Source organism: Eptesicus fuscus, chromosome 1, assembly GCF_027574615.1.
Source record: "Eptesicus fuscus isolate TK198812 chromosome 1, DD_ASM_mEF_20220401, whole genome shotgun sequence".
NCBI classification, from domain to species: domain Eukaryota; kingdom Metazoa; phylum Chordata; class Mammalia; order Chiroptera; family Vespertilionidae; genus Eptesicus; species Eptesicus fuscus.
Genome location: NC_072473.1, coordinates 41,708,481 through 41,780,569, shown reverse-complemented (window position 1 = coordinate 41,780,569; position 72,089 = coordinate 41,708,481). Strand labels below are relative to the sequence as shown.

The following is a 72,089-nucleotide window of genomic DNA, read 5'->3' as shown; positions in this document are numbered from 1 at the left end:
GTCCCATTTGTTTATTTCTTTTCTTTTATTCTCTTACCCTCAATGATGTATCTGTGAAAATTCTGCTACATGAGATGCCTGATAGTTGATGCTTATGTTTCCTTCCAGGATTTTTATGGTTTCCCAACTTACAGTTGTCTCTTACCCATTTTGAATTTATTGTTGTGTATGGTGTAATTTGGTGGTCTCGTTTCATTTTTTTGCACGTATCTGACCAATTTTCCCAACCCCATTTATTGAAGAAACTGTCTGTACGCCATTGTATGATCTTATCTCCATTGTCAAATATTAATTTATTTCTGGGTTCTCTTTTTTGATCCATTGATCTATATGTCTATTCTTGTGCCAGTACTTGATTACAGTAGCTTTGTAGTATAACTTGGTAATTGGTATTGTGATCCCTCCAACTTTGTTCTTCTTTCTCAAGATTGCTGCAGCTCTTCGGGGTCTTTTTTGGTTCCATATGAATTTTTGGAGTATTTGTTCTAGATCTGTGAAATATGCCATTGACATTTTAATAGGAATTGCACTGGATCTAGAGGTTGTTTTGGGTAGTGTGGCCATTTTAATGATGTTGATTATACCAATTCATAAACACAGTATATTCTTCCACTTGTTTATATCTTCTTCTATCTTATTTTTTAAGTGTCCTGTAGTTTTCTGAGTGTAAGTCTTTTAGCTCCTTGGTTAGTTTGTTCCTAAGTATCTTATTTTTTTGTTGTTGCAATGCTAAATCGGATTTCTCATCACTATATTAGCAAATCAGATCCAACAATATATTAAAAAAGAACATATACCATGGCCAAGTTGTATTTATTCCAGGGATACAAGACTGGTACAATATTTGCAAATCAATAAATGTGATACATCACATAAAAATTGGAAAAAAAAATGACATGATCATATCAATAGAAACAGAAAAAGTATTTGACAAAATCCAACACCCATTTTTTACAAAAACTCTTAGCAAAGTGTGAATAGAGGAATCATACCTCAATATAATAAAGGACATATATGACAAACTTATAGCCAACATCATACTCAATGGGCAAAAACTAAAAGCATTTCCCCTAATAATAGGAAGAAGATAGATATGTCTGCTTTCACCACTCTTATTCAACATAGTACTGGAAGTCTTAGCCACAGTGATCAGACAAGAAGAAAAAATAAAAGGCATCCAAATTGGAAAGGAGGAAGTAAAACTGTCATTATTTGTAGATGGCATGATATTATACATAGAAAATCCTAAAGACTCCACCAAAACACTACTAGATTTCATAAATGAATTTGGCAATGTAGCAGGACACAAATTAGCACCCAGAAATTGATGGCATTTTATGCACCAATAATGATCTCTGTGAAAGAGAAACTTAAAAAAAAGACGACCCTATTTGTTTTTTTTTCTTTTTCTAGCTGTGCTTTTTATGTAATATCCAAGAAATACTGGCCAAATTTAATCCCATGAAGATTTTTCTACAATTTCTTCTTCCAAGAGTTTTATAATTTTACCTCTTATGTTTAAGTATTTGAACCATTTCAACAAAATTTTTAATATGTTGTAAAGTAAGGGCCCAAAATCATTATTTTGCATATGGACATACAGGTTTCCATTCACCAATGATTGAAAATAATTATCCACCATTGAATGATCTTAGCACCTATGTTGAAAATCAATAGACCATACATTCAAGGTTTTGTTTCTTTGCTCTATATTTTATTTCATTGGTCTTGTGTCTATCCTTATGCCACTACCACACTGTTTCATGGTAACTTTGCAATATGTTTTGAAATCAGGAAGTGTGAGTCCTCCAACTTTTTATTTTTCAAGAGAATTTTGGCTATTCAGAGTCCCTTCAGATTCCACATGAATTTTAGGGTAGGTATTTCTGTTGAGATTTTATAAAGATTGCATTGAATCTGTAGTTCTGGTTTGGTAGTATTATCAACTTGGTAATAGTAAGTCTTCCAATCCATGGACACAAGATTTTCTTTTGTTAAATGATTTTAAATTGATTTTTAGAGAGACTGTGAGAGAAACAGCAATGTGACAGCGAAACATTGATTGGCTACCTCTTGCGTGCCCACCACTGGGGATTGAGCCCACAACCATGTTATGTACCAGGACCAGGAATTGAACTGGCAACCTTTTGGTGCATGGCACAATGCCCGACCAACTGAGCCATACAAGCCAGGGCAGTTTTATCTTTATTTTAAATCTTTATTGTTGAGAGTATTACAGATGTCCCCCTTATTCCCCTCCATTTTCCCTCTCCACCTGGTTCTTGCTCTGCCCAGGCCTTCACCATCCCATTGTCTGTGTCCATAGGTAATGCATATCTACAGTATAATAATAAAAGTGTAATATGCTAATTAGACCAGACAGCTGAATGACCTTCCGGACGTCCTTCCAGATGTCCTTCTGGATGACCTTCCAGACAAAGCTGGGGCTGCGAGGGCTGAGCCCCTTGCACGATTTTTGTGCATCAGGCCTCTAGTATGCATATAAGTTCTTTGGTTAATATCTTCCCATTCCCCTCTCCCTTCCTTCTGAGATTCATCAGTCTATTCCATGTTTCCAAACCTCTGGTTCTATTTTATTCATCAGTTTATTTTTCTATTTATTTATGTCTTTTTACATTTCTTTCATCAATGTTTTGTCATTTTTACTGGACAAGTTATTTACCTCCTTGATTAAATTTATTTCGAAATATTTTAATTTTTGATGCTTTTGTAAATGGAGTTGTTTTCTTAATTTCCCTGTTGTATGGCTCATTGTTAATGTACATGAATACAACTAATTTTTGTGTGTTGATTTTGTATGCTTCAACTTTACTAAATCCCTTTATTACCTTTAAAAAATTTGTTGGAGTCTAAAAATTTGTCCATTTCACCTAGGTTATACAATTTGTTGGTATACCAATGTTCATAGTATTCTTTGATAAGCCTTATTATTTCTTTAAAGTCTATAATAATACAAGCATAATATGCTAATTAGACTGGACAGCCAAAAGACCTTCTGGATGTCATTCCAGATGTCCTTCCTGACAAAGCTGTGGTGATGGGGGCTGAGACAGAGGCGGTTAGGGATGATCAGGCAGGCAGGCAGAGTGGTTAGGGGCGATCAGGCAGGCCGGCGAGCAGTTAAGGGAGATCAGGCAGGCAAACGAGCAGTGAGGGGTGATCAGGAAGGCAGACGAGTGGTTAGGGGCAATCAGGCAGGCAGAGGAATGGTCAGTGGCAATCAGGTAGGCAGGCAAGTTAGTGGTTAGGAGCCAGTGGTCTCGGATTGGGAGAGGGATCGTGCCTAAACCAGCAGTCGGACATCCCCCTAGGGGTCCTGGATTTCAAGAGGGTGCAGGCCAGGCTGAGGGACCTCTCCATGCACGAATTTTGTGCACCGGGCTTCTAGTAGATAATAAAGTCTCTACCTTAATTTATGATTTTTGTATCTTAAATTTTTACTTATATTTTTCTTAGTCAATCTAGCTAAATATTTTTTGAGTCTTTAATTTTATATATAAGATCATGTCATCTTTGAACAGAGATAGTTTTACTTTTTCCCCAAATTTGGGTGCCTTTTATATATTTTTCTTGCCTAATTTCTTGAATAGAAATGGTGAAAGCAACCATCTTGATTTGTTCCCCATCTTAGAGGAAAAGCTTTCATTCTTTCACCATTATGTAAAACCTTAACTCTAGATTTCTCATATATGGCATTTATTATATACAGAAAGTTTCTTTGTATTCCTAGTGTATTGAGTGCTTTTATCATGAAAGGGTGCTGAATTTTGTCAAATTTTTTTACATCAATTTAAGTGATTATGTGTTTTTCATCCTTTATTCTATTAATGTAGACATTGAGTTATTTTCATATGTTGAAACACCTTTGCATTCCAGAAATAAATTCCACTTGGTCACAGAGTATAATTCTTTTATTTTCCTGTTCAACTTGATTTGGTGCTTTTTTGTTGAGGGTTTTGTATAATATTCAAAAAGGACATTTGTCTGTATTTTTCTTTTAGTGTCTTTGTCTGCCTTTGGTATCAGGGTAATGGTTGATATAAAACAATTCAGAAAGTGTTCCTTCACTTTTTTTGGAAGAATTTGAGAAGGATTAGAGTTAATTTACTTTAAATATTGGGTGGAATTCACCATTGATGCCATTTGGTCCAGGGATTTGGGGGGCAGGAGAGGTTTTTTATTATTGATTTAATATCCTTACTGGTTATAGGTCTGTTGATATTTCCTATTTTAAAAAAAAACTCGGTTTAGATAATTTGTACAGTTCTAAAAATGTATCCATTTTGCCTAGGTTATCCAATTTGTTGGTATACCAATGTTCATAGTATTCTTTAATAATCCTTTTAATTTTTTTAAATAAATAATACTGTCCCTACTTTCATTTTTTATTTTTGTATCTTAAATTTTTACTACTATTTTTCTTAGTCAATCTAGCTAAACATTTGTCAAGTTTGTTGGTCTTTTCAAAGAACCAACATTGGGTTTAATTGATTTTTTTTATTTTCTACTTTCTCTGATTTAAATCTCTACTTTAGTCTTCCTAATTTCCTTTCTCTCGATACCTTTATATTTATTTTGCTCTCCTCTTTCTGGTTCCTTCCAATATAAAGTTAGATTGTTGATTTGAGATCTTTCTTCTTTTTTAATATGTGCATACCCTCTTAGTACTTTAATTGCATCCCATAAATTTTAGTATGTTGTGTTTATATTTTTATTTGTCTGAAGGTATTTTCTAATTTACCCTTTGACACATTAATTGCTTAGAGATTCCAAAATGGTGGTAGAATAACTAGAAGCTACACTGACACTCTCCCAGGACCAAACTGGAAATACAACACAGAAGAATCACCCGCAAAATGAACTGATATCTAGTTGGAGAAAACCCTGATAATTGAGGATGGAAAGTGGAGACTTCATAGAGCCTGGTAGGAAGTGCAGAGGCATGAAAGGGCTGGCCAGTCTCCCACAGACAGCAGCTGAAGTCCCAGAGGGATACCTCAGCTGTGGGGGTTTCCCACTGAGAACTATGGGGTCTAAACCACAAGCTATCCACCCCCAGAACACCAGAACTAAGAGAGGTGCCCACATAACATCTGGCTGTGAAAAGAAGAGACAGTTGGAAATTCAGGCACCCTCTTAAAAGGCCAACACAAAAATTTTTGTGTGGAGGCACTCACTTGGGGCTCCAAAAGACAGAGCACAGAGTGGACTGGAGGTATATGAGGAGAGTCTAGGTTGGGGGCATTGTGGTTGGAGATCAGAGGGCAGCCACCCTGGTTTCCTGTGCTGAGTCATTCCCTCACACTGTACAGGATATCTTTCTCCTATAGGCAATTGCTTAGCAGGCAGTTTTTGCCTGCAAAAAATGCAGTTACTCCACCCTGTTGGAAGACCTCTTGCCCCACCCTTTGTTTGATAGCCTAAAGCTAATCAAGGCTGATAACAATCAGACTGAAGGCAGAGGAGACTCTCTGGAGGCTTTGAGCCTTTACCTAATCTTCTTCTGGGCCTGAGACTAGGAAAAGCAGAACCTGGTGCACATCTTGGTTCTTTCCAAAGGCACTCAGCCTCAACAGAGGGATCCACAAGCTTTGGATTGCTGATAACTCCAAGGAGTACTCAGAGCCAGTCACAAACAATGTCTGACATTTTCCTGCACTAGACATTGGAAGTTGTAGCAGATTTACTTAATACACAGACACAAATCTAAATAGCCAACATGGGGAGACAAAAAAAATCACGTCCAAAATGAAAGAACAAGAGAATTCTCCAGAAGAAGAGCTAAATGAAATGTAGATAAGAAATTTATCAGATATAGAGTTCAGAATAATGATGGTAAAGATGCTTCAACAGCATGAGAAAAGATAGTAACTAAGAAGAATGACATAACACTAATTAAGAACACAGTGGAAGGAATACATAGTAGATGAAAAGAAGCCAAGGATTGGATCAGTGAATTAGAAGACCAGGTAGAAAAAATCACTCAATAAGAGAACCAAAAGGAAAAAAAAAATTAAAAGCAGGAGGACAGCTTAAGGAAGTTGTGGGACAACATGAAATGTAACAGTATTCACATCACAGGAGTACTAGAAGGGGAAGAAACTGAACAAAGATTAGAGAACGTGTTTGAAAAGAAAGGGCAGAAAATTTTCCTAACGTGGTGGAGGAAAAAGTCACACAAATTTAGGAGGCAAAGAGAGTCTCATACAAGAAGAACCCAAACAGGTTCACACCCATTCATGTCATCATTAAAATGCCAAAAATTAAAAACAAAGAGAGAATCTTAAAAGCAGTAAGAAAACAGAAAACAGTTACCTACAAAAGAGCTCCTGTAAGGCTGACACCTGATTTGTCATCAGAAACTCTATAGGGCAGCATGGAATGACATGAAGTATTCAAGGTAATGAAAAAAAAAAAAGGATCTGAAACCAAGATTATTATACTCAGCAAAACTATCATTCAAAATAGATGGTGAAATAAAGAGCTTCCCAGACCAAAAAAAAAAAAAAAAACAAAAAAAAACCCCACAAAACAAACAAACAAAAAAACACTAGAGGAGTTTTGTCACCACCAAACCAGCACTGCAAGAAATGCTAAAGGGACTGCTGTTTTGAGAAGAAATATATAGAGAGACATACATAGGCATAAAGAATTAAAATAGAAAAAAAAGACATTGGGTACCTGAATGGATACAGAAACATGACTCAATTATATGCTGTCTACAGGAGACCCACCTCAAAACAAATGATTCACACAGGATGAGAGTAAAGGGAGGGAAAAAAATTTGCCATGCAAATGGAAACAAGAAAAGAAAAGGCGAGGGTAGCAATACTCACATATATGACAAAATAAACTGCAAAATGAAGGCCATCACAAGAGACAATGAAGGTCACTACATAATACTAAGGGGATTGATTTAACAAGAGGATATAACTCTACTGAGCATATATATATCCAATATAAGAGCACCTAAATATTATATATATACATATATATATAAATATTATATATGTAAATATTATATATATAAATATTATATATGTAAATATTATATATATAAATATTATATATAAATATATATATATAAATATTATATATAAAATATATATACATATACATATACATACATATATACATATATATATATATATATATATATATATATATATATATACACACACACACGTGCGTGCACACACACACACACACACACTTCTGGAAGACATTAAGGGAAAGATCAACAGCACTACAGCCATAGTAGGGACTTTAACACCATGCTGACAAACAAAAATTTAACAAGGAAAGGGAGACTCTAAATGACACATTGGATCAGATGGATTTAATTGACATTTCTAAAACATTTCACCACAAAGTCGTGGAATATACATTCTTCTCAAATGCACATGGGTAAGTCTGAAAAATAGACCACAAAGTTCAAAAATATTGAAATCATATCAAGCATCTTCTCAGATCACAATGGAATGAAGTTAGAAATCAACTACAGTAAAAACATTCAAACACCTGGAGGCTAAATACCATGTCATTAACCAATGAATGGGTAACCAACAAGATCAAGAAAGAAATAAAAAACTTCCTGAGCACAAGTGCAAATGAACACACAACTACCCAAAATCTATGGGACATAGCAAAAGCAGTTCTCAGAGGGAAGACAAGCCTACCTCAAAAAAGAAAAGTTAATAACTTATTTAACCTTACAACTCTAAAGAATTAGAAATAAAGCAACATGAACTGCCCAGAGTAAGTAGAAGGAAGGAAATAATAAAGATTAGAGCAGAAATAAAGGACATAGAGGCTAAAACAAAACAAAACAAAAATCAACAAAACCAAGAGCTGGTTCTTTGAAAAGATAAATAAGATTGACGAACCATTAGCTAGACTCATCAAGAAACAATGAAAGAGGATCCAAATAAATAAAATCAGAAATGAAAGGAAAGAAGTAATAACTGACACCACAGAAATACACCACAGATTGTAAGAAAATACTATGAACAACTATATGCCAACAAACAGGAAACCTGGGTAAAATGGACAAATTCTTAAAAAAAAATACAGTCTTCCAAAACTGAATAAGGAAGAATCAGCAAACCAGAATAAGCCAATAGCAACGGATGAAATAGAAGCAGCAACCAAAAATCTCCCAGCAAACAAAAGCCCTGTTTTGGATTGCTTCACAGGGGAGTTTTACCAAACTTACAAAGAAGAACTAACACCTATACTTCTCAAACTATTAAAAAAAAAAAAAAAACACCAAGAGGAAGGAACACTTCCAGGCTCTTTTTATGAGGCCAGCGTTATCCTAATTCCAAAATCAGATAAAGATACTACAAAGAAAGAGAACTATGGGCCAATATTCCTGATGAATGTAGATGCTAAAATCCTCAACAAAATTCTAGTAAATCGGATACAGCAATATATTAAAAAGATCATACACCATGACCAAGTTAGATTTATTCCAGTGATGCAATACTGGTACAATATTCACAAATCAATAAATGTGATACATCACATATCAAATTGAAAGACAAAAATCACATGATCATATCAATAGATGAAGAAAAAATATTTGACAAAATCCAACATCCATTTTTTTAATCTACTTAATTTAGTATCCATTTTTATAAAAACTTTCAGCAAAGAGGGAATAGAAGGAGCATATCTCAACATAATAAAGGCCAAATATGACAAACCTACAGCGAACATCATACTTAGTGGGCAAAAACTAAAGCAATTTCCCCTAAGAACAAGAACAAGACAGGGATGTCTGCTTTCATCACTCTTATTCAACATAATTCTGGAAGTCCTAATGATACATCTGATAAGAGGAAGAAATAAAAGGTATCCAAATTGGAAAGGAGGGAGTAAAACTTTCATTATTTGCAGATGACGTGATATTGTACATAGAAAACACTACAGACTCCACCAAAAAAAAAATTTAATAAGTGAATTGGGCAATGCAGCAGGATACAAAATTAACAACCAGAAATTGATGGCATTTTTATACACCAATAATGAATTCTCAGAAAGAAAAACTAAAGAAACAATCTCATTTATCATTGCAACAAAGCAATTAATATACTTAGGAATAAATTTAAACAGTGATGTAAAAGGCTTGTACTCAGAAATCTACAGGACATTGAAAAAAATAGAGGAAAATATAAACAAGTGGAAGAATATACAGTGTTCATGGATTGGTAGGATTAACATAATTAAAATGTCCAAAGCAATCTACATATTTAATGCAATCCCTATTAAAAGCAATCTACATATTTAATGCAATCCCTATTAAAATAGCAATGACATATATCACAGATATAGAGCTAATACTCCAAAAATTTATATGGAACCAAAAAAAAAAAAAAAAACCCTGAAAAAGCTGCAGCAATCTTGAGGAAGAATAACCAAGTTGGAGGGATCACAATACCAGATATGAAGTTATATTACAAAGCCATGTAATCAAAACAGCCTGGTACTAGTATAAAAACAGGCATATAGATCAATGGAACAGAAGAGAGACCCCAGAAATGGACCCAAGAAAATATACTCAATATTTCACAAAGGAAGTCAGAACATACAGTGAAGTCAAGACAGTCTCTTCAATAAGTAGTTTGGGAAAATTGGACAGATCCACGCAAAATATGATACTAGACCACCAACTTACACCATGCACAAGAATAAACTCAAAATGGATAAAAGACTTAAATGTAAGTTGTGAAACCATAAAAATCCTAGAAGAAACCATAGATAGCAAAATCTCAGCCATCTCTAGTCACAATATGTTTAACAATACATCTCTTAGGGTAAAGGAAGCTAAGGAGGAAACAAACAAATGGGACTACATCAAAATAAAAAGCTTCTGCACAGCAAAAGAAACCAATAAAATGAAAAGGGAGCCCACTACTTGGCAGAACATACTTGTTAATGATACATCTGATAAGGGGTTAATGTTCAAAATATATAAGGAACTCATACAACTTAACAAAAGGAAGACAAATAATCCAATTAAAAATGGGCAAAGGATTTACTTAGACACTTTTCCAAAGTGGACATACAGAAGGCCAAGAGATATATGAAAAAATGTTCAAAGTCACTGAACTTTAGAGAGATGCAAATTAAAACAACAATGAGGTATCTCCTCACTCCTGTAAGAATGGCTACCATCAAGAAATGAACAAATAACAAGTGCTGGTGAGGATGTGGAGAAAAGGCATGCTAGTACACTGCTGGTGGGAATGCAGACTAGTGCAGTCATTATGGAAAACATTATGGAGTTTCCTAAAAAAATTAAATATGGAACTGCTGTTTGACCCAGTGATCCCAGTTCTAGGAATGTATCCTAAGAAACTTGAAAAACCAATCAGAAAGAATGTATGCATCCCTATGTTCATAGCAGCCCAATTTACAATAGCTAAGATCTGGAAACAGCCCAGTTGTGTATTGGTAGAAGAGTGAATATAAATGTTGTGGTCATTTACACTATGGAATACTATGCAGCAGTAAATAAATAAGGATCTTGAATCCTTTGGGAGAGAAAGACAAGTATCACATGATCTCATTCATATGTGGATTCTAATGCACAAAATATACTCATGAACAAATTAGATCCAGAGACATGGAAAGATAGAATAGACAGTGGAATCTCAGAGGGAAGGCGGGGGGTGGGGGGGGAAGGGGTGGCTGGGAAGAGGTCAACCAAAGAACTTGTATGCATGTATATGCATAACCCATGGACACAGAAAATAGGGTGGTAAAGGCCTGGGTTGGGGGATGGGGGACCTAGATAGAGCCAATGGGGGAAACTCGGGGACATATGTAAAATATTTTTAACAATAAAGATTTAATTTAAAAAAACTTACAAAAAAGATTGTTGTTTAATTTCCACGTATTGGTATATTCTTCAGTTTTCCTTCTGTTGTTTTCTAGTTTTATATTGTGACCAGGAAAATATATTTTAATGGTTTCAGTCTTTTTAAATGTTTAAAACCCTTTTAATATTCATTTTGTTGCCTAATAGATTGTCATTCCTGGAGAATATTACATGTGCAAGTGAGAAAAATATATATTCTGCTGTTGTTGAGAGTATTCACTATATGTCTATTATGTCTTATTGACTTATAGTATTGTTCAAATCCTCTATTTTCTTACTGATCTTCTGTCTGGTTTATTCATTATTAAAAGTGAAGTATTCAAGTCTCCAGCTATTAATGTAAAACTATTATTTCTCACTTCAATTCTGTTAGTGATTGCTTTATATATTTTAAGGATGAGCTATTTCATGCATGTGTGTTTATAATTGTTATATCTTCTTGGGAAATTACCCCTTTTGTAAATATATAATGTTGTTCTTTTTCCCTTGTAATGTGTTTTTACTTAAAGTCTCTATTAGTAAGCTCAGAATACCGTAACAAAATAATATAGACAGACGGGTAACAGACAAAAATTTTATTTTTCCACAGTCCTGGAGGTTAGAAGTCCAAAGACAAGGTGCCATAAGAGATGGTTTTTAGTGAAAACTTACTTTCATGCCTTCACACTGTGTCATCTATGGCCTTTCTTCTGTGCATGTGGAAAGAGCGAGAGAGATCTCGGGTGTTTCTTCCTCTTCTTATAAAGACATTTGTCCTGTTGTATTAAGGCTCCATCCTATGAACTCACATAATCATTATTATAAAGGACCTATCTGTAAATACAGTCACGTTGTGGATTAGAGGTTCAACTTATGAATTTGAGTGGGAGCACATCCTATATATTAAAAGCCTAATATGCTAAGTGTCCAGTCGTCTGGTTGGCTGTTCAACCAATCAAAGTGTAATATGCTAATGATATGCTAAGGCCGTTCAACCACTCGCTATGATGTGCACTGACCACCAGGGGACAGACACTACGACCCATAGGTTAGATTGCTGCTGGGGTCCAGCCTATCAGGACTGAGCGAGATGGGCCGGACACACCCTGGATCCCTCCCATGTTCTCTCCCTGGCTGGTCAACCTCCTGCATCCCTCCCTGGTCCAAATCATGCACCAGTGAGGTCCCTCAGCCTGGCCTGCACCCTCTTGCAATCCAGGACCCCTCAGGGGATGTTGGTGAACCAGTTTCAGCCCAATCCTGCAGGCCAGGCCAAGAGACCCCACTGGTGCACGAATTCATGCACTGGGCCTCTAGTTTGTCTATAACGAAGTATACGTGTATTTTACTTTGTTTATATATTAGTGACCCATCTCTGTTTTGGTTATTATTTGTATGGAATATCTTTTGCCATTATTTTAATTTCAACCTATTTGTGCTTTTAAATATCAAGTAATTTTCTTTTAGACAACACATAGTTGTGCCATGTTTTTAAATCAATATTCCCAAGATCTGACTTTAACTGGAGAGTTTAATACATTGGCATTTAATGTAATTGCTGAAAAGAAAGGACTTACTTTTGTTTGAAGTATGTGCATGATCACAAAGACCTGGAGAAAGATCCCCAAAATATTCAGTTCTGGGAGGGAGAAAAAATGTGGAGAACAATCCACAAAATACCCAGTGCTGTATATATAGAGAAAAAAGTTTTATTTATTTATTTTCCCTTCATTTTTCTCTACTACTGTCTTCTTTTGTGTTTCATTGATTTTTGTAGTGACATGTTTTAATTCCCTTTTCATTTTCTTTTGTGTATATTGTATAGATATTTTCTTTGTAGTTACTATGGGGATTATATATAATGCTCTATTGTTATAACAATCTAAATAAATTGACATGAACCTATATTCAATTATATACAAAACCTCTATTCCTATGCAGCTCTGCACCCATTATCGATGTCACAAATTGTACCTTTATAAGTATGTGCCCAATAGCATAGATTTAAGATTATTTTATAATATTGTGTTTTAAATCCTGTAGAATGTGTAAAATGGAGTTACAATCCAAAATTACAATAATATTGGCTTATATATTTACTCATGCATTTACCTTTACTAGGGACTTTTATACCTTTATATGGCTTTGAGTTACTACTGTTTAGTATTCTTTCATCAACCTAAAGGATTATCTTTAACATTCCTGTAGGGCAGGTCTAATGTTAATGAATTGCCTCAGATTTTGTTTATCTGAGAATATCTTCATTTGTTTGTAATTTTTGAAGGACAGTTTTGCCAAAAATAGTGTTCTCAATTGTCAGGTTTTTTGTTTTTTTTTCTTTCAGCACTTTGAGTATATTAACCCATTGCATTTTGGCCTCCAAGGTTTCTGCTGAGAAATCAGTTGATAATCATATTGAGGATCACTTCTAAATGAAGAGTTACTTCTCCCTTGCTACTTTCAAGATTCACTCTTTGTCTTGGATTTCAACATTCTCTTTGTTTCTCTATGGGTCTATGGGTTTATCCCTTGTAGAGTTTGTTGAGATTTTTGGATTTGTAGATTTACAGTATATCTCCCATAAAATTTGAGGCATTTTCATTCATTATTTCAAATATTCTTTCTGCCCCATTTTCCTCTCTCCTATCCTTCCAGATTTCCATAATGTATATGTTGGCTTGCTTGATGCTATTTCACAAGTCCATTAATCTGTGTTAACTTTCACTTTTTTTCTGATCCTCAGATTTCATTATTTCAATTATGTCTCCATGTTTGCTGATTCTTTGTTCTTCCTGCATAACTTGCTGTTGAACTGCTATAGTGAACTTTTTATTTTAGTTATATCTTTTAGCTCCAGGAATTCTGTTTGATTATTTTGTCTCTGTCAGTATTAGCATTTAGTTGATATATTATTTTCTTGATTTATTTCACTTCTTTGTCCATGTTTTCTTTTGGCTCTTTGAACATATTTAAGACAATTGTTTTAAAGTCATTGTCAATTAAGTCTGATATATGGACTTCTTCAGGGGCATTTTCTATCAACTTATTTTGTTCCTCTGAATGAACCGTGTTTCCTGTTTCTGTGTATGTCTGTGATTTTATCGTTATGGTTGAAAATTGGTCATTTGACTATTACAATGTTGTAGTTCTGGAAATCAGATTTTCCTCTTCCTCAATGTTTCCTTATTTTTGCAGTTGTTATTGATGGATATAGGAGTCCATTTAACCTTTCCAAATTATTTCCTGACTATTCCTTGTCATGTATAATCAATGTGTTCTCTGTTCTTATAGGTCATGTTCAGCTCATGTTTTATCAGAGATATCCTTTAGCATGAACAGATGAAAGAAACAAAACCCTCTCCTTGAAATAAAAAGAGAAAGAGAAACCACTTCTCTTGGTCTTTGCAGATTGGCTACCTGCTAGGGCAGTCCTTCTCCTCATAGCTAGGCTTGCTCTGAGCCCAGAGATCAGACCAAAGTGAAAGCTTAGGATCTTCTGAGGACTTTTCTGAGAATGCATCTTGCATGGGCATGAACATGGCTTTTTAAATTTCCCCATATACCTTGCTGATTTTCAATGTTCTAATTTCTGAAAGAGTATCTATTTTCCTGTTTGTTCTCTGAGCCTTAGAAGGTCTTTTGAATGCCCACACTCATACTATCTTGCCCTAGATGCCCTTATGTTTGTGGTTGCCTTCTACCCCTTACAATCAGTGTCTGCTGAATTATACAAAATGAGACATGTGTTTTGCATCAGTTCTTCAGGTATTTCCTAGATATAGCATAACAGATGTACATAAGGTTGGCTCTGAGACTTCCAGTTCAAGGGAGAGGACTGAGAATTGGGTTTCACCTGCTCAAGACCATAATCAATGCTGTGCTGTGGAGTGGTTGGGGCATGGATGATTAAAATTGCCACAAAACTTTCCCACTAGTTTGAAGATGGATTTTTCCTGATTGTGTGTTAGTTGCTATAAATCTTGACTATTTTCCTGAGCTCCAATGAATTTTGTTCAGATAGTTTCTTCTTGATATTTCTTTGGACAAATGAGAGCTTAGAACATACTAATTTACCATTTGTTTACTTCACCTCTCCATTCAGCATACTTTTATTGCAAGTTCAGTAGACAGTGTTTACTAACTTCTGAATATTTTTCTAAACTTCTCTGCAGTTAATCTCTTGAGGAGACAGGCAAAGTTTGAAAAAATTCTGTGGTCTTGCACCCATGTATTCTCTGAGCCTCATTATCCTCTTCTGTAAAAAAAGATGGTGGTGAAATGTAGAGTTTGGTAAGGTGGTCTTATAGGTCACTTTCAGGTTTAAAGATCTGTTTATATGATTCTGTTCCCCAGCATTGTGATCCCATCTGGCCAGTCAATCTTGAGGTTCCATACCAACCCTCAGCCTAGGCTGAGGGGCCTCTAGGCATGACAATATCACCATAATGGTATCTACCTGCCTTTCCAGTGTGGGAGTGGAGAGGTAGAGCTGAAGATAGGAATAACAGAATATTCTACTCTGAAATGTCTTGGCTGTATGTTTTCTGTGTGAAAAAACTCAAACATGCTTTGCTAGACTTTTATTAATCTTTCTTTAATGGGTTTTGGATATACTGCTCCTGTAAGCCTAATGGAAATGTTGGTGTTTGTATTCATTTAAACGAAGTAAAAAACATCTCTTGTTCTCCTAAACAGAATTTTCTATGGGTTCTCAAGCAAGACATTGTGGAGGAGCCTACTCTGGAGAGCAGCCTCAGTTTCAATATAAATAAGGTAGGGATTCTCCAAAGGCCCTTGAGCTTTGACTTTCCAGAATTTGAGGATTATCTCTGCACTGTTGTAAGCCCAGAAATAAACCAGAATGTAAAAGTGGGGGAAAGGCATAGGAGCAACTGTTGAGTAATCTTACTTTCTGTGGTTTGCTTTCTTTCTCCACAGAACTGGGTATTTTGGGGATCTTTCTCCAGGCCTTTGTGATCATACACATGCTTCTAACATACAGGTCATGGTGGTTCTCAGCAAGACAGACACTGGACTGTTATTAAAAAAACACACACATACCATACTAGGAATCGTATCCTAACTCTGTGACTTCTCATCTGTGTGTCCTTGAGCAAATGACTTCATTTTTCTGGGCTGGTGTTTCCTTATCTGTAACTTGGACTCACTACTTTCTCTCCTGTATTCCTCTATAGCAAGTTATAATGAAAACATTTTAAAAATTATTAAGAAATAGGGATAAATGTCTGTAGAGGTGTATTTGTGCTTTAGCTGGTAGCTGGGTCAAGGGGGCAAGGAACTAAAAACTAAGCTGCAGAAAGAGAACAAATTGTACTAGGAGCTAAAAGAAGAGCTGAGGCAGGGCAATGTTTCTGTCAGATTGAGAATATAAGCTATAGAAGAGCTCTTACATACTGTGAATTCTACTCTTCATTGCAAAGATGGGGAAAAATGAGACCTAGAGAGATGAAGGATGTGCTTAATATCTGGAGTCAGGAGCTCTGGGCTGCCAAGCTATTGCTTTTTCTAGCACTTCATAGCCAAGTTGACCCTCCCAAAGGAATACTGTGATGTGCTAGAAAAAGCAATAGCTTGGCAGATCAGAAGAAAAGTGATTAGCTCTAGTTTATAAGTTTCTTGTTCATTTGCCTAGTGCTTTTGCTGCTTAGAAGAAACAGAGTCTTGAAGGGTGGTCAGGATTTGTACAGAGGTAAGAGGGGATGGAGAGTATTCTAGGCTGAGAAGCCTACCTGACCTGAATAAAAGGTTGAGGGGCCAGAGAACCAAGGAGGGCATGAACATTGGAGGGGCTGGCTGGATTGAAGATCTGTATTGAGGAACATGATCAGACTGTGCCAACCATTTTGTTCTTGAAAGTACATCAGGAAGGAAGGGTGAATGGCTTTCCAAGGGTTAGATTGAGGGTTGGCTTGGAAGATTAGTCCACCTATCATTCTAGTTTCTGGAATGTCTGAAGACTGTGATTCTATGACTGTCCGAGCCAGTGACCTGCAGTTACAGACATATCTATCAGATGGCACTGCCATATTATTTTGAATGCTGGCAGTCAAGGGGCTTGGATTTTGTCTCCAGGTATTCTGGCCTTGCTCTTTTCTCAGGCAAATCGCACTATCTATATCCATATATCACCCTCTTTTTCATTACTTAGATCTCTTTCTCTCTCACAATGCTTAGGCTATGGATTCTCACATATAGAATCCCTTCTCACCTCTATGCAGAAGATGCCCATACCCATTTATTCCAGAATCTTTCCCTGAATACGTACTTGGGACCAAGGACATAAGTATAAAGTGATTACTGTTTTCACAAGGACTTTGAAGTATAGTAGAATGTGGGGGCGAGAATTGGAAATGTACATTGAAGAAAGAATAGATTTGAACAAGTTTATGAAAGGAGGTTGAGAAGCTAAGCAGTGAGGGTAACAAGGATATCAGGTCTTGGGTTGGGAGTCATGGGGGGAGGGAGGTGTCAGTGGAAGGACTGGGATGGAAGATCCTCTGGAAAAATTGGTTACTAGATTGTGTAGGTTCAATCTTAGCTCTGGTACCTACTAGCTGTTGCACTTTGGGCTTTATCCTGAGACTCTATGTGCCTCATTTGTAAAATGGGAAAAACCCCACAATTTCGTTTTAAAAGAATATATTTTATTGATTTTTTATAGAGAGGAAGGGAGAGGGATAGAGAGTTAGAAATATCAATGAGAGAAACATTGATCAGCTGCCACCTGCACACTCCCTACTGGATATATGCCCGTAAACAAGGTATATGCCTTTGACTGGAATCAAACCTGAGACCCTTGAGTCCGCAGACCGATGCTCTATCCACTGAGCCAAACTGGTCAGGGCCCCACAATTTCTTATGCACAGTTCCAAAAATCCAAAAAGCTCTGAAAGTCACACATTAATTTGATTTGGAGTCCCTAAATTGAATTGGTATCAATATCTGAACTGGCATGAGATTATTTTGCCATATCCAATTTAATGTGAATGTTTATATATGTTGCTATAGAAATATTAATATATATGATTATGTAGTATGGCCCTAAATCTTGCTGGAAGTGTTTTATAATATTTGGCATTTTCTTCTTCCAAAAAAATCTGAAAAACTTTGAATTCTAAAATAGATCTGATTACTAAGATTTATATTTGAAATTGTGTACTTGTATTCCCTACACTATAGGGTTTTTTTTTTATGATTAAATGAATTAATGGTGTAAAGAATTTGAAACAGGGGAATTGGGATTTAAGATGGCAACTGGCAGGATGACAGTGAGGGAGAGAGTGTAAGTGAGTGAGAGAGTGAAAGGAGGTGTGTGGATGTGTGTGGTTTGTGTGTGTGTGTGAGAGAGACAGATCCTGCAGGAGTCTTGGGGGCTGGCAGACAGGGCTCTCCTAGGCAGGGAGCTCCTGCTACCACTTCAAACACTCCCAGGGTGGGTGGCTCTGGCACAGAAACCATGCCATTGTGAAGGGGAGAGCTGCTGTGACTAGGAGCACAGCCTTACCACCAACCAGACTGGCCTAAGACACCATCTCGGACCCTGCAGGCACTCTGGCCAAAGACCTGCTACCTTATCTGCATACCCACAGACTCCATGACTCGAACCTCCCTGACTTCAGGCCTGGGAGTATGAGCCCATTCTGCCGAGCCTGCTGCTTCAGTGGCAGACCACACACAAGGTGCCTGGACCCCTCGGTGAGTCTTGGAGTGTGTGCCCCTACTGCCAAGTCCACCGTGGGCTCCCACCCCCCTACATGGACAGAGACTTTGGGCTGGCATGGGCTCCACCCCCCAGCACAGACAAAGCTGTCACCTGGCACAGGCCCTACCTCCGGCCCAGGTCAGAGCTGCTGTGTGACCTGGTCTGCCCAGCCAAAAGTCACAAGACCAGGCTGCATATGTGCTGCCAGAGGGTCCTATGGTGCCATCCTGTGTTGGGTGCTGGGGCTGCACAATGAATTGCATACCAGAGGGCTCTGGGACCTCACAGGGAGACCCACAAAAGAGGAACTGTGCATGCACCCCTGCTGAGCCCAAGAATATGAAGTGGACAACTGAGGGACCAGAACCAGAGGAGTAGGGGGTATACCTAGCCTCTGGTCTAATTAGCCTAAGATCATTGAACTGTGAGGGGCTTCAACCCCTCTGACCCCAAGCTGAGAGGCCAGGGCCAGAAAGAGGCAGCAAAAATGGGGAGGCAAAAGAAAAAAACCCAAAGGAAAGAAAATAATGAATTGTCAGGAAAGAAACTAAATGAAATGGAGGCAGGCAAAGCGTCAGAGAAGGAATTCAGAGTAAGGGTCATATAGTCCCTAAACCAGCTGAATGAGAAAATTACCAACATATGTAAGAATAAAGTGAAATGAAGAATTATATAGCTTCAATAAATACACAATGGAAGATTTCAACAGTAGACTAGAAGAAGCAGAGGACTGAATTAACAAGTTAGAAGTCTGGGTAGAAAAACACAAACAATCTGAACAGCTATTAGAGAAAAAAATTAGAAAGTAGGAAGAGAGCTTAAGGGATTTTGGGACAACATGAAACGAAGCAACACCAGTATAATAGGGGTTCTAGAAGGACAAGAACAGGAGCAAGTATTAGAAAACTTATTTGAAGAAATAATGATAGAAAACTTCCCTGATTTGGGGAAGAAAAAGGTCACACAACCACAGTGTGTTCCAAATAAGATGAACCTTAAAAAAACCCCACACCAAGACATGTCATAATTACAATGGCAACCGTTAATGATAAAGAGAATCTTAAGAGCTGCAAAAGAGAGACAGAGTTACCTACAAGGATCTCCCATTAGATTATCAAATGATTTCTCAACAGAAACACTTCAGGCCAGAAGGGACTGGAATTAAGTATGCGAAGTGATGCAAAACAAGGAACTGAAACCCAAAATACTCTATCCAGAAAGGCTATCATTCAAAATTGAAGGGGAAATCTGGAGTTTCACAGACAAAAAAAAGGCTAAGGGAGTTTATTAATACTAATCCAGCAATGCAAGAAATGCTAAAGGGACTGTTGTAAAAAGATGAAATAGAAAGGGAAGATGGACCACAGGCATAAAGAATTAAAATGGCTACAAAGAAGTACTTGTCAATAACAACCTTAAACATAAATGGACTAAATGTTCCAATCAAGACATAGGGTGACTGAATTAATGAGAAAACATGACCCATATATATGCTGTCTACAACAGACCCACCTCACAACAAGGGACTCACACAGACCAAAAGTGAAGGATGGAAACTTTTTTTCAGGCAAATAGAAATGAATAAAAAAAAAAAAAAACTGGGGTAGCAATACTTATATCTGACAAAATAGACCTCAAAGTGAAGGCCATAACAAGAGATAAGAAAGGCCACTTCATAATACTAAAGAGATCGATACCACAAGAGGATATAACTCTGATAAGCATCTATGCACTTAATGCAGGAGCACCAAAATACATAATCTTCTGGAAGATATCAAGGGCGAGATTGAAAGCAATACAATCATAGTAGGGGACTTTAATACCCCATTGACATCTCTGCATAAAACTTCAAGACAATAAATCAATAAAGAAAGAGCAATCCTAAATTACTCACTAGATCCGACACACTTAATGGACATCTTCAGAACATTTCATCACAAAGCTACGTAATATACATTCTTCTCAAGTGCACACTGGACATTTCAAAGATAAACCACATATTAGTACACAGGCTAAGTCTCTAAAATGTCAAGAAGAGTGAAATCATTTCAAGCATCTTCTATGAACACAATGGCATAAAATTAGAAATCAACTACAATAAAAACAATAAAAAAATCAAACACTTTGAGGCTAAGTAGCATGTTATTAAACTACTAGAGGCCTGGTGCACAAAATTTGTGAACGGGGGGGGGGTTCCCCTCAGCCCAGTCTGCACCCTCTCCAATCTGGGACATCCCTCTCACAATCCTGGACCACTGGCTCCTAATTGCTCTCCTGCCTGCCTGGTCACCCCTAAATGCCCCACCATGCCAGCCTGATCACCCCTCACTGCCTCTGTGTGCCAGCCTGATTGCCCCTAACTGCCTCCCCTGCCAGCCTGGTCACCACTAACTGTCCCCTGCTGTCAGCCAGGTCTCCCCCAACTGCCCCCTCACTGCCAACCTGGTCACTCCTAACTGCCCTCCCACCAGCCTGGTCACCCCTTAATACTCCCCCTGCTGGCCTGGTCACCCCCAACTGCCCCCCTCTGCTGGCCTGGTCTCCTCTAACTGCCTTTCCCTGCTGGCCTGGTCACCCCCAACTACCCCCCCCCCAGCTTAGTCACCCCTCACTGCCTGCCCTGCCATCCTAATCACCCCCAACTGCTCCCCTGCCAGCCAGGTCACCTCCAACTTCCCCCCTCTACTGGCCTGGTCACCTGTAACTGCCCCCCTGCTGGCCTGGTCACCCCCAACTGCACCCCCTGCTGGCCTGGTTGTTCCCAACTTCCCCCCCCCTGCTGGCCTGGTTGCCTCTCACGCCACCCTCCCTGCCAGCCTGGTCACCCCACGCAGCCTGCTATTCAGTCATTTGGTTGTCCCTCACCAATTCCCCTGCCAGCCTGGTTGCCCCACGCAGTTTACTGTTCAGTCGTTTGTCGTCCCTCACTAACCTCCCTGCTGGCCTGGTCGCCCCATGCAGCCTGCTTGTTCAGTTGTTTGGTCATCCCTCACTAAAACCCCTGCCAGCCTGGTCACCCCACACAGCCTGTTTGTTCAGTAGTTTGGTTGTCCCTCACTAATCCCCTGCTGGCCTGGTCATAGGCAGCCATCTTGTGAGGGCATGACGGTCAATTTGCATATCACCTCTTTATTATATAGGATGATTGAGTTGCATAAGAGATCAAAGAAGAAATAAAAACATCCTGGAAACAAATGACAATGAAAACACAACAATCCAAAATCTATGGAACACAGTGAAAGCAGTACTGGGAGGGAAGTTCATAGCTCTACAGGCCTACCTAAAAAAAAAAAAACAGAAAAAACTGGTAATAAATTATTTAACCCTACAACTTAACGAATTAGAAAGAGAGCAACAAGATTAGCCCAGAGTAAGCAGAAGGAAGGAAATAATAAAGATGTGAGTGGAAATAAATGACATAGAGACCAAGAAAACAATACAAAAGATCAATAAGACCAATAGATGGATTTTTTTGAAAGAGGTTTAATTCACATTTTGGTTATGTAGCTCAAGGGTTTCTTATTTAAAATTTTATTTTATTGTTTAAAGCAGTGATGGCGAACCTATGACACGCGTGTCAGCACTGACATGCGTAGCCATTTCTGATGACACGCAGCCGCTGAGGCGGCCACATGCTGAGGATGAAACATTTGCTGCTCCTGAGAATGAAACATTTGCGAAATAATGTTTTTTCCTCAAAGTGACACACTACCCGAGTTATGCTCAGTTTTTTGGTGAAGTTTGCCACACCAAGCTCAAAAGGTTGCCCATCACTGGTTTAAAGTATTACAAATAGTAGTAAATATGTCTTTTTTTTATTGACCTTCCTCTGGACTCCCCTAACCCCTGGCACATGCTCTCACCCTCCCCCAACCAGTGTCTTGCATCCATTGGTTATGCTTATATGCATGCATACAAGTCCTTTGGTTGATCTCTTACCTTCCCCCTCCCTCATCCCTCCCAGTGTTCCCACTGTAGTTTGACAATCTGTTTGATGCTTCTCTGCCTCTGTATCTATTTTTGTTCATCAGTTTATAATGTTCTTTATTACCCATAAATGAGTCAGATCATGAGGTATTTTTCTTTCACTGACTGGCTTATTTCACTTAGCATAATGCTCTCCAGTTCCATCCATGCTGTTGCAAATGGTAAGAATTCCATCTTTTTTACAGCACCATAGTATTCCATTGTGTAGATGTACCACAGTATTCTAATCCATTCATCTGCTGATGAGCATTTAGGCTGTTTCCAAATCTAAGCTATTGTAAATTGTGTTGCTATAAACATAGGGGTGCATATATCCTTTCTGATTGGTGTTTCTGTTTTTTGGGATATATTCCTATACGTGGTATTACTGGGTCAAATGGCAGTTCCATTTTTAATTTTTTGAGGAAACACCATACTGTTTTCCACAGGGGTTGCCCGAATTTGAGCCTGGGTGCACGGACACTCGGAAGAGATGGTTCTTTGAAAGGCTAATCAAGATTGATGAACCTCTAGCCAGGCTCATCAAGAACAAAGAGAGCAGACTCAAATAAACAAAATTAGAAATGGAAGAGGTGGAGTGAAAACTGATAGCACAGATATACAAATTATTGTAACAAAATACTATGAAAAATTATATGCCAAAGAGCTGGACAATATGGATGAAATAGATATATTCTTAGAAAAACATAATCTTTGAAAACACAATCAGAAGAATGAATAAATCTCAATAGATTGATAATTACTGAGGAAACTGAACCAGTAATAAAAAAATCCTCCCAGCAAACAAAAGCCCTGGGCAAGAATGACTTCACAGGGGAATTTTACCAAGCATTCAAAGAGGCACTAAAACATGCCATCCTCAGATTATTCCAAAAAATTCAAGAAGCAAGCACACCTCTAAGCTCTTTCTATGAAGCAAGCATTACTCTAATCCCAAAACCAGATAAAGGAACTACAAAAAAAGACAGTCACAAGCCAATATTCCTGATGAATATAGATGCTAAAATGCTCAACAAAATTATAGCAAATTGGATCTAGCATTACATTATAAAGACCATACACCATGACCAAGTAGGATGTATTCCAGGGATGCAAGGCTGGTATAATATTCACCAATGAATAAATTTGATACATCACATCAACAAATTGAGAGAAAAAAATCACATAATGATAACAATTGATGCAGAAAAAGCATTCGACAAAATCTAACACCTTTTCTTGATAAAAACTCTCATCCAAGTGGGAATTTAGGGATCATACCTTAAAATAATAAAAGCCTTATATTGCAAGCCTCCAGCCAACATCATACTCAATGGGCAAGAACTGAACTCATTTCCCCTAAGAACAGGTATAAGACAGTGATGCCCACTTTCAGCACTCCTGTTTGACATAATACTAGAAGTGCTTGCCATAACGATCAGACAAGAAGAAGAAATAAGAGGCATTAAAATTGGAAAAGAAGAAGTAAAATGGTCATTATTTGCAGATGACATGATATTGTACATAGAAATCCCTAAAGACTCCAGGAAAAAAACTACTAGACCTAATAAATGAATTTTCTAATGTAGCAGGATACAAAATTAACACCAAAAAATCTGTGCCTTTTTTATACACCAATAATTAACTCACAGAAAGAGAAACTAAAAATACAATCCCATTTACCATTGCAACAAAAATTAGATACCTCAGAATAAACTTTACTAAGGAGACAAAAGACCTGTATTCAGAAAACTATGGATGTTGAAAAAAGTGATAGAGGAAGACAAACAAATGGAAGAATATACTGTGTTCATGGCTTGGTAGAATCAACATCATTAAAATGTTCATACTACCCAAAGTAATCTAAAGATTCAATGCACTCCCCATTAAAATACCAATGGCATATTTCACAGACCTAGAACAAACTCTCTAAAAATTTATATGGAATAAAAAGGAACCTGATTAGCAGCAGCAATTCTGCGAAGCAAGAACAAAGTTGGAGGGATCACAATACCAGATATCAAGCTATATTAAAAGCACTGTTCTCAAAACTGCCTGGTACTGGCCCAAGAACAGACATGTACACCAATGGAACAGAACAGAGAATCTAGAAATTGACCCAAGACATTATGCTCAATTGACATTTGTCAAAGGAGGCAAAAGCATACAATGGAGTCAAAAGAGTCTCTTCAATAAATGGTGTTGGGAAATTTGGTCAGATACACGAAAAAAAAAAAAAAAAAGAAACTAGACCACCAATTTACACCATACACAAAAATAAAATCAAAATAGTTAAAGTACTTAAACATAAGATGGTAAAACATAAAAATCTTAGAAGAATCCATAGGCAGCAAAATATCAGACATGTGCTGAAGCAATATCTTCACCGACACGGCTGCTAGGGCAATGAAAACTGAGGAGAAAATAAACAATTGGGACTACATCAAAATAAAAAAGCTTCTACACAGCAAAATAAACCATCAAATAAACAAGAAAAGGCACAGCATGGGAGAACAGATTTGCCAATGTTATATCAGATAAGGGTCAAATCTCTAAAATTTAAAGGGAACTCATACATGTTAACAAAAGGAAGATAAACCCATACAATCAAAAAATGGGCAATGAACCTAAATAGACACTGTTCAAAAGTGGACATACAGAAGGCCAAGAGATATATGAAAACATGCTCAAAGTCACTAATCATCTGAGAGATTCAAATCAAAACAACACCTGTCAGAATGGCTATCATCAAAAAATCAATAAAAGATAAGTGCTGGGGAGGATGTGGAGAAAAAGGAATCCTTGTGCACTGATGGTGGGAATGAAGACTGGTGGAGCCACTGCGGAAAACAGCATGGAGTTTCATAAAAAAGTTAAAAATGATTCTCATTTGATCCAGTAATTCCACATCTAGGACTATATCCCAAGAAACCAGAAACACCAATTAGAAAGGATATATGCATCCCTATGTTTATAGCAGCACAATTTACCATAGCTAAGATTTGGAAACAGCCTAAGTGCCCATCAGAAGATGAGTGGATTAGAAAAATGTGGTACATCTACACAATGGAATACAATGCTGCTGTAAAAAAAGAAGGAACTTTTAACTTTTGCAATAGCATGGATGGAACTGGAGAGCATTATGCTAAGTGAAACAAGCCAGTCAGAGAAAGATAAATATCATATGATCTTACTCATGTGTGGAATATAATGATCAATATAAACTGATGAACAAAAATAGATTGACAGACAAGGGGCAGAAGAGATCAACCAAAGGACTTGTATGCATGCATATTGGCATAACCAATGGACATGGACACTGGGGTGGTGGGGGCTTGTCCTCGGGGTTGGGAGAGGATAGGGGGGTCAATCAGGGGAAAAGGAGTCATGTGTAATACTTTTAAAAATAACAAAAATCCTTCCCTCACCTTTTGGTGTGACCTGAAATGCCTATGGATTCTTCAAAGATCTTTATGTTTTACAATCTAATTGCATGAGATTTGGTTTTTCTTTAAAAAACGAAATGGTAACCTTAGAATAGCTCAGATGGAGGTCCCCTGCCTGGCTTTCACCTGAGAACAAAATGGTGAATTCTGACCCTTTCCTCCAGAAAGGCTAAGGGAAGAAAAGAGACCAGTAGATAGATAGCTGATAGATAGATGATAGATAGGTAGGTAGGTAGGTAGGTAGGTAGGTAGGTAGATAGATAGATAGATAGATAGATAGATGGATAGATGATAGATAGATAGATAGATAGATAGATAGATAGATAGATGATAGATAGAGAGATGTCTTGCTCCTGTTCTTCAGGGAAATGCATTTAGTTTTGCCCATTGGATATGATGTTGGCTGTAGGTTTGTCATATAAAGATTTTATTATGTTGAGGTATGATTCCATTATTCCCACTTGGCTGAGTTTTTATCAAGGAAGGGTGTTGGATTTTGTCAAATGCTTTTTCTGCATTGATTGATATGATTATGTGATATTTGTCTCTCAATTTGTTTATGTAATGTATCACATTTATTTATTTGAGGATATTGTACCATCCTTGCATCCCTGGAATAAATCCAACTTGGTCATGGTGTATGATCTTTCTAATGTAATGCTGGATCTGATTTGCTAGAATTTTGTTGAGGATTTTAGCATCTATGTTTATCAAGATAATTGGCTTGTAGTACTCTTTTTTTGTGGTGTCCTTATCTGGTTTTGGGATTAGGGTAATGCTGGCTTCATAGAGAGAGTTTGGAAGTGTGCCTTCATCTTGAATATTTTTTGAGTAGTCTGAGGAGGATAGGTTTTAGTTATTGTTTGAATGCTTGGTGGAACTCCCCTGTAAAACCTTTTGGGCAAGGGCTTTTGTTTGCTGAAAGATTTTTGATCACTGCTTCAATGTCTACAGTAGTTATCAGCCTATTCAGGTTTTTTTATTCTTCCTGATTGATTTTTGTAAGCTTGTATTTTTATAGGAATATGTCCATTTCATCTGGGTTGTCCATTTTGTTGGAATAGAGTTGTTCATAGTATTTTTTCCATAATCATTTGTATTTCTTTGGGATTGGTTGTTCCATTACCTCTTTCATTTCTGATTTTGTTTATTTAGGTCCTTTCTCTTTAGGTCCTTGCTTCTTGGTGAGCTTGGCTAGAGATTCATCAATCTTGTTTATCCTTTCAATGAACCAGCTCTTGGTTTTATTGATATTTTGTATTTTGTATTTTTTTTTTGTCTCTATGTTGTTTATTTCTGCTCTGATCTTTATTCTGCTTATGCTGGGCTTTTCTTTTTGCTCTCTTTCTATTTCTTTGAGTTGTAGGGTTAGATACTTTATTATAATTTTTTTTAGGTAGGCCTGTAGAGCTCTGAACTTCCCTCTCAAGACTGCTTTCACTGTTTCCCATAGATTAGGGATAGTTGTGTTTTCATTGTCATTTGTTGCCATTATGCTTTTTATTTCTTCTTTGATCTCTTTGGTAACCCAATCATTGTTTAATAGTATGCTATTTATCCTCCAGGTGTTTAATTTTTTCATTGTAGTTGATTTTTAATTTTATGCCATTCTGATCATAGAAGATGCTTGATATGATTTATATCTTCTTGAAATTGAAGAGACTTTGCCTGTTTCCCAATATGTGGTCTATCTTTCAAAATGTCCTGTGTGCACTTGAGAAGAATGTATATTCTGTAGCTTTAGGGTGAAATGTTCTGAAGATGTCAATTCCATCTGATCTAGTGAGTCATTTAGGATTGCTGTTTCTTTGCTGATTTTTTGTTTAGAGGTTTTATCCAGTGGTGTCAATGAGTTACTTCAGTCCCCTACTATGATTGTATTGCAATCGACATCTCCCTTGATATCTTCCTGAAGTTTTTTGATGTATTTGGTTGCTCCTGTATTGGGTGCATATGTTTACCAGAGTTATATCCTCTGTTGAATTCCTCCCTTTAATATTATGAAGTGGCCTTCCTTATCTTTTTTTGTGGCCCTCACTTTGAGTTCTAATTTGGCAGTTATAAGTATTGTTACCCCAGCTCTTTTTTATTTTCATTTGCCTGAAAAAATTGTTTTCCATCCCTTCCCATCAGTTTGTGTGAGTCCTTTGCTCTGAGGTGGTTCTGTTTTAGACAGCAGATATATGGGTCATGTTTTTTTATCCATTCAGCTACCCTATGTCTTTTGATTGGAGCATTTAATCCATTTATGTTTAAGGTTATTGATAGGTACTTGTTTGTCACCATTTGTATTCTTTATGCCTGTGTTCCTTCTTCCCTTCCTATTTCTTTTTCCTTTCTTTCTTTCTTTCTTTCTTCTTTCTTTCTTTCTTTCTTTCTTTCTTTCTTTCTTTCTTTCTTTCTTTCTTTCTTTTTTTTTTACAGCAGTCCCTTTAGCATTTCTTGCATTGCTGGTCTGGTGGTAATAAATTCCCTTAGCCCTTTTTTTTTGTCTGTGAAACTCCTGATCTCCCCTTCAATTTTGAATGATAGCCTTGCTAGATAGAGTTTTCTTAGATTAAGTCCCTTGCTTTACATCACTTTGTATATTTCTTTCCATTACTTTCCAGCCTGATGTGCTCTTGTTGAGTAATCAGTTGATAGTGTAATGGAAGATCCCTTAGAGGTAACTTTCTGTTTCTCTCTGGCAGCCTTTAAGATTCTTACTTTGTTGTTGTTTTTTGCCAATTTAATTATGATGTGTGTTGGTGTGGGTCTTTTTGGGTTCATCTTGTTTGGGACACTCTGAGTTTCTTGGACTTTTTTGCGTTTTTTTCTTTTCAATATCAGGGAAGTTTTCTGTCATTATTTTTTTAAACAGGTTTTATAATCCTTGTTCAAGTTCCTCTTTTTCTGCTACCCCTATTATGCAGATATTGTTTTGTCCCAAATATCTCTTAGGCTTTCTTCCATTTTTATTTTTATTTTTTTATTTTTTTTAGTTTTTGTAAGTTGCTGCTCTGCTTGGGTGTTTTTTCCGACCTTGTCTTGTAGCTGGCTGATGTGGTCCTCAGCTTTTTCTAGTCTAATGTTGATGCTTTCTGTTGTGTTTTTTATTGCAGCTATTTTATTCTTTATTTATTCTTGGTTCTTCTTCATTTCCACTTGATTTTTATACATGTTGAATTTGTCTTCCATCCTTTTAAGTGTCCTTATAACTATTGCTCTGAATTATTTTTTCTGTCATATTGCTTGCCTCCATTTCATTTACTTCCTTTGCGGGTGAGTCCTCCTTTTCTTTCGTATGGGGGCTGTTTCTTTGTCTCCCCATTTTTTGTCCTCTCAGGGTGTCTGGTTATGTAGCTAACTCTCTACCATATTGACCAAAAGGCACAATATACAACTCGACAAGACATGACACAGAGAGAACAACACATTCACGACACCAATAACCCCAATTAAAGGTGACTACCAGGGAATAGAGAATTAGGGAGAGAAAATAACACAAAAATTATATTGAGAAATGGAAAAAGGATTAGAGAGAAAAGAAAAAGTAAAAAAGCAGGGGAAAGTATACACATATTGGGAGAGTACTCCACAAAACCAACAACTAATCCAAAAAAATGCAAGCAACAAACACACAGAAAAACAGGAGGGGAGTTGAATCTGAAGAGGGAGAACTTATTTCCAGAAGGTAAGGTAAAGGAATTGAATGAGTGGGGGAATGGCCATGATTCAGTGTAGAGAAGGTTGTAAGAGAATGAGTTTAGAAGAAGAAATGTAAAAAACAAAATACTCAATAAAAATAAGTAAATAAAATAATAATAATAATTAAAAATAACAATTATTAAAATATGTATATATTAAAACAGTGGTTGGCAAACTGCGGCTCACGAGCCACATGTGGCTCTTTGGTCCCTTGAATGTGGCTCTTCCACAAAATGCGGGCATGCACGTATGGTGAGATTGAAACTTCATGGCCCATGCGCAGAAGTCGGTTTTCGGCTCTCAAAAGAAATTTCAGTCGTTGTACTGTTGATATTTGGCTCTGTTGACTAATGAGTTTGCTGACCACTGTATTAAAATATATGTATATAGAAGAAAATTTATATATATAAATTAAAAATTACTTCCCTTTCTTTAATCTATCTATATATTCATCTATTTTTCAAAAAAAGAGAATAGAGTAGAGAGCAGATAGGCCTGAGTTTGGTGATTGAAACTAATTATAAGCTATTACTAGAAGAAGAGAATGAACCAGGGGAGGAAAAACAAAAGCATAAAATGAAGAAAAAAAACCCACAAACTAACAAACAATCAAACAACAACCTGAAAGGGAAAAAAATTGGCTGGCGAAGCAAGAGAAAGTTGCATGGCCTTGGAGCAGGGGAGAGGAAATTAGATTTATGAGTAAGCCAACAGAGACTACTATAATAGTAATGCTTCAATAAAGCAGATAAAGAAGATCAATTTTTATTTTATTTTATTTAATATATTTTATTGATTTTTTACAGAGAGGAAGGGAGAGGCATAGAGAGTTAAAAACACTGATGAGAGAGAAACATCTTATCAGCTGCCTCCTGCACCATCCCAACTGGGGATGTGCCCACAATCAAGGTACATGCCCTTGACCAGAATCCAACCTGGGACCCTTCAGTCTGCAGGCCGATGCTCTATCCACTGAGCCAAACCAGTTAGGGCAAGAAGATAAATTTTTAACAAGGTGTAAAAAGAAAGGATAGAGAAAAACTAAAGCAGAAATAGGAGAAGAGAAACATGATGAAAAAGGGAGAAGTGAGGAAGAAAGCATTGGCATAAAGGAAGAAAGGGTTGACAAAATGAGATAGTGTAAAATGATAAAAATAAATAAAAATAAAAATAGAATGTAGAACACTAATCCAAAAAATGAATTAAAATTTAAAAAATGAAAGGTTAAAATAATAATGATAATAAATAAAAATAATAAAAAATAAAGAAAAGAGAAAAAATTTAGTTTCTTAATTAAAAGTTAAAAAATAAGAAAGTGAAGTAATGAAGATTGTTCACTTCCGCTGAGTGTTTTTAATAAGGGGGCTGGCTTAAGACCCCTGTCTACTGTTCTGTCTGCCTCGTCTCAGCTTCCTGTTAGGTAGTCAGGTAGTCAGCACTGTGTTGAAGTTCCCAGTGATCCATCACTCCTCTGTCAGACACCACAACCTTGGATCAATCTGCTGACTTTCTTTTTCTGCCTGCTTGCAGTCATATTTATACATGCATCTATTTCTGACTCGGCCTCTAGGTGTTGGTGTTTCTGTATTAGTTTCTGGGACCAAATGGCCCCTCAACCCAGTCCCTGAGGGCTCCCTGGGGGCATTTCGAATCTTTGTTTGTCTGCTGAGCTCAAGGCTGTGTGCGGCTGTGCTGCTAGGAGGGGTCTGGTCTTCAGGAGAAAAATGTCTGCTCAGTGTTGGAGGGATTGGATTGTTCCAGAGCTGGCTTTCTGATTGTCTCTCCCTATTTTGCTCCCTGGCTTCCACAAAACCACCTTACCTTGCACCTCAGCCTTGGTGAGTGATTGTAATTGAAAGATCCTATGCACTGGGTTTAGCTAGTAAAAGCAAGGAAAATATAAAGACCGAGCAACTACACTGCTGCATATCTCTCTCCCTCCAGCACTGTGTGGCCAGTGCAGAACTTCAGGCTGCCTTTCTAGGTGCAGCCTCCCTAGAGTCCCCTGCTGTGAGCAGCCTTGTTTCCCAGTATTACAAAAAGTATTACAGATGTTTCACTATCTCCCCTATTGTCCCCCTTCACCCAGTTCCCACCCTGACCCAAGCCTTCCTTTACTACCCTATTGTCTGTGTCCATAGGTAATGTGTGTGTGTGTGTGTGTTTACACACACACACACACACACACACACACACACACATACACACATATATATATATATATATATATATAATTTGGTTGATTTCCTCCCGTCCCCTCACCTCTTCCCTCTGAGATTCCTCCTTCTTTTCCATGTTTCCGCATTTTCCATGTTTCCATGGTTCTATTTTATTCTTCAGTGTTTTTTAAATTTTTAGATTCAGTTGTTGATAGATATGTATTTATCGCCATTTAATTGTTCATATTTTTTTTTATTTTATTCTTCTCCTTCCTAACTGCTTTTCTCTTGCTGCTTTTAAGATTCTCTCTTTGTCTTTAACTTTTGGCATTTTAATTATGATATCTCTTGCTGTGGGCATCTTTGGATTCCTCTTGTTTGGGACTCTCTAGGCTTCTTGGACTTGTAAGTCTATTTCTTTCACCAGATAGGGAAAGTTTTCTGTCATTATTTCCTCAAATACCTTTTCAATGTCTTGCTCTCTCTCTCTCTTCTCCTTCTGGCAACCCCATAATGCCAATGTTGGTATGCATAAAATTGTTGCAGAGGCTCCTTACCCTATCATCATATTTTTGGATTCTTTTTTTTTCTCTTCTGATTGGGTGTTTTTTGATTCCTCATGTTACAAATTGTTCATTTGATTCTCAGAATCCTCTACTCTACTGTTGAATGTCTGTAACTTATTCTTTATTTCAGCTAGTGTATGCTTAATTTCTGACTGGTCCTTTTCCATGTCTTTGAAATTCTCACTAAGATCCTTGAAAGTCTCACTAAGTCACTTGAAGCTCGCATTAAGTCCCTTGAAGCTCTTATTAAGATCACTGAGCAACCTTATACCATTGTTTTGAACTCTGTATCCAGTAGTTTGCTTGCTTCCATTTTATTTAGCTATTTTTTTCTGGATATTTCTTTCATTTGTGACATGTTTCTTTGTCTCCACATTTTGGCTGCCTCCCTGTGTTTGTTTCTATGTATTAGGTAGAGCTGTTGTTACATAGAAACAAACACAGTCAGTTTGTTTCTAATACATAGAAACAAACAACCTGGAATTGGTAAAGTGGCTTTGAGTAGTAGGTGTCCTGTATGGCCCAGTGGCTCAGGCTCCCAGTTACTTGAGCTGGGCACTCTAGATGCATCCCTTTGTGGGCTGTGTGCACAGTCTTATTGTGGTTGAGCATTGATTGCTGTTGGTGTCACTGGGAGGAATTGAGCTCCAGGCCAATTGGCTATGAGGACCAGCTGAAACTACAGTGGAAGAGCTGCTGTACAGGATAACCCCCATGGAACAGGTCTTATTTCAGTGGGGTTTTGGTGCTTACTGAGTCTGCCCCTTGAATGTGTCGCTCATGGATGGGTAGAGTTGTAATCTGGTGTGGTCTGATGCTGTACACCAGGTGCACTGGATCTGGAGCCTCCTAGGAGGTGCAAAGTCAACCACTGCCTGGGCCACCCCAAAGGAACTACAGAGAGATCTGTAGATGGCTGCTACTTGTGTTGGGCTTGGAAGTTCTCAGGCGAGGCCAAGAAGACTTGGACCTCTTATTGATGGGTATGGGACACCAGCTACTCTTGTTTGAGAGATTTTAGGAAAGTGTGAATCCTGAACCAGGACAGGTTATTTATATGGAAAAGCTGCTACAAACACCATGGGTAAGCCTTCAAATTGGATGGGTTGGGATCTCAGGAAATCACCAGGCCAGAGTAAACAGTGTGAGCCAGGCTGATGGAAACTAAGATATGGCTGCAAGTCAGCTCTGGGATGGGGGCGGTCTCATCATAGTAACGATGACCACTGTGAGCACCCTTGTCTGGGAGAAAGCCACCCCCAACTTCTTGTTCTGATGCCAATCAAGTTCCTACTTGTATGTCCTTGGATTTCCCCTGAGTTGTTGCCCCAGCCCTGGAGCTCAGAGTTTGTGGGTCTGTGTAAGTTTGTGCACTGGCCCTTTAAGAGGAACTACCTGTGTTTCACTCAGCCACAATCCCTAATGGTTTTTATAGCCTGGAGTTACAGGGACTTCTCTTCCCATGTCTGGAAGAGGGACTTCTCTTCCCATGTCTGGGTTGGGGTCTAGTGTGGGGCGGGGACCCCTTGCTCCTTACAGGAGGCCTCAGCAGCCTAGATATCTCACCTGATTTAAAAAAAAAAAAAAAAAACACAAAATGCCAGATATGGGTGTCAGACCAGCCTACTCCATAACTCTGCCCCTCCTACCAGTGTCTGTGTGCTTTCTTATTTCCTTCTCTAGTTGTAGGACTTCCATTCAGCCAGTTTTCAGGCAGTTCTTAATGATGGCTGTTCTGTATTTTAGTTGTAATTTTGATGTGGTTGTGGGAAGCGGTGATGCCACCATCTTGGTTCTGCAATCTTTTTTACATCAGTCTTATCTACTTTTTTTGGATGTGTCTCTTTGGACAAAGTAAAACCACAAACAAACAAACAAAAAACACCAAAACACACACACACACAAATGGGTTTATTTCAACCTAGAAAGCTTTTGTACCGTGACGGAAACCATCAACAAGATGAAAAAGCTACCTACTTAATGGGAGAAGATATCCAAAATAAAGAACTCATATTACTTAACACACCAAAAAACCCCACAAACAACCTAATTTTTAAAATGGGCAAAGGACCTGAATAAACACTTCTTCAAGGAAGACATACAGAAAGTTGAGACACATGAAAAGATGCTCAGTATAGTAATCATCAGGGAAATGCCAAGGGAAACTACAATGAGATATCACCTCACAACTTTCAGAATGGCTATTATAAGAAAGAAAATAAATAACAAGTGCTGATGTAAAGAAAAGGGAACTTTTGTGCACTGACAGTGAGATTATAATAGATAAGACTGATGCAGCCATTATGGAAAACAGTAGGGAGGTTCCTCAAAAATAAAAATAGTATAGAACTACTGAATGACCCGTGATTCCACTTCTGGGTATATATATATATATATATATATATATATATATATATATATATAGAGAGAGAGAGAGAGAGAGAGAGAGAGAGAGAGAGAGAGAGAGAAAGAGAGAGAGAGAGAAACAATAGTTTGAAAAGATATATTCTCCCTTATGTTCATTGCAGTCAAGATCTGGAAGCAACCTTGGCATCCACCAATAGATGAAGGCATAAGGAAGGTGTGGTATAGAAACACACACTATGGAATATTACTAAGCCATAAAAATGAAATTTTGTGCCCTTGCCATTTTGGCTTAGTAGATAGAGCATTGGCCTGCAGACTGGGACTGAAGGGTCCGGGTTAGATTCTGGTCAAAGACATGTACCTTGTTTGCAGGCTAGGTCCTTGGCTCTGGTGGGGGCACATGCAGGAGGCAACCAATCAATGTATCTCTCTCACATTGATGTTTCTCTTTCTTTGTCTCTCCCCACTCCGTTTCACTCTCTAGAAAATCAATGGAAAATATCCTCAGGTGAGGATTAACAAAAATAAAATGAAATTTCACCATTTGTAACAACATGGATGAATCTAGAGAGTATTATGCTAATTGAAATAAGTTGGACAGAGAAAGAAAATACCATATGATTTCACTTATATGTAGAATCTAAAACAAATAAAGCAAATGAACAAATATAATAAAACAGAAACAAACTCATAGACACAGGGAACAAATTCATAATTGCCTGAGGTGAGGGTAAGGGTTGGGGGAATGGCAGAAAGGGGGATGGGGATTAAGAAGTTCAAACTTCCAGTTACAAAAGGAAGGGAGGTAAGAAGAGATTAACCAAAGAACTTACATGCATATATGCATAGCCCGTGGATACAGACAATAATGTGGTGAAAGCCTAGAGTGGGGTGGGAACCAGGTGGAGTGGAGCAGTGGGGGGAAATTGGGGGCATCTGTAATACTTTCAACAATAAGATAAAAAAATAAATCATGGGAATGTAATGTAGAGCATAGGGAATATTGTCAGTATTGATTGTGATAACTGCAATGTGACAAATGATTACAGGACTTATTATGGTGATTACTTCATAAGGTATGTACATGTTGAATCACTATGTTATACACTTCAAACTAACATAGTATTATATTTCAATTATAAATAAAAATAAGTTTAAATGAAAATAAAAGGTGACTAGGCATAATTGAAATATACTGTAAGTACAATGTACATACTGATTTGCTTATGAAAAAATGTCAAATATCTTAATAATTTTTATATTGACTACATGTTGAAATGATCATAATTTGAATATATTGCCCAATCGGTGTGGCTCTGCGGTTGAGTGTTGACTTACGAACCAGGATGTCATGGTTCGATTCCCAGTCAGTGCACATGCCCAGGTTGTGGGCTAGATCCCCATTGGGGGGCATGCAGGAGGCAGCCAATCAATGATTCTCTCTTATCATTGATGTTTTTATCTCTCTCTTCCTCTCCTTTTCTCTCTGAAATCAATAAAATATATTTTTAAAAATTAATAATTTGAATGTATTGACTTAAAAAAGATAAATCATTAAAATTTAATTTCAAAACTAGTTATCTTAAATCATAAATCGAATCTATCCACACTAACACTTTCTTTATTCATTTATTTTTATTGATATTTAATTCACATACCATAAAATTTGCTTTCTTAAAGTGTATAATCCAATGGTTTTTAGTATATTCACAGAGTTGTGCAACTATTAGCACAATTAATTCTATAACATTTTTATTACTCCCAAAAGACACCCCATACCTATTATGTATCACTTCCCATTCCCCTCTGCCTCGAGCCCCTGGAAATAAATAATCTACTTTCTATCTCTATGGATTTGCCTAATGTGAACATTTAATATAAATGGAATATTATAATATATGGGCTTTTATGTCTGGCTTCTTTCACCTAGCATAATGTTTTCATGTTTCATCTATACTTATCATTTACTTCAGTCATTTTAATGGCTGAATATTATTTCATTTTATGCATATGCCACTTTTTATTTACACATTTACAACTCCATGGGCATTTGGTTTGTTTTCACTTTTTAGCTATTATGAATAACGTTGCTATGAACAATTGTTTATAAGGTTTTGTGTGGACGTATGTTTTCATTTCTATATATAAGTAGGAGTGCAATTGCTGAGTAATACAGTAATTCTGTTTATCTTTTAGAGAAATTATCAGACTCTTTGATAGCAGCTGTTACCTTATTTACATTCTCACCAGCAATGTATGAGGGTTTCACATACGTGCCAATATTTTTCTTTTTTTTCTCAACTTCCAGTACAATTTATTTTTCCTAGAATCTGAATACAATAATCTGTAGCAAGACAGTGCTCAATAGTACAAGGTGTGACAAAAGTACATTTACAGTTGTTTATATGGAAAATAATACAGTAATTAGAATAATAATGCAAGAATAAACTCCTTGTTTCATGTACTCACAACTCTAAACCTACTTTTGCCCCACCCTGTGTTTAAGCCTCCTTTTAGTTTCTTTAAAACACCTCAGTATTTGTAAATGTGAGAATTCATATTCTGATATCTGATAAACTAAAAATTTGACATGCCAAAAATTTACTCAATATTGAGGTAACTATACAAGCAATCTGGAGACATTAATATTTTAGAATGTGGCCTTTATAAATTAGCTGACCCATAAACAAAGTTACTCTTTGCGTATGTATCTTAGCCTATGACGTGTTGCACCAACAGACTCCATTTCATAGCTTTTTACTATGTAAACAGATGATTCCTTCACTTAAGACAAGGTTAAAAAAAACCTAGTTTCCACCCAGAAAAAATGTTAACCCAGAATTATCAAATTCTAAAGTTTCAGCAGATGTAACACAAGAAATAGGTTATGGATAATTACGTGTTTTTGGTTTTGGTTGGACCCAAATTTTATATTATATTTATCACCTGTTGATATAAACATTGACAATTAAAAAAAAAACTAAATAGAAGTGAACATCATCATTTACTAGTTGTGAGATTTGAGCAACAATAATAATAATCGATAACATTTATTATAGGTTTACATCTGGTCTGGAATGTTTGAAAGCATTACACATATTAGCTCATTCAATCTCAAAATTTGTTTTCCTTTTTTATTATTATTTTAAAAATTTTAATACATATTTTTATTGTTATAGTATTACAAATATCTCCCATTTCCCCCTGCCTTTACCCCCCTCCTTCAGGCCCCTACACACACCCCCAGGTCTTCACCACCTTATTCCCCATGACTATGGGCTATGCCCATAAGTATATTAGTGCTTTGGTTTATCTCTTCTGGTCCCCCAATCCCCACATCAAGGTATGTCAGTCTGTTCCATGCCTCCATGCTTCAGGTCTTATTTTGTTGATTAATTCGTTTTGTTCATTAGCTTCCACAAATAAGTGAGATCATGTGATACTTGTATTTCTCACATTGGCTTGTTTCACTTAGCATTATGGTCTCCAGATCCATTCATGCTGTCATAAAGGGTAAGAGATCCCTCTTTTTTATAGCTGCATAGTATTCCATCATGTAAATGTCCCACAATTTTTAATCCATTCATCTAATGATGGGCACATGGGCTGTTTTCAAGTGTTAGCTATTGTAAATAACTCTGGTATGAACATAGGGGTGCATATATTCTTTTGGATTGTTATTTACTGTTTCTTTTTTTCCATTTTTTTAAATTGATTAAGGTATTACATGTGTCCATATCTCCCAATTGCCCCCTCACCCCACTCCCATACATGCCCTAACCCCGCAGTGTCTTGCGTCCATTGGTTATGCTTATATGCAAGCATACAAGTCCTTCAGTTGATCTCTTACCTCCCCCCCCCCGCCAGCCTTCCTGCTGTAATTTGACAGTCTGTTTGATGCTTCTCTGCCTCTGTATCTATCTTTTTGAACATCAGGTTATAATGTTCTTTATTATCAATAAATGAGTGAGATCATGTGGTATTTTTCTTTCACTGACTGGCTTATTTCACTTAGCATAATGCTCCAGTTCCATCCATGCTGCTGCAAATGGTAACAATTCCTTCTTTTTTAAAGCAGTGTAGTATTCCATTGTGCAGATGTACCATAGTTTTCAAATCCAGTAATCTGATGATGGGCACTTAGGCTGTTTCCAAATCTTAGGTATGGTGAATTGTGCTGTTATGAACATAGGGGTGCATCTATCTTTTCTGGTGGGTGTTTTTAGTTTCTAAAAATATATTCCTAGAAGTGGGATCACTGGGTCAAATGGGAATTCCATTTTTAGTTTTTTGAGGAAACTCCATACTGTTCTCCACAGTGGCTGTACTAGTCTGCATTCCCACCAGCAGTGCACGAGGGTTCCTTTTTATCCACATCCTCGCCAGCACTTGTCATTTGTTGGTTTGTTGATGATAGCCATTCTGACAGGTGTGAGATGGTACCGCATTGTTGTTTTGATTTGCAACTCTCAGATAATTAGTGCCTTTGAGCGTGTTTTCATATGCCTCTTGGCCTTCCTTATGTCCTCTTTCAAAAAGTATCTATTTAGGTCCATTGCCCATTTTTTGATTGGGTTGTTTATCTTCCTTTTGTTAAGTTGTATGAGTTCCCTGTAAAAGTTGGAGATTAAACCCTTATTGGAGATAACATTGGCACATATGTTCTCCCATGCAGTGGGCTTTCTTGTTGTTTTGTTGATGGTTTGTTTTGCTGTGCAGCTTTTTATTTTGATGTAGTCTAATTTGTTTATTTTCTCTTTAGTTTCTATTGCCCTAAGAGCTGTATTGGTGAAGATATGTCTGAGATTTTGCTGCCTGTGTATTTCTCTTGTATTTTCATGGTTTCCTGTCTTACATTTAAGTCCTTTATCCATTTTGAGTTTATTTTTGTGTATGGTGTAAGTTGGTGGTCTAGTTTCATTTTTTTGCATGTATCTGTCCAATTTTCCCAACACCATTTATTGAAGAGACTGTCTTGACTCCATTGTATGTTCATGCCTCCTTTGTCAAATATTAATTGAGCATAGTGGTTTGGGTCAATTTCTGGGTTGTCTATTCTATTCCATTGGCCTATGTGTCTGTTCTTATGCCAGTACCAGGCAGTTTTGAAAACAGTGGCTTTGTAATACAGCTTGATATCTGGTATTGAGATCCCTCCTACGTTGCTCTTCTTTCTCAGGATTGCTTCAGCAATTCGAGGTCTCTTTTTTATTCCAGATGAATTTTTGGAGAGTTTGTTCTAGGTCTGTGAAATATGCTGTTGGTGTTTTAATGGGGAGTGCATTGAATCTATAGATTCCTTTCGGTAGTATGGACATTTTAATGATGTTGATTCTACCAATCCATGAACACAGTATGCTCTTCCATCTATTTATGTCTTCCTCTATCTCTTTTTTTAGTGTCCTGTACTTTTCTGAGTAGAGGTTTTTTACCTCCTTAGTTAAGTTTATTCCTAGGTATCTTAATTTTTTTGGTGCAATGGTAAATGGGATTCTTTTCTTAGTCTCTCTTTCTGTAAGTTCTCTGTTGGTGTATAGAAATTCCATAAATTTCTTGGCATTAATTTTGTATCCTGCTACATTTCCAAATTCATTTATTAAGTCTAATAATTTTTTGATGGAGTCTTTAGGGTTTTCTATGTAAAGTATCATGTCATCTGCGAATAATGACAATTTTACTTCTTTTCCAATTTGGATGCCCTTTATTTCTTCTTCTTGTCTGATTGCTGTGGCTAGCACTTCCAGTACTATGTTAAACAGGAGTGGTGAATGCGGGCATCCTTGTCTTGTTCCTGTTCTTAGTGGAAATGATTTTAGTTTTTGCCCATTAGTATGATGTTGGCTGTAGGTTTGTCATATAAAGCTTTTATTATGTTGAGGTATGATCCCTCTATTCCCACTTTGCTGAGCATTTTTTTCAGAAAATGGTGTTGGATTTTGTCAAATGCCTTTTTTTTGCATCAATTGATATGATTATGTGATTTTTGTCTCTCATTTTGTTTATGTGATGTATCACATTTATTGATTTGCAGATATTGTACAAGCATTGCATTCCTGGAATAAATCCCACATGGTCATGATGTATGATCTTTCTGATGTACTGCTGGATCCAATTTGCTAGAATTTTGTTGAGGAATTTAGCATCTATGTTCAATAGGAATATTGGCCTGTAATTCTCTTTCTTTGTGGTGTCTTTATCTGGTTTTGGGATTAGGGTAATGGTGGCTTCATAGAGAGTGTTTGGAAGTGTGCCTTCCTCTTGAATTTTTTGGAATAGTCTGAGAAGGATTGGTTTTAATTTTTCTTTGAATGTTTTGTAAAACTCCCCTGTGAAGCCATCTGGTCCAGAGCTTTTGTTTGTTGGAAGCTTTTTGATTACTGTTTCAATTTCATCCATAGTTATTGGCCTATTCAGGTAATTTGAATCTTCCTGGTTGAGTTTTGGAAGCTTGTATTTTTCTAGGAATGTGTCCATTTCGTCGAGGTTGTCCAGTTTGTTTGAGTAGAGTGGTTCATAGAATTTTTTTTTAACAATCCTTTGTATATCTGATTTTGGCCTCTTTCATTTCTGATTTTGTTTATTTGGGCCCTCTCTCTTTGTTTCTTGGTGATCTAGCTAGAGGTTCATCAATCTTGTTTATCCTTTCAAAGAACCAGCTCTTTGTTTCATTGATCTTATGTGTTGTGTTTTTGTTCTCTATGTCATTTATTTTTGCTCTGATCTTTATTATCTCCTTCCTTCTGGTTACTGTGGGCTTTTCTTTTTGCTCTCTTTCTAGTTCTTTAAGTTGCAAGGTTACATAAGTTATTACCTTTTTTTCTTGTTTTTTGAGGTAGGCCTGTAGAGCTATGAACTTCCCTCTCAGGACTCCTTTCATTGTGTCACATACATTTTGGATTGTTGAGTTTTCATTGTAATTTGTTTCCAGTGTGCTTTTAATTTCTTTTTTGATCTCTTTGGTAACTCAGTCGTTGTTTAATAGCATGCTATTTAGCCTCCCAGTGTTTTATATTTTTCCATTTTTTTTATTGTATTTGATTTCTAGTTTTATGCCATTATGGTCTGAGAAGATACTTGTTATGATGTCTATCTTCTTGAATTTGGAGAGACTTTGCCTGTGTCCTAATATGTGGTCTATCTTTGAAAATGTTCCATGTGAACTGGAGAAGAATGTATATTCTGTAACTTTGGGGTGAAATGTTCTGAAGATGTCAATTAAGTCCATCTGATCTAGTGAGTCATTTAGGATTGCTGTTTCTTTGCTGATTTTTTGTTTAGATGATTTATCCAGTGGTGTCAATGGGGTATTAAAGTACCCTACTATGACTATATTGCTATCGATCTCTCCCTTGATATGTTCCAGAAGTTGTTTTATATATTTGGGTGCTCCTGTGCTCGGTGCATATATGTTTACCAATTATATCTTCTTATTGAATTGCTCTCTTTAGTATTATGTAGTGGCATTCCTTATCTCTTGTTATGGCCTTTACTTTGAGGTCTACTTCATCAGATATGAGTATTGAAACCCCAGCTTTTTTCTCATTTCCATTTGCCTGAAAAATGTTTTTCCATCCCTTCACTCTCAGTCTGTGTGAATCCTTTGTTCTGAGGTGGGTCTCTTGCAGACAGCAAATATATGGGTCATGTTTTCTTATCCATCCAGTTCCCCTATGTCTTTTGTTTGGTGCATTTAATCCATTTATGTTTAATGTTATTATTGATAAGTCCATGTTTGTTGTCATATTTTTCCTTAATGTTTGTGTTTCTTCTTGCCATTTTCTTTCTTCCATTTACAGCAGTCCCTTTTGCATTTCTTGCATTGCTGGCTTGGTAGTGATAAACTCGCTTAGCCCTTTTTTGTCTGTGAAGCTCCTGATTCCACCTTCAATTTTTAATGATAGCCTTGCTGGGTATAGTATTCTTGGATTCAGCCCCTTGTTTTGCATCACTTTGTAAATTTCATTTTATTCCCTTCTGGCCTAGAGTGTGTATGTTGAGAAATTTGTTGACATTCTAATAGGAGATCCCTTGTTGGTAACATTCTGTCTCTCTCTTGCAGCCTTTAAGATTCTCACTTTGTTGTTGGTGTTTGCCAATTTAATTATGATGTGTCTTGGTGTCAGTCTTTTAGGGTTCACCTTGTTTGGGACTCTATGTGCTTCTTGGACTTGCATGGTCTTTTTCCTGCCAATATCAGGGAAGTTTTCTGTCATTATTTCTTCAAACAGGTTTTCTATTCCTTTCTTCTTTCCTCTCCTTCTGGTGCCCCTATTATGCGAATGTTGTTTTATTTTGTTTTGTCCCAAAGCTCCCTTAGGCTCTCTTCTTGCTTTTTAAGTCTTCTTTCCAGTTGCTGCTGTGTTTGTGTGTTTTTTCCTACCTTGTCTTCTAATTCGTTGATGCGGTCCTCAGCCTCTTCTAGTCTCCTGTTTAAGCCTTCCATTTTGTTCTTTATTGCAGCTATGTATTTCTTCATCTCCTCTTGGTTCCTTTTCATGTTGGCGACATTCTCATTCAGCTTCTTATACTTCTCATTTAGTTGTCGGTATTTGTCATCCAGCCATTTGAGCATCCTTAGAACCATTATAATGAATTCTTTTTCTGGTATGTTGCTAGCCTCAAGATCATTTAACTCTCTTTCTGGTGATTCCTCTTTTTCTTTCCTTTGGGAGTTTGTTTTCCTGTAATGTTTTAATTGTAGATCCGATTCCTTTGCTACCCAGGTTCTTTTGGGGATGGTGCTATCACAGTGTGATATCACAGGTCTCCTGGGCTTGGTTATCTAGTGTAGCTCCCTAATTGAGCTATTTGTGTTGTCTTGATGTAGGCCTTTGAGCTGGAAAGGTGCAACTGCGGTGTCTAGAAGTCAGCTGCCGTGGAGGGGGTTGTCCCACTTTTTGCAACTTGCACCCTTGATTGAAATCACGCGTGCCCAGTGGGGAGTTACAGTGGCACCCAGGAATCATCTGTTGTGGTGATGGGGTTCAGGGGCCTGCGCTCTGGAAAGGAGTTTCTGTGGTGTCCAGAGTTCTGTAGTTGTGGGGTGGGCAGACTCAGCTTTTGCTGCTGCACCTGTGGTGGCTAGACGCTCACTCCCAGTGGCAGCTCACAAGGGCACCCATGGTACATTTGCCAGTGAGGCACACTGAAGCACTCTGAAGGGCCCTGGCAGTGTAGCCACATAATTGAGCCATCTGTGGGCAGGTATGCAGGATGAGTGAATCCAGAATTTCTACTGCCAGGGTGGAATGCTCCCCTGTTTTTCCAAGATCACACCCAGGGAGAGCTCACAGTGGCTCCCACGAGTGCACTGTGGATAGATGGGCTCAGGGTGCTTGCCTGTTGGAAGTGCACATCTGTGGTGGTGCCTTTGCTGGCGCAGAGCTCTGAGGCACTCTGAGGGGCCCTGGCATTGAAGTTGCACAGCTGTGGTGTCTGTGGGCAATTATTCAGGAAGAGGGAGTTCAGAATTTCTACTGCAGGGCCACGTGCCCTTGTCTGTACAAAATCCTAACTGTGGGGGCTCCCAGTGGCTCCCACATGCTGCCTATGGAGTGGTGTGCCCTGGATGCCTGCGCCCTGTAAATGACCTAATGTGGTGTCCAGACTTCTGTTGCTGGGGAGGGAGGAAGATGCACTTACTGCTGCTGAGCGGTGCACTTTTGGAAGTGGAGGTCCCAGGGTCCATTGGTCTGTGGGTGGGACAGCAGGATTTTGCCTGGAGTGGCTGTTGGGTCGCCGGGCAGTTCCAAGGCCTGTCTGGTTGGTGGTGCTGATGAGTTCCTAAAAGAGGCCATTTTCCCCTTCAAGAAGGCATGGTCTCCGTGCCAGAGTCCTGCAGTCCGGGGAGTGCCAGCACCATTTGTAGTCTCTCCCTGTCCAATAGAGCCTGGTCTGCCAGTCTCTGCTGCTTCTACAGTGATTAAACTGTCCCTCACTCACTCACACACTCACCCCACACATCCACACACTCTCCTTTCATCCCCTCACTCACTCACTTCCTCTCGCTCACCTCAGTCCTGCCAGCTGCCATCTTCCTCTCCGTGTTTCTAATTTCTTGGGTTATATTCCTAGAAGTGGGATCCCTGAGTGAAATGGGAGTTCCATTTTTAGTTTTTTGAAGAAACGCATACTATTCTCCACAGTGGTTGCACCAGTCCTCATTCCTACCAACAGTGCACGAGGGTTCCTTTTTCTCCACATCCTCGCCAGCACTTGTCATTTGTTGATTTGTTGAGGATAGCCATTCTGACAGGTGTGAGATGATACCTAATTTTTGTTTTGATTTGCATCTCTCAGATGATTAGTGACTTTGAGCATGTTTTCATATGTCTCTTGGCCTTCCTTATGTCCTCTTTTGAAAAGTATCTATTTAGTTTGACATAGTTTTGGAAATGCTAGCCTTAGCAATTAGACAAGAAGAAGAAATAAAAGGTATCCAAATTGGAAAAGAAAACATAAAACTGTCATTATTCGCAGATGACATGATACTGTACATAGAAAATCCTAAAGACTCCATCAAAAACTGTTAGAATTCATAAATGAATTCGACAACATAGAAGGATACAAAATTAATGCCAAGAAATCTATGGCATTTTTATACACCAATAGTGAACTTACAGAGAGATTTAAAAAAATCCTATTTACCATCTCACCAAAAAATTAAGATACATAGGAATAAACTTAACTAAGGAGGAAAAAGACTTGCACTCAGAAAACTACAGGACAATGAAAAAAGAGATAGAAGACATAAACAGATATAAGAACATATCGTGTTCATGGATTGGGAGAATCAACATCATTAAAATGTTCATACTACCCAAAGCAATCTATAGATTCAGTGCACTCCCCATTAAAATATCAATGGCATATTTCACAGACCTAGCATGAACTCTCCAAAAATTTATTTGGAATAAAAAATGACCCCAAATAGTTGCAGCAATCCTGAGAAAGAAGAACAAGGTAGGAGGGATCTCAATATCAGATATCAAGCTGTATTACAAAGCTACTGTTCTCAAAACTTCCTGGTAGTGGCACAAGAACCGACATATAGACCAATAGAATAAAATAGAGATACCAGAATCAACCTAATTCACTATGCTTAATTAATATTTGACAAAGGTGGCAAGAACATACAATGGAGTCAATACAGTCTCTTCAGTAAAGGATGTTGGGAGAATTGTACAGATACAAGCAAAAAAATGAATCTAGACCACCAACTTACACCATACACAAAAATAAACTCAAAATGGTAAAGGACTTAAACATAAGATGGGAAACTATAACAATATTAGAGGAATCCACAGGCAACAAAATCTCAGACGTGTACCAAAGCAATATCTTCACTGATACAGCTCCTGGGGCAATGGTAACTAAAGATAAAATAAACAAATGGGACTACATCAAAATAGGTATAATTTTTATTCATTCACACCAACAGCTATTGTTGTGTTAGCTGTTGTCATTTTTTTTTTTTACAATCTAAGGGGAAAGAGGTCAGTTTTCCTGACTAAACACCCTACTCAGGTCCTGCATGTTTTAAAAATTGTTGCAGTACACCAATGTGCCTCTTGTGGCACTCAGGTGTGCCTCCTGCAGCACACCAGTTGAAAATCACTGACAGAGAATAATGTCAGTGAAAAGGGTGGGTTGAAGGGACAGCTAAAATTTTGCCTCTTCATAAGAGCAATGTGAAACTTGGTAAAATTTTCAGGATACTTGAAGTTAACCAAAGGCTTGCAGCAACCCATGTCGTATGTATTTAAATACAACTAAGTCATAATAAAAATAGTGAGTTTCATGGCATTCTAATGAACCCTAGTCCCAGTCTCCACTCTCCAGTTATGCAGTCACATTAAAAAAAATAACAGCTCACATTCTCAAGCATTAGGGGAGCAGAACAAACCTGCTACTCTCACAAAGCCTTATCCCTGAAGATTTGTCATTATCTTACCTTTCTGTTCTTTTCCTGGAAGATCCCCCTTACTTGACTGATTCAAATCTCACCCACTGATTAAAGCCTTCTCTCTGGGAGGGTGCAAGTGTTTTTTGAAAACAATCACAAACAAGTCTTTTAAATTTGCAGCCGGCTAAGATTATGGATAATATTTTGAGCACACAGTAGACTAACCAAAAGTTTAAAAATAAAAGCTGAGGAATGAGATGTACATATGGAGTTTGAAAAACTTCATCATATTCCTAGGAATCTAGACAGCCACACACATGCCTAGGACTGTGTGCATGCTCAAGTAACACCTGAGAAAGCCAAATGCTCTCACCTCAGACCTTGATGCTCCATACAAGTAGGAACTGAAAGCTAAAATAGAGTTGTAAACTGCTTGGCTGACTGTTGAAGGAATTCCCCAAAATACAGATAGTGAGAAAAGACTGGGTTATTCATTGGTTCTAGGCATTTAAAGAAATTGCTGTACAATCATAGCTGACCGCTGAATAAGCTGAGCAGAGACGTCAGTGGCTACACATAAAGAATATGGACTTTATAAGAATAGTTCATAAAATTTACAAAAGAAACAACAACAACAAAAAACCAATTATAATAAGTACAACAAAACTAAACCCTGAGAGGCAGGGAGAACCCGATTTCCAGAGATACCACATTATATTATTTCAAAAGTTGAGTTTTAATTAAATATTATGCGACATGTAAAGACAAAAGTATGGCCCATATACAGGAGAAAAAAGGCAATCAGTAGTAACTGTCCCTGAGGAAACTCAGACATGGGACTTACTAGACAAATACTTTAATTTCATTATTTTAAATGTATTCAAAGAGATAAGAAAATAATGCTTAAAAAACTTAATATAATAATACTTTCTTTTCTCATAAAAGAAAGTGTAAGAATGGGTTCTTACCAAATAAGAGCTGGAAATTATAAAAAGGAACTGATAGAAATTCTGGAGTTTTATATTTACATAGGTAAATATTAAGGACAATATAAATGTATTTTTTCTTTGTAACTCAATTTTACTCCTTTAAGATTTTAAAAGCAACTGCATAAAGCAACAATAATAAATATGTTTAAGGGCACATGATGTATAAAGATGTAGTTTTTTACAATAGCAGCATTATGAAGAGGGGATGGAGTGACATAGATACAAAATATTTTTATAATTTTGTATTGAAATTAAGTTGGTATTAATTCAAATTATATCATTATATATTAAGATGTTAGTTATAATCTTCAGGAAAAACACTAAGAAAATAAAACTAAAGTATATAGTAAAATAAATGACAAGGGAATTAAAATGGTACACAAGAAAATATCTATATAACTTTAAAAATGCAGTAATGGAAGAACAAAGAGACAAGAGACATATGAATCCAAACAAAAAAAAAATGGCAGGAATAAATCTTGCTTTCTCCATAATTACATTTCATATAACTGGATTAAATTCTCCAATTAAAAGTAAAATACTGACATTTGATAAACATAACATGATACATATACTGTCTACAAGAGACACAATTTAGATTCAAAGACACAAATAGATTTAAAGTAAAAAGATGGGGAAAGATATACCATGCAAACAATAATCAAAAGGGAGTGAAATCCTAATATCAGACAAAATATACTCCACCAAATGATCTATAGATTAAGTGCAATCTTTATTAAAGTCCCAACTGGAGTCTTTGCACAAATTGACAAGTTCATCCTAAAATTCATATGGAAATTCAAGGGAATCTGAGCATCCAAAATAATCTTGAAAGAGAAGAACAAATTTGGAGGACTCATATTCCCAATATCAAATGTTTCTACAAAGCTACAGTAATTAAGACTGTGTGGTACTGGCATAAGAATATACATATACTCAATGAAATATAATTGAGAGTTCAGGAAAAAAATCTATATAATTGGTCAATCAATTTTTTACAAAGGTACAAAGATATTTAAATAGAGAAAAGAATATTGTTTTCAATAAAAGGTGCTGGCAAACTGTATATCTAGATCCAAAAGAATGCTGCTTACATATACCATAATACCATAAAAATTAATTCAAAATGGATAAAAGACTTAAAATATAAAAGTTAAAACTGTAAAATACTTCTAAAAATATAGGAGTAAATCTTCATGACCTTAGATTTGTCAATAGTTTTTTTTTTAATAGGACATCAAAAAAAGCAACTAAAGAAAATACAGATAAATTGGATTGCATCAAAATAAAAAATGTGTATCAAAGGACACTATAAAAATAGAAAAAGACAACCCACAAATGGGTTAAATATTTGGAAATAATATATCGGATAAGGACCTTGTATCAAAATACATAAAGAAATATTTCAATTCATTAACAATGACAAATAACCAAATTTTAAAATAAACAGAGAATTTAAATAGACATTTCTCTAAAGAAGATACACAAATGGCCAAAAAACAATAAGAAAATATATTTGACATCAGTTATTCATTAGGGAAATACAAATCTAATTTCAAATACAAATCTAATTTCACTTTACCTTCTTAATTTGGCTATACTTTAAAAAATGTAAATAACAAACATTAGCAAGGATATAGAGAAATTAGAACCTTCATACATTGCTGATATGAATGGAAAATAGTATGGCTACTGTGGACAACACTTTGACTATTCCTCAAATAGTTTCCAAAGTACTATTTCTGATTAATTTACCACATGAACCAGTATTTCCACTCCTACATACATATTTAGAATAATTAAAAACTTATGTGCATGCAAGGACTTGTTCACAAATGCTCAAAGCAGCATTATTCATGATAGCAAAAAGGTGGAAAAAGCTCAATGTCCATAAACAAAAAAATGAATAAATAATATGTGGTATATCTATGCAATGAAATTTTGTTCAGGCATAAAATTGAATGAAATACTCATACATGCTACAAAAAGACTAAACCTTGAACACATTGTGTTAAATTAAATTGCCCCATCACAAAAGGTCACCTATTATATGATTCTGCTTGTGTGTGAAGTGCCCAGAATAGGCCAATCTATGGAGACAGAAAGCAGATTAGTGGTTGCTAGGGGCTGGGATAAGAGAAAACAGAGTCGCTGGGAAGGTGTAGGTGATTTCTTTTGGAGATTATGAAAATTTTCTGGACTTAGTAATGATGGATGCACATCTATGTAAATATGTTAAAAATCACTTAATTGTACTCTTAATGGTGAGTCTTATAGTACTTCAATTACATCAAAATTACAAAGCAACTGTATAAATCAATATGTATTAAGTTATAATTTGGGGTCTATAACATATAGTACTGCAATATATTTGATAATAACAATATAAAGGAGGAGATAGGAACTGAATTAAACTATGCTGGCACAAGAAAATGATAGCAGAGAAACCACACCATCTTGAAGAGGAGAGCAGCTGTGATCGGAAGCCCAGCCTTACCTTCAACCAGGGAAATCTCGGATACCTCATGGGACCCTACAACCTTAATGCCCAGGGACCAGCTGCCTCAGCTGTGAACTCACGACACTGAGACTCCAGCCTCCCTGGCTGTGGGGGCCTAAAATGTTTGTTGAGGGGGAGACAGTGGTGCTGAATATGCGGATGGTCCCTACGCCTTCCCACAGAGCAGATAGAAGGAAGAGCGGAATCATACAACATCCACCCAGAATTGGTTAGTTAAACACAGCTGGTGAGGCAATGCATGGATGGAAAGATCAGAGATCGCCTAGAGCAGCGGTCCTCAACCTGTGGGTCGCGACCCCTTTGGGGGTCGAACGACCCTTTCACAGGGGTTGCCTAAGACCATTGGAAAACACATATTTCCCATGGTCTTAGGAATCAAGACACCGCTCCTCTATCCGTCTTTAGGCGGGTCCGCCCACATGCAGATACGCCCACATACAAGTACCCGGCATGATGACATCATCGCGCCAACCCCATCACATACACCCCGTACAAATACAGGTGTATGTGACAGGATTGGCGCCATAATGTACTTATGAGGACCAGTCACACGTCTAGAGAGCAGCTACTGTGTAGAGAGCAGCTACTCTATAGAAAGCAGCTGCTGTGTTGAAAGCAGCTACTCTGTTAAAAGCAGCTACTGTGTTGAAAGCAGCAGTATTGAAGGTAAAACGACACTTCATGAATTATAATTACTGGGTAAATGTAAAATCATGTACTGTAAAATCATCAACTACTGCAAAAAAAAATTCTGTACCATGGGAACTTAAACTGGATGCTGATCGGTCTTTTTATATTCAGCTGTGGTTGATGTGAATACTGCCCCCTTGTGATAGTAACAGGTATGTAAAAAACAACAACACAGAGAATGGTAATTCATAGGAAACTTTAATGAACTGAATTAACTGAACTATGCGATGTATCAGCTTTTGTATTATTAAAGCTATTGTTATATATCATTTTTCATTAGCAAACCATCCCATGACAATGGATTGTGTAGAGAAGAACGTTAAGAAAAGAAAATATAGTGAGGATTTTTTACAGTATGGTTTTACCTCAATAATTACAGCAGGAATTGAGAAACTGCAACGTGTTATTTGTTGTGAAGTTCTATCAGCCAAACAAACTAAAACGCCATTTTGATAGCGAGCATCCGAGCTTTGCTGGCAAGGATACCAACTATTTTAGAAGCAAAGCTGATGGACTCAAGAAAGCCAGACTTGACACTGGTGGCAAGTACCACAAACAAAACGTAGCATCTGTTGAAGCTTCATATTTGGTGGCACTCAGAATCACCAGAGCTATGAAACCTCACACCATTGCTGAGGATTTACTGTTGCCAGCGGCCAAAGACATTGTTGGAGTTATGATCGGAGACAAATTTGTTACAAAATTGAGTGCAATTTCCTTATCTAACGACACTGTCCGCAGAAGAATAGATGACATGTCTGCTGATATTCTTGATCAGGTAATCCAGGAAATTAAATCTGCTCCACTTCCAATATTTAGTATCCAGCTTGATGAATGTACAGACGTAGCAAACTGTTCACAGTTAGTGGTTTACATGAGGTATATTAATAATGGTGACTTTAAAGATGAGTTTCTTTTTTGCAAACCTCTTGAAACGACAACTACTGCACGTGATGTATTTGACACAGTTGGTTCATTTCTGAAAGAGCATAAGATCTCTTGGGAAAAGGTTTGTGGTGTTTGCACAGATGGTGCTCCAGCTATGCTAGGATGTTGATCTGGATTTCAACGTTTGGTACTGAATGAGTCACCAAAAGTCATCGGAACTCACTGTGTGATTCATTGGCAAATATTAGCAATGAAGATGCTGCCACAAGAGTTACAAGAAGTAATGAAAAGCATCATAAGTTCTGTCAATTTTGTAAAGGTGAGCACTTTAAACAGTTGACAGTTTTCGCAACTGTGCAATGAGTTGGATGTGCTGAACAATGCTCAGCTATTTCACACTGAAGTGAGATGGTTGTCAAGAGGAAAAGTTTTAAAACGTGTTTTTGAGCTTCGTGATGAACTCAAAACGTTTTTTAATCAGAAAGCAAGACCGCAGTTCGAAGCACTTTTCAGCGATAAAAGTGAACTGCAGAAAATAGCTTACTTGGTTGATATCTTTGCCATCTTGAATGAGTTAAATTTATCACGGCAAGGACCAAATGCAACATGCCTCGATTTGTCTGAAAAGATCCGATCATTGCAAATGAAACTTTAGCTTTGGCAAAAAAAAATAAAAAAATGGATGGAAATAAAATTTACATGTTGCCTACCTTATCTGCTTTCTTTGAGGAATATGACATTGAACCAGACAAAAGGATTACGATGATAATTTCTGTGAAAGAACACTTGCATATGCTTGCAGATGAAATTTCATTGTACTTTCCAAATCTGACACCCCATTTGCACTTGCCAGAATCCCATTCACAGTCAAAGTTGAAGATGTTCCTGAGACAGCACAAGAGGAGTTCATTGAACTTATTAACAGCGATGCAGCAAGAACTGATTTCTCTACAGTGCCAGTTACAAAATTCTCGATCAAGTGTTTTCAGTCATATCTTGTTCTGTCTGAGATTGTGCTGCGCCTTCTTCTTACATTTCCAACAACATATCTTTGTGAAACAGGGTTTTCCAGCTTGTTGGTTATCAACTCTAAATACAGAAGAAGACTTGTTGTGGAAGATGATCATATTTGTGCTCTTGCAAAGACTGCCCCGAGAATTTCTGATCTGGTGAGAAAGAAGCAATCTCAACCTTTGCACTGACGTTGACTTTTTACACATACTGACGCAAAATGTAGCAATGCAGTTTATTTTTTTAAAAATATTTTTATTGTTTAAAGTATTACATATAGCAGTACATATATCTCCTTTTTTTCCCCATTGACCTTTCCCCAGGCTCCCCTACCCCCTGTCTCATGCCGTATCCCACCCCCGCAGTGTCTTGTGTCCATTGGTGTGCTTAAATGCATGCATACAAGTCCTTTGGTTGATCTATTTCCTTCCCTCCCCAACACTCCCCAGCCTTCATGATGTAATTTGACAGTCGGTTTGGTGCTTTACTGCCCTTGTATCTATCTTTTTATTCATCAGGTTATAATGTTCTTTATTTTCCATAAATGAGTGAGATCATGTGGTATTTTTCTTTCATTGACTGGCTTATTTCATGTAACATAATGCTCTTCAGGTCCATCCATGCTGCTGCAAATGGTAATAATTCCTTCTTTTTTATAGCAGCGTAATATTCCATTGTGTAGATGTACCATAGTTTTCTAATCCACTCATCTGCTGATGGGCCTTTAGGCTGTTTCCAAATCTTAACTATGGTGAATTGTGCTGCTATGAACATAGGGGTGCATATATCCTTTCTGATTGGTGTTTCTAGTTTCTTGGGATATATTCCTAGAAGTGGGATTACTGGGTCAAATGGGAGCTCCATTTTTAGATTTTTTAGGAAACTCCATACTGTTCTCCACAGTGGCTGCACCAGTCTGCATTCCCACCAGCAGTGCACGAGGGTTCCTTTTTCTCCGCATCCTCACCAGCACTTGTCATTTGTTGATTTGTTGATGGTTGCCATTCTGACAGGTATGAGATGGTACCGCTTTGTCGTTTTGATTTGCATCTCTCAGATAATAGGTGATTTTGAGCATGTTTTCATATGTCTCTTGGCCTTCCTTCTGTCTTCTTTCAAAAAGATTCTATTTAAGTCTGTTGCCCATTTTTTTATTGGATCATTTATCTTCCTTTTATTAAGTTGTATAAGTTCCCTGTAAATGTTGGAGATTAAACCTTTATCATTGATAACATTTGCAAATATGTTCTCCCATACAGGGGGATTTCTTGTTGTTTGTTGATGGTTTCTTTTGCTGTACAAATGCTTTTTATTTTGATGTAGTCCCATTTGTTTATTTTCTCTTTAGCTTCCATTGCCCTAGGAGCAGTGTCAGTGAAGAAATTGCTTCGGCATATGTCTGAGATTTCTCTGCCTGTGGATTTCACTAGTATTTTTATGGTTTCCCTTCTTGTTTAAGTCCTGTATCCATTTTTAGTTTATTTTTGTGTATGGTGTAAGTTGTTGGTCTAGTTTCATTTTTTTGCATGTATCTGTCCAATTTTCCCAACACCATTTATTGAACTGACTGTCTTGACTCCATTGTATGTTCATGCCTCCTTTGTCAAATATTAATTGAGCATAGTGCTTTGGGTCGATATCTGGATTCCCTATTCTATTCCATTGGTCTATATGTCTGTTCTTGTGCCAGTACCAGGCTGTTTTGAGAACAGTGGCTGTGTAATACAGCTTGAAATCTGGTATTGAGTTCACACCTACTTTGTTCTTCTTTTTCCAGATTGCTGTGACTATTTGGGGTGTTTTTTATTCCTGATGAATTTTTGGAGAGTTCTTTCTAGGTCTGTGAAATATGCCATTGGCATTTTAATGGGGAGTGTATTGAATCTGTAGATTGCTTTGGGTGGTATGGACATTTTAATGATGTTGATTCTACCAATCCATGAACATGGTATGTTCTTCTATCTGTTTATGTCTTCCTCTCTCTTTTTTCAGTGTCCTGTAGTTTTCCACATATAGGTCTTTTACCTCCTTAATTAAGTTTATTCCTAGGTATCTTAATTTTTTTGGTGCGATGATAAATGGGATTGCTTTTTTAGTCTCTTTTTCTGTAGGTTCACTATTGGTGTATAGAAATGCCATAGATTTATTGGCTTTAATTTTGTATCCTGCTACATTGCCAAATTCATTTATTAAATCTATTAGTTTTTTTATGGAGACTTTCGGGTTTTTATGTACAATATCATGTCATCTGTAAATATTCACGTCTTCTGCCCATTTTTAAATTGGATTGTTTGCCTTCCTTTTGTAGAGTTCTATGAGTTCTTTATATACTTTGGATATTAACCCTTTATCAGATGTATCACTGACAAATATGTTTTTCCATAGAGTGGCATCCCTTTTCATTTTGATAGTTGTATCTTTTGATGTGCAGAAGCTTTTTTATTTTGATGTAGTCCCATTTGTTTATTTTCTCTTAGTTTTCTTTGCCCTTGGGCTTGTATTGGCAAAAATCCTGCTATGTGAGATGTCTGAGATTTTACTCTCCATGTTTTCTTCTAAGATTTTTATGGTTTCATGCCTTTTATCCATTTTGAGTTTATTCTTGTGTATGGTGTAAGTTGGTGGTCTAGTTTCATCTTTTTTCATGTCTGTCGAGTTTTCCCAACACCATTTATTGAAGAGATTGTATTTACTCCATTGTATGTTCTTGCCTCCTTTGTCAAAGATTAATTGAGTATAATGGCTTGGGTAGATTTCTGAGATTTCCATTCTGATCCATTGGTCTTTATGCCTATTCTTGTGCCAGTACTCAGCTGTTTTGGATATAATGGCTTTGTAGTATAGTTTGTTATCCGGTATTGTAATCCCTCCAACTTTAAATGATAGCCTTGCTGGAAGAATACTACTGGATTTAGGCCCTTGGTTTTTCATTACTTTGAATACTTCACACCACTCCTTTCTGGCCTGAAGTGTTTCTATGGAGAAGTCAGTGGTCATTCTAATGGGAACTCCTTTGTAGTTAATATTCTATCTCTCTCTTGCTGCCTTTAAGATTCTTTTTTTGTCTTTAATATTTGTCATTTTAATTTATGATGTATCCAGATATTGGTCTATTTTGTTTCCTCTTGATTGGGACGATCTGTGCCTCCTGAACTTGTGTGACATTTTCCTTCACCAGGTTGCGAAAGTTTTCTCTCATTGTTTCTTTAAACAGATTCTCTGTTCCTTGCTCACCCTCTTCCCCTTTTGGTATTCCTATAATGCGGATGTTGTTACATTTCATGTTGTCCCAGAGTTCCCTTAAGCTATCTTCCTGCTTTTAAATTATTTTTTCTATTGCTTCTCTAATTGGGTATTTATTTCTACGTTGTCTTCCATATTGCTGATTCAGTCCTGTTTCATCCAATCTACTTTTAATTCCTTCCAGTGTGTTATTTTCAGATATCTTATTCTTCATTTCTGTCTGGTTCTGCTTCATGGTTCTATTTCCTTTTTTTATGATGCTATAGTTCCCATTGAGTTCCTTATAATTTACACTAAGCTCATAAGCACCTTTGTAACCATTACTTTGAACTCTATGTCTGATAGGTAACTTACCTCCATTTGATTAAGGTTTTTGTTTTTTTTTTCTCCCCCTGGAGATTCCTTCTTTTCTCTCATTTGTGAGTTGTTTCTCTGTATCTCCATTTTAGTTGTCTTTTTGTATTTTTTTCTATATATTAGATAGAACTGTTATGCCTCCAAATCTTTGTGGGATGGCCTTATTTAAAAAGGGTCTTCAGGGGTCCAGTGGTGCAGTATCTTTGTTCACCTGAGCTGGATGGTCTATGAATGCACCTTGTGTGCATTATTTGGGCTCTCCTCTTGTAATTTGGACTTGATTATTGATTATTCCTTTTGGGGGAAGGATCACCCCTCTGACGTGCTAGCAGTGAGGTTCAACCACTACATCATCATGCCAGTTGTTATACAGGTGCTGACAGAACAGAATAAAACACAACAGGGCCAAACCAAAAACACCATGAAAGTCAAGCTACTCAATGTAGTAATAACAGGAAAGACTAAGAAGGAAAAAGAAGCAAAAACAAGGCAAATAAAATTAAAAAGAATACCACTAGTAAAAGACACATGAACGAAGACAGAAAGGATATAAAGAAAAAGGGAGAAAGAAGAATACAAAAAGATGGCTATATGGAAGCAAGGAGGAAGCTAAAAGAGCTAGTATAGGAGGAAAAAAGTAAAGGAAACAGCAAATAAATGAAATAATAATGAATTTTAAATGTAGTAATAATGGATATATTAAGAAATAGGAAAAGTAAAACAAAAATGAGAAAAAAGGGAAAAATAAAATAAGAAAAGTTAATAATAACACTAAGAATAAACTAAAGTCAAATAGAATAAAAGAATAGAGATAAATTAGAGATATGCAAGAAAAAAGAGAAGTAAGATAAAAAATGGAAAAAGCAAACAACAAAAAAAAACACAAAAAATGCACTCACTCATACACACACACATACACACACACACACACACACACACATGTTCACACACTCAAAAATCTTTGGGTCTGCTATTTGTGGAGCTTGCTGGATTTTGCTCTGATGTTGTTGAATCTGGTCCCTTGCTGTATGTATTCTGGGCCTCCTGGGAGCCTCCCTGGTGCAGGTCAATGTCAGCCACTATCCCTTTCAGGCCTTTGGTAACCTGATTGAGGTTAGAGAGATTGAAGCCGCTAGTAGTCCAGTGGGCAGGGACTCTTTAGCCCAGAGTCTGGTGCTGCCTGAATCTCACACCTTGATTGTCCATGTTCTGAGTTGTAATCCCTTCCCCCAGGGAGCTGGCCTTGCAGGTGTCAGCTGCAGGTACTCTGGGTCCAGCTGGTGTTCCCTTAGCTGCGTGGACTGGGTGATGTTTGCAGCAGGGTGTGGGAGGTCTTCATTGTGTCCTTGGTGCACTCGCAGGTTCTGGGGCAGGGTGCCCATGGGTTTAGGCCTGGGACACAGCTAGTGTGGGTTGTGTTGAGACTGGGTGCCTAGCTGCTGCCACTACTCACAGCCTCCTCCCAAGGAGGACCTTGTGAACCCTTCAAGATGTGGTATCCAAGCCTGAGCCCCGCCAGGGAGGTGCCTGTGGCTGTAGCAGGGACTCTTTGGCCAGGAGATCCCAAACTGCTGGCCCCTGAGACTCCTGTGTGAATATGCTCTCCCTGACACACACCTCCACACACACACAAACGCATGTCCACACACTTGCCCTTTCACTCCCTCACTCACTCACACTCTCTTCCTCACTCTAGTCCTGCAGGCCACCATGTTCTGTTTTTCTGTTATGGTTGATTCTTAAGTCTTTTACTTAAGCAGTACAATAGTAAGTTACAGTGTTGACCAAAAGAAGACACAGGTTTCTCATTAAACTATCTTTTAATGGGTCTCAAAATTCTGTGGCTGATTTTTTGTCAAGTTGTTTCTATTAAAAAGTACTGATTTAAATAACTTATGACTTAAAAACTGACACGCACACACACACACACACACACACACACACACACACACACATACACACACACACACAATGGTCCACAAAACATTCTCCTTTCCTTTTGAATATTTTATGGTGCATTGTAATTATTAATCAGGTTTTTTAATTTTAAACTGAAATGGCTAATTGAGACAGACATTTATGAGACCATTCTTCCACCATTGGTTAGGACTGGGATTGCAGATATTGGAGATAATATTCATTTAGCCTTCTGAGCTTTCTGGGCAGACTTGGTGACTTTGCCAGCTCCAGCTTGTCCACTGCTTTTATCTGTCTTATTTCACCACCAACAAAACAGCCCAGAGGGTAGTCATGGAAGTTCTTGACACACATGGGAATTCCAGAAACCATATCAATGAGGACAGCATCACCAGACTTCAAAATCTTTGGGCCATCTTCTAGTTTTTTTTCTCAGAATGATGATGGATCTTCTTCTATCGCTTAACAAATTTGCAATGTTAGCTGTATGACAATCCAATACAGATGCATACCCAGCATTGACTTGGCCTGGATGATTCAGGATAACCACCTGACCTATGAAGACAGTTGCTTCCATTGGTGGGTCATTTTTACTGTCACCAGTCACATTGCCATGATAAACATCCTTGCCAGAGATGTTTTTAACATTGAAGCCCAACTTGCCTCCAAGAAGAGCTTCACTCAAAGCTTCATGGTGCATTTCAACAGACTTTATTTCAGTTGTAATGTTGACTGGAGCAAAGTTGATCACCATACCTGGTTTGAGAATACCAGTCTCTACTCAACCCACAGGGACAGTGTTCATATTGCCAACTTTGTAGACATCCTAGAGGGGCAGATGCAGGGGCTTGTCAGTTGGATGTGTTGGTGGCAGAATGCAATCCAGAGCTTCAAGCAGTGTGGTTCCACTGGCATTGCTATCTTGACAGGTCACTTTCCATCCCTTGAACCAAGGCATATTAGCACTTGGCTCCAGCATGTTGTCACCATTCCAATAGAAATTGGCAGAAACCTAATGTCTGGGTTATAGCTAATTTCTTAATGTAGGTGATGACTTCTTTTTTAAATTAAATTTATGAGGTGACATTGCTTAATAAAATTATATAGGTTTCTGACTAAGCTAAGAACCATATGATTTCAGTGATACGTGGGATATAAAACAAACTCATGTGGTTACCAGAGGGAAGGGGATGGGGTGTAGTAAAGGGTAAAGGTGGCCAAATACATGATGGTAGAAAATGATTTGACTTTGGGTGGTAGGCACACAATGCAATATATAGACCATGTATCATAGAAATGTACACTTGAAATCTGTATGATCTCATTAACTGCTATCACCCCCCCAAATTTACTAAAAATAAAATTTAAAAATTACATAGGTTTCAAGTGTACATTTCTATGATACATCATCTGTAAATTGCATTGTGTATCCATCACCCAAAGTCAAATCTTCCTCTGTCACCATATATTTGTTACCCTTTACCCTTTACTACCTCCACACACACCCCTTCTTTCTGGTAACTGCCATACTGTTTGTGTCCATGAATTTTTGTTTGTTTTTCTAGTTTGTTGCTTTCAGTTTTATATCCCACATTAGAGTGTAATCATATGGTTTAATGTAGGTGCTGATTTTTTTTTAACAATGATCTCATTTCTGTTTTGGCTGAAGGATGGCTCAGTGGAATCCATTTTGTTAACACCAACAATTTGTTGTTTCACACCCAGTGTGTAAGTCAGGAGGGCATGCTCACAGGTCTGCCCATTCTTGGAGATTCTTCAAATTTGGCAACACCAGCCAAAGCAATCAGGACAGCACAGTTAGCCTGACATGTGCCTCTAATCATGTTTTTTATAAAATCTCTATGTCCTGAGGCATCAATGATGGTCAAATAATATCTCCTGGTCTTGAATTTCCATAGGGAGATATCAATGGTGATACCATGCTCATGTACAGCCTTTAATTCATCAGTTCCAGGCATATGTGAAGGAGATCTTTCCAATTTCAGCAGCCTCTGCTGCAGTCTTTTCGCAGCAAGGGTTCAGGAATCTGGAGAAGGGCTGCGCACAAATGAATAGAGACTAGACAAGAAATATAAATTTGGAAGGCATTTGGGGGAACCAGGCAGAGGCTTCACCCTCTAGAGGGGTGGCTCCCCGAATGTCCGTACCCACCACTTTTTATTCACATATTTTGCCCTTTAGCAAAGCAGATATACATATCGAAGGTAAGATTTGGTAAACAATAAAGGATTATCAGGTTAGGTCAGTGGTCGGCAAACTCACTAGTCAACAGAGCCAAATATCAACAGTACTACAATTGAAATTTCTTTTGAGAGCTCAATTTTTTAAACTTAAACTTCTTCTAACGCCACTTCTTCAAAATAGACTCGCCCAGGCAGTGGTATTTTGTGTAAGAGCCACACTCAAGAAGCCAAAGAGCCACATGTGGCTCGCGAGCCACAGTTTGCCAAAAACGGGGTTAGGGGAATTGCCCTCAGCTATTTGGCAGCAGGTAATAATATGCAGATCTTCAGCCCTGCTGAAGAAGTCTATCAGCCTTCTGATGAACTTCTCTCATTTATTATGCTAACTACTGTTCTTAGCCTCCAGCAGCCTCCTTATCAAATTTTGATGGCTCTTTTGTGATCCCACCACATTTGTAGATTAGATGACCAGTAGTGGTACACTTGCTAGAACCCATGTGTCCAATGATTATGATGTTGATAAGAGGTTTTCCCTTTCCCTTTTTGCCTTAAATGTTGCTATGGTTTTCACAACAGCTGTCTTCTGGTGACACACTGGTTACTCAAAACCAATACTTGTTATTTTACATCTTTTGATTGAAGAGACTCTCAAGGGTGTGAAATGATATCCATTGTGGTTTTGATTTGCATATGCCTGATGACTAATGATGTTGAGTATCTTCATGTGTTGATTAGCTATTTGTATATACTTTTATACAAATGTTTATTCATATTCTTTGCCTATTTCTAAATTGAGCTATTTTTCTTTTTATTGTTGACTTGTAAGATTTCTTTATATTCTGAATAGTCTGGAGAAATTATCATATGTATTTTTATTCATATGAATATATAGATATTATATATATGATTTACAAATATCTTTTCACATTATGTGGGTTGCCTTTTCACTCTCATTGTAGTGTCTTTTGAGGCAAAAAGGTTTTAATGGTCATGCACAATTTATTTATTTTTAATTTGTTCATTTTTATTTTATTCTTACATTCTTTTTTTAAAATAATCCTTTATTGTTTAAAGTATTACATATGTCTCCTTTTTCCCCCATTGACCTCTCCCCAGTCGTTCCCACAACCCCAGCACATGCCCTCATCCCCCTACTGTCTGTGTCCATGGGTTCTGCTCACTAGTATATGCATGCATACAAGTCCTTTGGTTGATTTCTCACTCCCCTCATCATTCCACCACCTTCCTCTGAGGATGGATGGTCTGTTCAATGCTTCTATGTCTCTGGAACTATTTTACATCACCAGTTTATGTTGCTCATTTTATTCCACAAATGAGTGAGATCATGTGATATTTCTCTTTCTCCGACTGGCTTATTTCGCTTAGCAAAAAGCTCTCCAGGTCCATACTAGCTGTTGCAAATAGAAAGAGTTCCTTCCTTTTTTTCAGCAGCGTAGCATTCCATTGTGTAGATGTAGCACAGTTTCTTAATCCACTCATCTGCTGATGAGGACTTAGGCTATATCCAAATCTCAGCTATTGTAAATTGTGCTGCTATGAACATAGGGGTGCATATATCCTTTCTGATTGGTGTTTCTGTTTTCTTGTGATATATTCCCAGGATGGGAATTACAGGGTTAAATGGGAGTTCCATTATTAATTTCTTGAGGAAACTCCATACTGTTTTTCACAGTGGCTGCACCAGTCTGCATTCCCACCAGCAGTGAAGGAGGGTTCCTTTTTCTCCACATCCTCGACAGCACTTGTTTGTTCATGGTAGCCATTCTGAGAGGTGTGAGATGGTATCTCATTGTCCTTTCTATTTGCATTTCTTGGATGATTAGTGATTTTGAGCATGTTTTCATATGTCTCTTCGACTTCTGTAAGTCCTCTTTTGAAAGGCGTCTATTTAGGGCCTTTGCCCATTTTTTGCTTTGATTGTTTATCTTCCTTACTTTAAGTTGTATGAGTTCCCTATACATTTTGGAGATTAAACCCTTATCAGATATTGTATTGGCAAATATGTTCTCCCATGCAGTGGTCCCTCTTATATTTTTGTTGGTGATTTCTTTTGATGTGCAGAAGTTTTTATTGTGATATAGTCTTATTTGTTTATTTTCTCCTTAGTTTCCATTGCCCTAGGAGGTGTATGTGTGAAGATAATGCTACAATATATGTCTGATATTGTGCTACCTATGTATTATTCTAAGATTTTTATGGTTTTCCACCTTACATTTAGTAGGTGGAAAAGTCCTTTATACATTTTGAGTTTATTTTTGTGAATTTTGTAAGTTGGTGGTCTAGTTTCAATTTTTTGCATGTATCTGTCCAATTTTCACAACACCATTTATTGAAGAGACCATTTTTAGGGTCTTTCCGCAGATGCAAGGGTTCAGGAATCTGGAGAAGAGCTGCAAGTAAATGCATAAACTAGACATGAAATATAAATTTTGAAGACATGGGGGAAAGCCAGGAGGAAACTTAGTTCTAGTGACTAAGCTCTCTGAATCTCCGGACTCAGGGCTTTTTATTCACACATTTTGCCCTTTAGCAAAGCAGATATACATATCAAAGGTAAGGTTTGGTCAAATATTTCGGTTAGGGGAATTGCCTTCGGCTGTTCCAGCAGTAGGTAACAATATGCAAATTTTCAGTCCTGTTGAAAGAGTCCATTCAAACTTTTGAGGACTTCTCGCATTTATTATGACCAGCTGGACTTAGTCTCCAGCATATCATCCTTTTTTATTTTATAAATTTAACAAGAATGTATGCCATTTGCAGTTAAGATTTTTCTGTTCAATGGAAAGGATTGAGTTCTTTCATGTCCTTTTAAATTGCAGCCAGGCATCAAAGGAATTAGTTTGCAGTAAGCTCCTTTCTGGGTCAACAGTTCTTTGAGTCCCCTTTTCAATAACTGTCCAACAGTTTTTTATGGGTTCCCTTCTCAATTGCTGTCCCCTGTGATATGACAGCATTGCTACTCTAGTTCTGGATGGTAGCAATGACAATGCAGGTCCTACCTTCTTTGGCTTGTCCTGGGCAACATCCAGCGACGCACAGCTGCTGACTGCTAGCATGGCGTCTTTACCATCCCCCATTTCTGGATTGTTTCTTCTCTGTCTCTTCAGTGTGTTGCTTGGGTCAACTGCCATCTGTGGCTGGAGAATTCTGGTCAGTTCCTCTCTCAGATCCATTGTTGCAGGAATCCCCAAGGCTTGGAGTTTTCTGGAATATTCTCAACCAAAGGTTAATAAAGGAATCCGTTCTATAAACTAGACTCGGGATCTTTTCATTGTGCCAAACAATTTTCCTTTGGCTTCTGACACCATGTGTGTCTTGCAATCAGCATTACAAGTGAAAAAAATTTTAAAGTAAAAATTTAAGTAATTAAGGCTTGACGTAATTTACTTACAGGAGATTACTCCACTATCCCTCCTTTTTTTGTTTTAAATAATATCAAGAGGCTTTTGGAAATCCTGCAATGCAGTCTTGATAGCTTTTAATTCAATTCTTTGCACAGAAGTATTACTGGATTTGATTCATCGCATGTTAAGCAGCTTTACTATGAAATGAACCATCAGTAAAAAATTATTAATGCTCCTGGAATAGGTTCCTGCCCAGTACAAATAAGTCCCCCTGAATATTCACTTATTTCAATTTGCCAATTTCAATCAGTTAGAAATAAGGCTTATTTTCTACTTTACTTGTCCTTGGGTGTAGACAGTAAATGACACTAATTGAATTTCTGCTATCAGTCTTTGAGTATATCCATAAGCTTTGTTTAAGGAGGCAAAATGCAAATTACTTACTTTTCTTTTTGAGGCCTTAATACATTGACTTTTAACCATAGCTTTCCATATATTTGAAGGGCATTTCCCTTTATTTCCTCCCAGAGTAATTTTTAGGCCACATTTAGGGAGCTTCTTTTAAAACTTTAAAACCTTTTTTTTTCCATTCTTTTACACCAAACAACAAAAGTGGTTGCTTTATAGATGCTGACTGGTACTGTGATGCCTATATATTAAGTGACTCTCTTTTTATTTATGGTGACTACTAATGATCTGATTTAATGCTTGAATAATAACCATCCGTTTACCCTATAAATAGTAGTGGAAGAGATTCTAAAATTTTAAAATTTCTCCTTTGTATTAAGCTTAAAATTTACTTTCAAACAGTATTTTTTTTTTTTTTGCTATTCCTATTTTCATATACACAGGAATCATGTGAGGTCTCAGGAACTATTTCAGAGGACTTTACTAGAACCCAATTGTTTATAAAAATATTGGCTTTTCATATAACTTAATTTATATGAGACATTGATTATACTGTAAAAAGCTAATTTATAAAGTAATTAAAGTAGGCATCTTTATTGAAAAAGTAAAGTAAGCAAACTTATACATTTGACCTATGAAGTACATATGCCATCCCATCCCCCCAGCCTATCTGAAAGCAGGCTGCTTGAGTGCTATTGCTTGCTTTTGTTTTTCAAATTCCGCTGCTAAAGAAATATTTAGCAATTTTACCTTGCCCTCTGTTAGAGGCTGAAACCCACCATAACATTCAAAATATATGTATATAAATAAAATATAGTTATTAATTTTTATTTGATAAAGCTTTCCATTGTGATTTCAAGTATATTAGATCAGCCTATTTAAAAATTACTTCTTTTAAGAAGAGATAATAAAATTTTAAATCACTCTAGGGCACTTGGAATGCTTCAAAAGCCACCTCTTGGTTAAATTCTTGAAATTAAACTTGGAAAGACCATCAAATATATATATATATTTCAAATATTATATTATATACTTTTTATAATTATTCTAAAAGATATCAATTAAATTTAAACTGGTTTTTATATTAAAAAGTTGGTTCATACCATAGAATTAATTCTCTTTATTAATTAGTCCATATAAAATATTATACTCTAGGTTGAAATTTTACCACACTTGGTACATCAATATATTTTAAACTACTAATTTCTCCAGAGAAAATACAAGAATTATTTTCTCAAAAATAGATTTCTATACTTTATGTATTTTGTTATCATAACTATATGATTTCTCCTAACTTAATTTGAATTTTAAACTCTTAGAAGCCTTAAATTTTAGCTGGCAAGTTAAATACTTAGCATTTCTCAGATTAGTAACACCTTCACATTTGAAAGGACATATTTCAAATAAATTACAAGACATATTTAATTAATAGATTCAATTCTGCCCTCTAGATTTTTCATATGAAGCAAACTTAGATTAACATTTCAGTATTTTGTCATTTTAACATACCTAGATATTGAATAAATTTTTATTTTAATTTAGCAAACTCCAAAGGCTCTGGAAAACCATGTTTCTGGCTGGCGAAGGGAGGGGGAAGCAAGCTTGCAGCTATTTAAATGTAAAATCACCACATTCTTTCTGCTGGAAATGTGACCAGCCCCCTCCTTCATCAAGGAGTGAAGCCAGTTTTCCCTAGGCTATTAGACCTTCATTATTAATACATTATTACTGAATAGCTTCACCACAAATCCTTCATATTAGGTACATGTATTTATCCATGTTTCAATAATTTTGAGATTCTAAAGTCAATTATTATTATCCAATGCAGTTTCTTTGGCAATTTCTATAACAGAGATAGCTTATTGACTTCTAGAGGCCTTAATGTTAACTTTGGAATGTGGTCCATTATTCTTCAAAAACTGCCCTCTATTATGGAAATACCAATCTTGTTGCTTAGAACCAGCTTGTGTTTTTTCCTTTGGGTCATTTTTGCTATCTTTTTTCTTTTGAGAAAACCTTTTTTTGGGTTTATTCTATAGCATCTGTAAAGAGATTGATTTAGCCCCAAAGCTGTCCAAAATCGGACAGAGCGCTCTTTTGTTTTAAGCTAGCTTTCTATCTTTATGAGTACAGAAATCCCAGATGCATTCCTAAATTCTTCTAAATTTTTAAATGACGGACCAGGAAAAAACATGGCAAGAATGAGACTTTTTTTTAAAAATATATTTTATTGATATTTTTACAGAGAGGAATGGAGAGGGATAGAGAGCTAGAAACATCGATGAGAGAGAAACATCGACCAGCTGCCTCCTGCACACCCCTCACAGGGGATGTGCCCGCAACCAATGTACATGCCCTTGACCGGAATCGAACCTGGGACCTTTCAGTCCGCAGACTGACGCTCTATCCACTGAGCCAAACCAGTTTCGGCAAGAATGAGACTTTTTAATAGCACTCTAGGAAGTGGGTGTCCATTTTACAGGATCACCACATGTCTCCCTATCCCCTTATCCTATTTGCTCTGGGAAAATTCAGTAAATGGTCTGGGTCCATTTCTTTTCTAAATTAAACTAAAGGTATGCTTGATAAACTAACAATAAATACATTAAACTAAATAAAATGACAGATCAACAAGACTAAATAAATCAAAGTTATTTTCCTGAATCTTTTCCTATTCCACTTTCTATAGCCTTGACTGGTCTTTAAAGTTATTTTAGTTAAAATCTGCCTGTCCCAAGGCATCCTATGGTAATTTTTAAACAAAGCATTAGAGATTTCCTTGGCGAGAGGATAAACAGCTCCACCCTCTCGAGCTGCCAAGTCTTTCCACACTAGAAGCAGAGGATCCAGGGACTTTTTAATTATTACAGATTTTTGATCCTCGGTATGAATTAGGCATAATACATTTTGAACAAGACCCCACATAGTTAAAGATGACAACAGCACTCGTTTTCCTTGAGCCTGATTTAAAAGAGTACCTTTTGACATGTCAATTTCTATATAATTTTGCTTTTTAACCAAATTCTTCCCCATTATGGCCTGGCTTGAAACAAAAGATGTCCTTGCCCTGTTTGGATCACAACTTCCAAAGCTGGTATGAGCTTTACACGCAGTGAAGCTCCCCACCAAATTTACTGGTGAACCCCATCTTTACCGGTAATCCATCCCCAGCTTTACCAATGTTTAACTTCTTTTGTTTGCTCTGGTGAATCTTCTTCTCCAGATGTCCTTGTCTCCGGCGCCATAAATCCTAGGGTCTTTCCGCATTAAGAGTTGAGGAAATTGGAGAAGGGCTACGTGCAAATGAATAAACTAGACATGAATTATAAATTTTGAAGGCATGGGGGAAACCCAGGAGGAAACTTAGTTCTAGTGACTAAGCTCTCTGAATCTCCGGACTCAGGGCTTTTTATTCACACATTTTTCCCTTTAGCAAAGCAGATATACATATCAAAGGTTCGGTAAAAGATTCAGGTTAGGGGAATTGCCTTAGGCTGTTCCATCAGCAGGTAACAATACGCAGATTTCCAGCCCTGCTGAAAGAGTTCATTCAATCTTTTGAAGACTTCTTGCATTTATTATGACCCACTGGACTTGGCCTCCAGAAGACTGTCTTGACTCCATTGTATGCTCCTGCCTCCTTTGTAAAATATTAATTGAGCATAATGGCTTGGGTCAATTTCTGTGTTCTCTCTTCTGTTCCATTACTTTATATGTCTGTTGTTGTGCCAGTACCAGGCAGTTTTCAGAACAGTGGCTTTGTAATATAGCTTAATATTGGTATTGTGATCCCTCCAACTTTGTTCTTCTTTTGCAGGATTGCTGTGGGTATTTGAGTTCTTTTTTATTCCATATAAATTTTTGGAGAGTTTGTTCTAGGTCTGTGAAGTATGCAGTTGGTATTTTAATGGGGATTGCATTCAATCAATAGATTTCTTTGGTTAGTATGGACATTTTAATGATGTTGATTCTACCAACCCATGAGCATGGTATATTTTTCCATTTGTTTATGTTTTTCTCTGTCTCTTTTTTCAATGTCCTATAGTTTTCTGAGTACAGATCTTTTACCTCCTTAGTTAAGTTTATTCCTAGGTATCTTAATTTTTTTTTTTGGTGCAATGGTAAATGGGATTGTTTGTTGTTGTTGTTGTTGTTTTTCTTTTTCTGTGAGTTCATTATTGGTGTATAAAAAAAGCCATAGATTTCTGGGGGTTGATTTTATATCATGTTACAATGCCAAATTCATTTATTAAGTCTAATAGTTTTTTTTATGCAGTCTTTAGGGTTTTCTATGTATAATATCATGTCATCTGCAAATAATGACAGTTTTACTTCTTTTCCAATTTGGTTTCCTTTTATTTCTTCTTCTTGTCTGATCACTATGGCTAGCACTTCCAGTACTATGTTGAACAGGAGTGGTGAAAATGGGCATCCTTGTCTTGTTCTTATTCCTAGGGAACATGGTTTTAGTTTTGCCCAACAAGTATGATGTTGGCTATAGGTTTGTCATATAAGGCTTTTATTATGTTGAGGTATGATTCCTTTATTCCCACTTGGCTGAGAGTTTTTATCAACAAAAGGTGTTCAATTTCGTCAAATTCTTTTTCTGCATCAATTGACATGATTATGTGATTTTTGTCTTTTAATTTGTTTATGTGATGTATCACGTTTGTTGATTTTCAGATACTGTACAAGCCTTGTGTCTGTGGAACAAATTCCACTTGGTCATGGTGTATGATCTTTCTAATGTAACACTGGATCCAATTTGCTAGAATTGTGTTGAGGATTTTAGCATCTATGTTCAGCAGGGATATTGGCCTGTAATTCTCTTTCTTTGTAGAGTCTTTATCTGGTTTTGGGATTATGGTAATGCTGGCTTCATAGGAAGAGCATGGAAGTATGTCTTCCTCTTGAATTTTTTGGAATAGCTTGAGGAGGTTTTAGTTTTTTGAATGTTTGGTAAAACTCCCCCGTGAAGCCATCCTGACCAGGGCTTTTGTTTGCTGGAAGTTTATTATTATTATTATTATTATTATTATTACTGCTTCAATTTCATAGGTAGTTATCGGCGTATTCAAATTTTTTGTTTCTTCCTGATTGAGTTTTGGAAGATTGTATTTTTATAGGAATATATCCATTTTGCCTAAGTTTTCCAGTTTGTTGGAGTAGAGTTGTTTGTAGTATTTTTTTTTTTTTACAATACTTTGTATGTCTATGGGGTTTGTTGTTACTTCACCACTTTCATTTCTGATTTTGTTTATTTGGGTCCTCTCTCTTTGTTTCCTGGTGACCCTGGCTAGAGATTCATCAATCTTGTTTGTTATTTCAAACAGCCATCTCTTGGTTTTATTGATCTTTATTTTATTTTTTTTTTCATTTTTGGTCTCTATGTCATTTATTTCCATTCTTATCTTTATTATTTACTTCTTTCTGCTTACTCGGGGCTTCGCTTGTTGCTCTCTTTCTAATTCTTTAAGTTTTAGGGTTAGATAATTAATTACCATTTTTATTTTGGTGGTTTTTTTTTTTTAGATAGGCCTGTAGAACTATGAACATCCCTCTCAAGACTGCTGTAACTTTATCCCATAGATTTTGGATTGTTGTGTTGTTATTGTCATTTGTTTCCAAGATGCTTTTTATTTCTTCTTTGATCTCTTTCATAACCCAATGATTTTTTTAATAGCATGCTATTTAGCCTCCAGTGTTTTATTTTTTTGTTTTTATTTAAGTTGATTTTTAATTTTATGCCATTGTGATCTGAGAAGATGCTTGTTATGATTTCTATCTTTTTTAATTTGAAGAGAATTTGCCTGTGACCCAATATGTTGTCTATCTTTGAAAATGTCCCATGTACATTTGAGAAGAATGTATCATCTGTTGCTTTGGGATGAAATGTTCTGAAGATGTCAATTAATTCCTTCTGATCCAGTGATTCATTTAGCATTGCTGTTTCTTTGCTGACTTTTTGTTTAGAGGATTTATCCAGTGGTGTCAATGGCGTATTAAGGTCCCCTACTATGATTATATTCATGTTGATCTCTGCCTTGATATCTTCCAGAAGGTTTTTTATGTATTTTGGTGCTTCTGTATTGGGTGCATATATGTTTACCAGAGTTATATCCTCTTGTTGAACTGTTCCCTTTAGTATTATGAAGTGGCCCTCCTTATCTCTTGTTATGGCCTTTGCTTTGAGGTCTACAGTATTTTATCAGATATAAGTATTGCTACCCCAGAATTTTTTTTTTTTCATTTCCAGTTGCCTGAAAATTTTTTTCCATCCTTTCACTCTTAGTCTGTGTGAGTCCTTTGTTCTGAGGTGGATCTCTTTTAGACAGCAAATATGTGGGACATGTTTTATTATCCATTCAACTACCCTATATCTTTTGGTTGGAGCATTTAATCCATTTACATTTAAGGTTATTATTGCTAAGTACTTGTTTATAGCCATTTTTATTCTTTATTCCTGTGTTCCTTCTTCCCTTTCTACTTCTTCTTTTTACAGCTGTCCCTTTAGGATTGCCTGAGCTTAGTGTTCTAGTGAGTCCTTTACTTGAGCTATTTGAGTTCTCCTGATGTAGTCGGGTCTTGAATGTTAGTTTCTTGTTCATAGATGAAGTCTCGTCATGGGTTGTCTTACAATGTGAGTCACCCCCAGCCTTGTCTTGCAAGCTATTATGGATGTGCTTATGGGTCCGGCTCTTGTGGAAAGGGTTTCCTGGGGTCTCACTGGCATGCACTCACTGTGAAACATCAAAATCCACCGCCTGGGAGAAAGGGGTCTCGGAGACTGAGGCTTAGGTAGTGTGACTCTGGCCAGTGGTGTGTAACTCTTGCTGGGGTAGCATCACTCTGAAAATCACTGTGAAGTGCCCAGAGCCCATGACAGTGGGAGGCAGCTGTTCTGTGGTCTGTGGACGAGGCAGTGGTACTTTGGCTAAGTACATTTCACTCTGTGAATCATGAAGGGGTCCAGGAGCCAGTGGCTGGGGATGCAGGAATTTTGGAGTCTGTGGCTGAAACAGCGCAATCTTGTCTGGGTATGCAAGCCCTCAGTAGCTCACCGTGGTGTCTAGACACTGGCCACCAGGGAGTGGGGAGTTGCAGTTTCTGTTGGGGGTGCATACACCCTTGGTTAGAGAGGTGCATATGCAGTGGCAGCTCACAGAGGGTCCCAGGAGCCGCCTGCCAGTGTGGTGGGCTCGTGAGGCCCACATGCTGGTGTGGCATGACCTCAGTGTCCACATGCCAGCTGCTGGGGAGCAGGGAGTTTTGGTTTCTGTTGGTGGAGCTGTGTGCCCTTGGTTGGAGTGGCATTCACACAGTGGTGGCTTACAGAGGGTCCCAGGAGCTGCCTGCTGGGGCAGTGATGTCATGTTGCCTATGTGCTGAAGTGGTGTGACCAGAGTGTCCAGACGCTGGCTGCCAGAAAACAGGGATCCGCAGTTTCTGCTGAGGGAGCCATGTGCCTTTAGAGGTGGATGTCCTGGGGTCTGCAGGTCTGTGGGAGAAGCAGTATGACTTTGGCTGAAGTGGCTTCAGGTTCCCGGGCATTGTCCAAGGCCAGTCTGGTTGGTGGTAAGGCTGGGTTCCTCGTGGAGGCCACTCTCCCCTTCAAGATGGCATGGGCTTCGTTCCCAAGCTCTGAAGCCCTGTCAGTGTCAGCAGCTGTGACAGGGGCTCCCTGTCCAGGAGAGTCTGGTCTTCTATCCCCTGATACTCCTGCAAGATTTAACTGTCCCTCACTCACACACGCATACACCACACACATCTACATGCACCCCTTTCATTCTCT

At 37.4% G+C, this 72,089-nt stretch overlaps 2 pseudogenes; one reads left to right on the top strand and one right to left on the bottom strand.

The window, feature by feature from the left end:
- Nucleotides 1-51,126: 51,126 nt before the first annotated feature.
- Nucleotides 51,127-52,994, top strand: LOC129149762 (zinc finger BED domain-containing protein 5-like; annotated as a pseudogene).
- Nucleotides 52,995-58,539: 5,545 nt separating this feature from the next.
- On the bottom strand, nt 58,540-63,718 carry LOC103302536 (elongation factor 1-alpha 1-like; annotated as a pseudogene).
- Between the last annotated feature and the right edge of the window lie 8,371 nt (nt 63,719-72,089).